The sequence below is a fragment of the Bidens hawaiensis genome, unplaced genomic scaffold (assembly GCF_021521415.1).
Source record: "Bidens hawaiensis isolate Kalapana, Puna unplaced genomic scaffold, B.hawaiensis_p1.1 tig00005195_1, whole genome shotgun sequence".
NCBI lineage: Eukaryota > Viridiplantae > Streptophyta > Magnoliopsida > Asterales > Asteraceae > Bidens > Bidens hawaiensis.
The window spans coordinates 874060-946148 of NW_027491335.1; the positions used below are offsets into that span (position 1 = coordinate 874060).

At 35.9% G+C, this 72089-nt stretch overlaps 4 protein-coding genes, 1 non-coding gene and 1 pseudogene across 6 annotated transcripts; 3 read left to right on the forward strand and 3 right to left on the reverse strand.

The window, feature by feature from the left end:
* The first annotated feature begins 7927 nt into the window (after window positions 1-7927).
* Window positions 7928-12250, forward strand: LOC143629476 (uncharacterized). The gene is made up of 4 exons (XM_077098743.1): window positions 7928-8276; window positions 8368-8573; window positions 11354-11612; window positions 11685-12250. The coding sequence occupies exons 1-4, from the start codon at window positions 8106-8108 to the stop codon at window positions 12135-12137; spliced, it is 1089 nt and encodes a 362-aa protein (XP_076954858.1). The 5' UTR covers window positions 7928-8105; the 3' UTR covers window positions 12138-12250.
* Window positions 12251-17961: 5711 nt separating this feature from the next.
* Window positions 17962-19951, forward strand: LOC143629477 (uncharacterized; annotated as a pseudogene). The gene is made up of 2 exons (XR_013152959.1): window positions 17962-18530; window positions 18624-19951. The product of XR_013152959.1 is annotated as an uncharacterized LOC143629477 (transcript).
* Window positions 19952-31308: 11357 nt separating this feature from the next.
* On the reverse strand, window positions 31309-31504 carry LOC143629506 (U2 spliceosomal RNA). The gene has a single exon (XR_013152965.1). It is a non-coding gene; the product is annotated as a U2 spliceosomal RNA (small nuclear RNA).
* A 3577-nt stretch (window positions 31505-35081) lies between these two features.
* Window positions 35082-36465, forward strand: LOC143629478 (3-oxo-Delta(4,5)-steroid 5-beta-reductase-like). The gene is made up of 2 exons (XM_077098744.1): window positions 35082-35143; window positions 35231-36465. Exons 1-2 carry the CDS (start codon window positions 35105-35107, stop codon window positions 36362-36364), a joined length of 1173 nt encoding a protein of 390 aa, XP_076954859.1. The 5' UTR covers window positions 35082-35104; the 3' UTR covers window positions 36365-36465.
* A 4452-nt stretch (window positions 36466-40917) lies between these two features.
* Window positions 40918-45417, reverse strand: LOC143629480 (putative protein phosphatase 2C 63). Its single transcript, XM_077098746.1, has 4 exons — window positions 45240-45417; window positions 43984-44357; window positions 41940-42176; window positions 40918-41337 (listed from the first exon to the last, which is right to left on the reverse strand). Exons 2-4 carry the CDS (start codon window positions 44260-44262, stop codon window positions 41080-41082), a joined length of 774 nt encoding a protein of 257 aa, XP_076954861.1. The 5' UTR covers window positions 44263-44357; window positions 45240-45417; the 3' UTR covers window positions 40918-41079.
* Window positions 45418-53508: 8091 nt separating this feature from the next.
* On the reverse strand, window positions 53509-59115 carry LOC143629417 (putative E3 ubiquitin-protein ligase RHY1A). The gene is made up of 3 exons (XM_077098698.1): window positions 58936-59115; window positions 54545-54717; window positions 53509-54061 (listed from the first exon to the last, which is right to left on the reverse strand). Exons 1-3 carry the CDS (start codon window positions 59110-59112, stop codon window positions 53722-53724), a joined length of 690 nt encoding a protein of 229 aa, XP_076954813.1. The 5' UTR covers window positions 59113-59115; the 3' UTR covers window positions 53509-53721.
* Between the last annotated feature and the right edge of the window lie 12974 nt (window positions 59116-72089).

Genomic DNA, 72089 nt, shown 5'->3' on the forward strand with positions numbered 1-72089 from the left:
TTTGTTTTAATCGTTTTGCTATTTTATGATGATTTTATTTTTTTAACGTAGTTTAGTTTTAATTTTATACATTTATATTAGTTTGTTATTATATTTTTTAGCGTTTGAGTTTTTTTCAATTGAGATGTGTAGGTTTTTTAGATTTTTAACGACCAAACATAAACAGACACAAGCATGTTGATTTTTTTAAATGAACAAACATGAACACAAATATTTGTCTAATGGCAAAGGGGATGTTAATGTAGTAGACAATGGTGGGTAGTATCGGAAGTTAACCGGCGATTAATATGAAAGACCAATAACAGAGAACATGTAAAGGAGATAAACTAAATTAGGGTTTAATGATAGTGTTTACCAATAAATGAGCTCTTATAATCCATTTGAGGGCTATTAGGGTTATGTAAGACCATAACCCGTGTAAATTATTCTTGGGATTTGATGATTAAGAGGTTTATTTCACAAATAAATGAGATATTATAACCCGTTTAGGAGTTATCCTAATTTGGTGAGACCCATGACCCGCAAAAATTATTGTTTGATTATGAAAGTTTCATAAATATATGAGATGTTATAACCCATTTAAAGAATATCCGGGTTTGGTAAGACCCATACCCGTGAATTCGGGTCAAATGCACGAGAAGCCTCCATTTAGAAATCAAGCAATCTGGTGGCTTTAGAGAATGAGGGGACAACCTAAGAGCGACACATAGGATTTTATGGTAGGCAATTATATAGATAGTTAGATATATATATATATATAGAGAGAGAGAGAGATAGAGAGAGAGAGAGGGAAATGATCAAATACAAACAAAAAAACCCTGCTAACTGTTCGAACCAAGTGAAATCACAATGGTAAATTTGTAATTAACATACAGAACCCAATAATTGAAGGAAACACATAACTAAATGACGATGAAATCTAATTTGTAAATGTATCATTCTTTTTCAAATGAAATTGATCAATTATATTCATCGGATGAAATCACTTAATCATCTTTAGATCGATTAAATCATATTCATTTAACTAACCTAATCGATCAAATAGGATGAACCGAAGCTTTTGATAATAGGATGAACTGATGCTTTTGATTAATGAACCGAAGATTGCAAACCATATTTGATTATTCAATTGAGCCTTGCGAATCGGATTTAACAATCAATTTGTAGTTACATAGTGATTTTAAAAGAGACCGTTGCAAACCTAATCGATTAATTGAACTAATTGAAGCATGCGAATTGGATTAATCAATCAATTGGAGCTTGTGAATTGGACTAATTGATCCATGGAAGCTTTGCAAATCAAATTGATTGATGAACTGAAGCTTATAAATCAAAACAACAAAAAATTAAAATAACAGAGTATTTTCAAAGGTTTCTTCTAATAGCATGTGTTTCAATAATTACTCTAGGGTAGTGTTTGTTATGAAGTAATGAGAGGTGGAATGAAATGACTTATTCCAAATGAATGAAATAAAACATATTTGGTTACCATTCATTAATGAAATGAATCATTCATAAGGAATGCAAACCATTCTATATATAACATTTTTCATTCCTTATCAAAAGGTAGTTTTTCTTTTATTCCTTCTAGGAATGAAATGGAAAATGATCAATAATAATAATAATAATGATGATAATAATAATAATAATTAATAATAAAAATAATTACTATTTTTGTTATTATTATTACTCCTACTATTATTATTGCTATTTATCATCATCATTATTATTTTATTATATTATAAATTTTATTAAATTATAATTGTTATTATACTTTTATTACTATATCGCATTATCTTATAACCGTTTTATTAATTGATAAAAAATATTATGATTGAATAGTTTACTATTTAATTAAAAAAAATTAATAAAGTGATGATTCATTTCATTCCTATGTGGTAACCAAACAAGACAATGAAATAGTAATGATTTATTTCATTCCTTTGTCCATTTCATTCCCTCGTTCATTCCATTATCCCATACCAAACAGACCCTAGTTATACAAGATAATAACTCTATTTACTTGACAAAATTACACTACATATAAAACAGAAGTGTAATTATTTTTACAAGTAGAGTAATTACTATTGGGTGTGTAATCAGTTGCTTTTTTTAACGTATAACTAGAGTAATCATTTTAAAACTAGGGTAATTATTCTTATATATAGCGTAATTATTTATTAATTAGAGTAATTATCACCAACTTTATATTTACTCTACTTGTAAATGTAATTACTCTATTTGATACAAAACAAAAAATTGAATAAAGCATTATTGAACGATGATACGATTTATTACTCAGTAATCATTATATAATTACTCTACTTTATATATAATTAATCTATTTATAAAACGTGATTTTTATAAATAGAGTAATTATTCTTAACTAGAGTAATTATTTTGTTTAGCATGAATAACTTAAAGATTACCCCTGGCTTTCAAATGTTAAAACTGTAATATGTGTAGCTTAAATTTGTTTATCCAAGTTCACAAATGAATAAACTTCTACAATATAATAATGATCTGACTAGCAACGCCAATCAAATATGGATTCAACATACTACATGTTGTTTTTGGGTTTAATCGGGTCCATTTGTAAATTTACCTTCAATTGTCATTCATAGCCGATGATTTAGCGTATGAAAAGTAAAACTGATCAAAGAGCGTATAGGGTTATTGGAAGAAGTGAATGTGGTTTTGATGAATTTTGGGTTTTTGAAGCGATGGAACTGGGGTTTATGTGAGACAAAGAGATTTCAAGTTATTTACAAAACTGCCACCGTCAAATTCTTTTCTTTTCACGTTTAGTACAAAATTTTAATTTGTATGACAACCTTCCCCTATATATATATATAGGGTAGGGTTAACGTAAAAAACAATAGTTTTGTGAGAAGCATAAGAATAGATCTTGGTCATTAGATCTAGGATCTAGTGGTTGAGATTAGTAGTTTCTAAATACGCTATAGTTTCCTATTTATATGGTATAGTGTCATATTTTAGTGATGTGTTTCTTACACTTTTCACAAAACAATTGTTTTTTATTTGAATCATTTTCTATATATATATATATATATATATTAGTTATATGTATTGCCACAAATGACTCAATAGGTGGTTGGAAAGATATAATATATGATCTTAATTAAATTTTTAGCTTTGAAGTAATGTCACGATTGTTTTAAGTAAACATATATAGTAAATTAGGTTAAAATTGCATGATAAAAATTCGTATACGTAACGGAATGAATGTAGAAACACACACGAATAAATAAGCACATATAGAGAGAATTTTCCAGTTACATTAATTAAAATTTAAAGAGACGCAAAAAGACGTACGCAAACTTTTTTGGCCTACCATTTTGGATTTTGTAGACTACGGGATTGATTTTCTACAAGTATCAAAATAAAAGGTGACACTAATTTTCTAATCGATAACTGATAACACGATAAGTATGCCAGGTTGGTACCTCTACAAAGGTATATGAATTAAGAATATGTTCTTCAAACATAACCCGATTGAAAAGAAAACGATTTTATATCTAACTAGTTGCTTTCAACCTGTGCGTTTGGCGGGATGAAACGGAAACTCGGTGGGCATCGGTTAAACTAACGTATATTTACTAAGAATATGTTTTTCTTAGCCTACAAGACAAATAAGCTAAGAAAATGCATTTGTAAGCTAGACTATAACCTACAAGTGACACGTGACTAATATAGGTTGCGCATGTTGGACTAGCCAGCTAAGGGTACCCTTTGGACTCCGAAATTGGTTGACCACTTTCTAATTAATCAGACATGCGTCACTTATAGGCTAAGCTTAGCTTACAAATGCACTTTCTTTATAGATAAACTCGTGGAGTTAATAGCATGCCCTAAACCCTCAATAGTTGTTTTAGGGATGGATTAATATTATTAGCAGCCTAGGGTTTGTTAAGACGTGAAGAAGACGATATAAACAAAATAAATTTTTTTAAATCCGTGCCTAACAAATAAAAAGAGAAAAAAAATGAAATAAAATAAAGGTTTATTCTCCTAAAATTGCTAGAAGAGGAACGTCTAAAAAGTTTTAGGCTAAGATATTGATTCTATATATATGAAAAAGGGGCCAACATTTGTCTATTTTGATAATTTCCCTTTAATATAACTCCCGTTATGTTGTTTAGTAATAGTTATTTGGATTTTTTTTACTATTTCAATGTTACAATGCTATTTCATAATATGGGTCTCACCCTAAACCACCTCAATTTATTCATTGCTAATGGTGCGAGGTTAGAATATATGGTTTGTTTTCAGCCAATTATTAATGGTAAGAGACACATGGGCCTAGTTGGGGTGGAAGTTGGCTATGATTTTGTTTGAAAGTTAACTACATTGTTTCATGATATTCAAAATTAATATTAGAAAAAATACACTACCGATTTATATAAAATATGATCTTTTAGCTTTACACGTTTTCAACATTTGGACTAACAATCTATGCACGATATCGCCGATATATCACCGATATATCAGTGATATATCGGTTATCGGTCCTTGGCGATATATAAATCAGAATATCGGTTCAAAATATCGGTACCGATAATATCAATGATATTGACCGATATTTGATCGATATTGGACTAATATTTGACCGATATATCACTGATACTCCCGATCTTAGTGTTTTAAGTCTTAATTATCAACTTTTAGTGTTCAATGTTAGTGTTTTACGTCTTAATCAATTCTTACTTTGCTACGATTGTTAGTGTTTTGCAATTTGCAAAAGGTTAGTTTGTTCATGGTAGAAGACTATACTGAACTATTAGTGTTAAATTGCTATATATTTGAATTTTACATGATATTAAAATTAACGATATCCCACCGATATCTCACCGCGATAACCGATATCTCAAATATCGGTCCATGACCGATATCCGATATTTTTCCGCATTAACTGCTTAGCTATAAATATAATAAATTCTACCCATTACATTGAAGATTATTTAAAGCGATTAATTTAGAAGTAACTAATATGGAGTTTTTATACCTAATGAATAGAAGGTATCCTATTTTGCTAAAAAGGGAAAATATTGTTATGGCCTGTGGGCCATGGCCCCGAGGGCCCGATTCATATAAAATAATTTTTGTTGGGTTAATAAGAAGTATGGCCCAGAAAGAAAGCCTCCTTGCAATGCTCACACATGAACCATGATGATGCGAAAATAAAAAATAGTAGTTCATTGATATATATTTAGGTCGAATTTGAATTACAAAACTGGGTTATTTCCTAGTATCATTTTCATGAATTCAGTGATTCAACCCCCCCCCCCCTCTTCCCGCATTACTCTTTTCCCCGACTTGGTTCCCGTAATCCAGTTTCGGGGTTTAGTAATAAGCATGTCAAAATTTAAACAAACCTTAATTACTCAACTGTTTTCGATATGTACAGAAAAAAAAAGAAAAAAAAAACAACATAGAAAGGTGGAGGCCCCAAGTTCATGCTTTACCCAACATATATATCGGGTAGGCTCTACCACAATGCAACCAAGACCCAACGACTAGCAAATAAGATTTTAGAGGATGTTTGACCAAAAAATAATAACAACCAAAACATTCAATAAGAGAACGCACCCCACACTTCAATAGCCCTTTACTTTCCGTACATACCAAGTTTACTCTGGATACGTTGCTTTTGGTGTAGTATCTAAAAGCTCCTAAATTAGCATAGTATGTTATAAAAGCTCTAATACAAAACCATCACATAAATAACCCTAATGTTCTATCACATCCACACATCATATTAAGTCATGTTCAAGATACCAAGTTATTTCACACAATTTGTCTAAGACAACATCTAAACATGCTATTTCACATAACCACACAACGTCATTCTTTTAAGCATACTTTATCCTTTACTCATGGACAACCAATAACTAGTGGCGAAGTTTAAAAAAAATGTCATGGTGGACTCGATACAGGTAAATTTACACTATTGAGAAACTTGCGTACTCAAGACACTTCGCCCATGCCAATATCTTAAATCTAACAAGAAAAACTTGCGTACTCATCTCGATTTGCATTCTACTTCTTGATCCTATCTCTTTCTTTGCATAACCATGAGCTATTTACTATTTAAACATTTAAACAGTCTCTAATTATGGTTACTATGGTGTTAACATTCATTTGATTCAATTCCGTTACTTGCTAAAGAATATGAACCAATTGGTTCTTAGTTTGGCCGTTTGAAACTAAAAGTTGTATAATTCATTTAAATCCCTTCCAAGTTCCAACTACACATTATAGATTCATGTATACTTAATACATGATAATTCACTAATTCCATGGTTGATCTTTGCTAAGTTCACTGACTAAGCGTCATCCCTAAATTTCTCAGGACAACTTCTAATTAGTTTCTTTTATGTCTGGGCACGTCGAGAAATTACAAAAACATTGCATGACTCGCATTTCCAAAGTACATTTTTAATAATATTATCAAAATATCATAGTCAAATTACAAAACGAACCCAATTCCCCTGTTTAAAACACGTCTACGGAAAAAAATGTAAAAAAGTTGGCATATAGATGGATATACACTAAATTTTGTTCAAGAGTGGTGTTTCATAAATCTATGAAATGCACATATTATCAAATTTTAAGCACACAATGTTCTATGATATCCACATAACGCTCAAGAAAACTTAAGTTCTACTTCTTAATCTTAGTATTCTCTTTGCTAACTTCATAAAAGCCAAACTTGCTATTAGTGTGTATCATGTACACAATTGCATAACCATGAACTATTTGGTTATTTTCACGCTAGAGACATTAAAAGCACACGCTACCTAGTTACTTGATAACAAAAATATAAGAACAACACTAACTGGTTTTTAGATTAACTGGTTTGAACTAAATCGTGTATATTTATGTATAATTCATTTTGATCATTTTCAATTATACTTTTAACACTCTAAAAAGTAAAAACATTATGATAGATGCAACTGATCCTCTAAAACTAACTTTGAGACACTAACATATCAATGTACCATCTCTCAGTTTTTATGTAAAAAAATAATATTAAACGATATTCTTATTGAAATTTAGAATTTCGTTCTAGAGCTTAATCTTTAAACCTAAACATATCTATTCGATCATCTTTAATCATTCTCAATGACATGTAATTGTAAAATTAGTGAAAATAATCCCTTTTTTTTGTCTCGTATTAGGTCTAAATCTTTTAAGAACACAAATAGATAAAACTTGAATCATGCTTCATATATTGAAAAATTATAATAGTTCTTAAACTCGAGATGTTACAGACCGTCAAGTATGACCCTAAAAGTCTAAAACCAACTGAAACCAAGAATTAAGAGAGAGCCCTTCAACAGAACTCCAACCCTTAATGAAATACGTATGTAAAATATATCCATCATAGTTATTTCAATTTGTAACCTAAAATATACACTTATCGGTCTTGTTAAAACATTGTTGTAAAAAAACAATAAGCTTTTCAATAGGAGTTGTAATGGCTCTAATGGACGAGTAGGCCTCTAAATCAACCAAACGAACCCGAAAAATGGTATGTTTGTGTGTGTTCATTTTACTTTAAACAAACACAATTACTAATCAGACATAAATAAACATGCTTGTTCATTTAAAATAAACATAAATAAACAAAATGAATACAAACAAGCATATACGAACATAATGAATATAGTTAAACGAACAAAATGAATACAAACAAACATATAAGAACGTTCTCAAACATAAATGAACGAACGAAACATGTGTTCATGTCCGTTTAATTAGAATGAACACAAACATTTTGTTCATACTCGTTCGTTTATTAAATGAACAAACATAAACAAATTTTCCATCGAAACAACTCACTAAACGTCAGGTTTGTTTACACGTCTATAGACGAGTGGAGTCCATTGAAACACAAATCATCGACAGAGAGATGAAACTAACATAAAAAAAGAAGCTGAACTGCATAGAGATAAGGTGGTCAAACCTCCATTCTTGACCTGTACAGTATCCAAATAACATATACACCAACATTGTGGCCTAACTTCCACACAGCCCACCAAGCAACCAGAAACAGAGAGCTTGCAAAAGCTTGTCAATCCATGGCAGCTTTTGCAGCTGCCTCGTTTCTCTCTCTTCCATCTTCACCACTCTCTTTCCGTCCACGTCACTCCATATCTTTCACCACCAATCTTTTCCCCAAACACTCCGTCAAAACCCTAGTTTTCGCATCAAATGGAATCAGACCGTACGAAGGCGATTCACGCTCAAAGGTTTGTGGGTTATCCAATTCACTCGATTTAATTTGTGGGTTTGATTTGGTTTAGCGGGATCTTAATGGGTTTTGTTTATTTTGGTGATTAGAAATCTGTGCTATTGAAATTGATTCAAGAGATTGAGCCGTTGGATGTGAGTGTGATTCAGAAAGATGTGCCGCCTACTACTGTGGATGCTATGAAGAGGACTATATCTGGTATGCTGGGGTTGTTGCCTTCTGACCAGTTTCAGGTTTTGATTGAAGCTTTGTGGAAACCTTTGTCTAAGTTGTTGGTTTCTTCTTTGATGACAGGGTAATTAAGCTTTTTAAAGTCTTTTTGGTTCAGTATTTATATGATTATCTGTTTGTGTTGGTGATAGTTTTTATGATTATTAGAAATTATGCATAGTCTTGAGGCTTATTATAGTTATAATGAGTGGAAATTAATGATTTTGTGCATATTAAAATTCAAAGACATTTAAATTGTTAGTTGGATATAGTCTGAATTTAAATATAATTCTTATGTTATGCCAAGAATGCCCGGTGACGAACGAGATAAAGACTAAATAACTTATTATCATTTTTGAAAATGTTTGTAAAACTAAATACGAGCCCAAGGTTTTCAAGTATCACGCCTAGGTAGTGAGTGACTTAAACGTTTTCTGTGCACATTAGATAACTCGAGCTTATATAGATGTACACGTCATTTTGTAGTCTGTAGCTGTTTATTTGGGCTACATTCTGTATGTTTAAATTGCTGATATAGAAAATTGTATTGTTATAAATCTCATAAACACGGACTACAGCTACCGTCTTGCAACACTGCCCTTTTCACTTATTAGTTATTACCACCCTAAAATTTTTCGCTTAGAATCAAATGACATCTCGATAACATCTGCTGGATAGTAGATTCAGCGAATCATGAAACACTTTTGATGGCGGCACCAATATCTCGGGTAATTTGTGAACATTTGTTCTTACCCTGGTTTTAAAAAACATATATGTACAGCCTAGAAGATGCATGACAGACACGCCTTTGGTCACGGAAAAACATTCATAAATTCTTCATCCCTTTGGTTGTTTTTTTTACATATCAACCTCCTACACACTTTAATATTGACCAATTTTGACCCAGATGTATGATACGCCTCCTCGCATGTTCATTTTAAAACCAAGGTTCTTGTGAGCATTCATAAAGTGCAAGTTCTGCCACAGAATTTGACTCCAGTTATACTAGTCTATCATCGATTTCTAATCAATTGCCTGTCATTGTAAGCTTTTCCGTTTCTACTAGCCTGCTTTGTAAAATCATCTGTTTGGATGTAAACGAGTTGACCTGCGCTGAGCGGAGCTCGACTTGGCTTGTTTAACTTGTCAATCTTGAGCTAGGGTTAATATGGGCTATATTACTAATTCTCGGCTCGTTTCGAGCTCTATTTTTAAGGCTTGAGCTCAGTTTGTGAATAGTTATTCAAGCTCAAACTTGGCTCTTGCTTGAATTTTTTTGTTATATATTAATTAATATATATACATATATAAAAATATGTATTTATTTCTGATGGTTAAAACATGTCGGTTAGGAGAAAAAAATTGACGGCTAGGCGAAACCGGCTAAACAATTAATTGAGTAGGTAAAAATATTTAATTTTGTGGGCTAAATTTACACCGGCTAAGAAGACGGCTAAGTGAAGCCGGCTAAATATTTAATAGAGTTGGTAAGGTTGGTAAAATATTCAATTTTGGCGGCTAAAATTAGACGGCTAAATGAAAAAAAGAAGACGGCTAAGTGAAGCCTTAGCCTACAAGCCGAGTTGGAGCCGGCTAAGAAGGAATATTTGGAGCCGACTAAGTATATAGACACGTATCCCGAAGCCGGCTAAGAGTCAAAGATGCCGGCTAAATAACCATAGATGTAGGCTAAGTTTAGCCTCCTTTGACACGTGTCGAATTTTTATTGGCTAAAGGCGGGTCCCGTTTACTTTTCATAAGATTCCATGCCCATAAAGTGGCGGCTAAGTTAGCCGGCTTCGGTGACGTGTCAGTTGTTTATTGGTCAAAAAACCAATGATTGGAGAGGCTAAAATAGACATGTCTATTTTGGTAAAATCTTAGTCAAACATGTCTATTTTGGTAATTTTCCCTTACTTTTATGTATATTTTATATATTTTATTTATAACTTAAATAGATAACATATTATATATTATTTAGTTACTTTCATCATAATTTTGTACAAACTAATAATTATCATGTTGGTATATATTTAATATGTTGAATAAAGACTACATAAATAATAGGGCTTGTTTAGGCTCACAAGCCAGCTTGAGCTTGATAAGTAAACCTCGGCTTGTGATCGTTTATTGAACAAGCTTATTTTTAGGCTCGAGCCCATAGTTGTCAATAGTGAATAGCGGTAAATAGCGATGGGTCACCTATATGCTTCGTAGCAAATAGCGGTAAATAACGACCGCTATTTCATATTTAGCGGTAAAGGACTAGAAAATTTTTAAGCAAATAATTAGGGTTTATATTCACAAAATAAGCTTTTACGGTGGAACTTGTGGAAGGTGCAGGCGTGCAGCTGTTTGGTTGATAAACAAGCCTAAGAAATAGGTTTCTACAATTTTTTATATTAAAAAATAAAATTAAAAAACCCTAAATACCGTTATAATCATGCTAAGTGACCGATATTTAGTATATAGCTGCCTATAGCCGCATCACTACGTAACGCTCTATAGCGCCCGCTATCACCGCTATTGACAACTATGCTCGAGCCTGTTTAAGCTCAAGCTTGATTTGAGCTTTTAGCAAGCTGATCTCGAGTAAACCTACATTTACACTCTTTTAGAGGGTAGACTAGTAGAACGACAACTGTCTTACATTTTTGTGTTTAGAACTCGCATTTCACAATTATTTATGGGCAAAGTTTTTGAGATGGTTATATGAAGTGATGGTACTGCTAATGGAGATGTTTCATGATCCATGATTCCGTGAATAATGTTATCTGGTGTCTCCAATGGATAAAATTTAACATATTACACATTATCAAAGGAAAGATAACTATCAACATGTTATTGAATGACGTTGCATTGCAGGTACACATTAAGGAATGCTGAATACAGGCTGTGTCTGGAGAAGAACTTTGATACCGAGGAAGATGAGCACACAATCGAAGATTCTAAGTCTCCAGTGTTATTAAACACCGATATATCAATAAACACAATCCCGGGTCAAGATGATGAATTACATTCATCTAGTGAAAACACATACGAGATTCCAGATCTTGGTCAAATGACACCGGAACTACAACAATATATTCTAAAACTACAATCCCGCTTATTCTCTGTCAAAAAGGTAATTACATAAATAAATAATTAATAATATATACTTCAATGTTTCATTTCATAAAATTTGATTAAATTTCAGGAGCTTCATGAAGTAAAAAGGAAGAATGCAGCTCTGCACATGCAGCAGTTTGTTGGGGAAGAAAAGAATGAACTTTTAGACTACTTAAGATCTTTACAACCAGAAAAAGTTGCTGAGCTGTCAGAACCGACATCTGCTGACCTCAAAGAAACAATCAACTCTGTTGTTCACGGTCTGCTTGCAACTCTGTCACCTAAAATGCACTCACAAGCTCCATTTATATCTGAAAACACTTCTATAGGAGTTGCAAACACTGGAAATGGAAGTAATGATAACGCGGATAACAACACTTCAATGCAGTTTCAGCCTCTCGTTTCTTTGAGTCGGGATTATCTAGCTCGTTTACTGTTTTGGTGCATGTTGCTAGGGCATTATTTGAGAGGGCTTGAGTATCGAGTGGAACTTATGGAGCTGTTAGCGTTGCCACAAAATGATGGTTCTGGTGGTCAATAACTTAATATGTAAATCAAGGGCTTTTGTTTATATACATTTGAATTTTGTTTTTGTAGAAGGATGATGAATTGTAAGTGAGATTGTTTTTATTGTTCAAAAACTTCAAAATAAGATATCATAATATCTAGTAATATTACATAACTGTTTACTCAGAGTCTGAATCATGCGAATTGGAACTGTGTAGGCAGTTTCTTGTTTGGGCTTTTGATGGTTTAAAAGACGATGATTCGCCTTCAAAATAGACAACTTGGGCTTTGGCCAATCTCTCTTCGAGTTCCTCCATGCTAAACTCATTGGTCCCACCAAACTCGTTATATCCCACCGGACATATCATTATTTGGACAAAATGTAGATAATGAACGAAGAAAAGCTACAATAAAATATGAGAGGTATAGATGTTAACTTACCACATAACAGATAGCTAAGTGAATCGGAGCATGCAACCATACATGAGTCCTAATAAATAACACAGGTTGTAAAATACCGTTACACAAAATCCCAAATGTGAACTTAATTGTTAAAATAATCTGTGTCAGGTTACTTGGAATTTCATCATTGACAAAGCTACTGAAAACTGAACCAAATAGCAGGCCGGTTTATTTGGGTCAAGGCCAGGTAACCAGAATAAGCCTTCAATAACAAAAACGACCAAGTTCAAACAAGGCCTATAGCCAAACAAGCCCAATCAGACTAGGCGCTATGTTGTAGACAAAGCTTGCAAACAAATGGTCATGGGCTTGATTGCTAAAGTTGAAACGTCTATTTAGAATATTGTGTAACTCGGTTCATTTCTTTCTGGTTCAAAATGTGTTTCGCAAGCTGCATGTTTGCAGTATCTACATCTGGGAGATGTTATCAAAATGTTCATTTTCTCTTTCATTAAATCTATGAAGCTCAGTGACGGACCCAGGAATTATTTGCTGGGGCGACATCGGAACTTACCACTAATTTTAAGGGGGGGCAATCGAGATTTTCACATACAAATAACACTAAAGAAAAAAAAAAATTAAGGTGGGCGGCCGCCCCCCCTACCCTTAACATAGTTCCGCCCCTAATAACGCACTACATACAAATGTATTATGTGGTTCTGGAGATTTTTCATTTTTCAGTTAAAAAAAATTATTATGTAACAACTAACAAACTCTTTCTTAATTCATGTTACAAATGTTACCTGTATCTCTCTCGATTTCATCAAGTCCTGTCGTATGATGCTTTTAAGTTTAGATTTTAATGTATGGAAATGAAAAAGAATTAAAAGTTAAATAAAACAGTAAAATGTTTGTTATATGAAAAAGGTGAGTGAGTTGGGCCCAGGATAGAATTTAAGCGTGTTATTGGCACTTGTTTTGTACGTGTGGAAGTAGGCCCATTGGATGCCCTTATCTTTCATATTTGGACCACCAGGCTTTTAGCCATAAGCTGTTAATTACTTTTTCAAGATAACTCTCAATCTGGATATATATTGTGGTCACAACTCACAAATACAATCCCTACCTTACAACATTATATTATCCTTATTTATTTTATAAAATATTTCATACAACTTTATAAAAATTGTTTTTATTTTACAATAAAATTTAAATTATGAATGACTCAAAAAGGGTTAAACTGCATTTTAGTATTATGAACTTGACTCCAGACTGTAAAATGAATAGTATATTGTCTTGAATTTAAGTAACAAGAATCTACATCATCATTGAATCAGCTGACTCACTACTAATGAGTAATGAGTTGTATTCAAAGTATCATACGACGTCGTTATTCGAATCCAAGGTACTAAAGTGTATATAATTTTAAAAGATAATGAAAATATAAAGTTTTAACAGTTAAAACTATTACTTTTAGAAAGATCTAAATCTAGATTAAAATTAATTATATAAATTTGATTTATTATAACTATCATATTTCTTTAAGGGCGTTCATCATTTTGGGTTTTGGTTCACTCGGTTTGAAGATTTTTTTGGTCGACATAAAAACAGATTGAATTCAAAGTTGAGAAAACCAAATTTGATTCAGTTTCAGTTTCAAACAACATTTCAGATTTTAACAAAAATATAGGGTATACATAATTCGGGTTGTCAAGTCTGGTTTCAATCAAAAGAGATTGGATTTAGGCTAAATGTTATTGGACTAAATGAAATTTATGTTCCTCGGCTTTAACAGAATTGATTAACATAGAATCGAAAACCAATTACCATATTTGGTTTTGGTTTTTAGTGTTTCCATTCTATTTGATTATCACTTAAATGTGGTTTGGAACCGAAAATACAACTTGAAGTGTTCTTTATAATTAATGAAACTTCAAACCATGAATATTGAATAGTCTATAGTTCATTCCTACCTTTATAAGGGCTTCATCATCTTATTTGTAAGATATCTTAGTAATAATTTGTATTGATTAGGTTAAGTGTTTTTTATTTTGAGACCGAGAAATACATACGACAATATTCAAAACTTACTTTTAATAGAAAAAATATATAACATAATTTGTTAAGTCATGATTAGAGTTCACATGCAACAATAATGTCTTATTCATACTTGAGATTTATGTCTCTTTGTAATTCTTCATTGATTTCGACTTACGTTATTAAGTATGACTTTATATTATACCAAGGATTGTTCATTGCTTTCTTTTGTTATAATAGTATAAAATTGATGTCTATGATACGAAGTTTTTTAACCCCCTTTGCTAAAGTATACCTAATATTCCTGGTTTAAATTGACTTTGTTAAGGTTCACACAAATTTAGTATTTTGGACTTGATTAATCTATAATCAATAATAATAATATATATAATACGTAAGTAATGACTTAGGGACATCTTCAGATTTAGGTTATTATCGAAAATAATATTATATAAGTGAAATTGAGAAATATACCTACGATGTGAGTAAATTCGAGTGTAAATTTGTGATGATTACACGAATGTGATTTAAAAAATAAGGATTCTATCATCGCAGGTTCATCAAGGTGGTCAAGGGATTTTTCGCAAGACATTCCTCCTGAGGTCCAAAGAATAAATCCAACAAGTGTATGCTAATTTATTTTTTTTAAAAGTTAATTTATTTTGACTCTTGTGAGGCTTGAATCATAACCTTTTATTTGGTAGCAGTGTAACGCAACACCTTTACCACCACATCATGAGGGTGGGGCAAGTGTATGCTATTAAAAGCGAGAGTATGTAACTATACTAAAATCAAACTTGAGTAAGAAAAGTTGATAAGTGTGACACCGCTATAACCCATTTAATATCGTTAAGAAAAATAGATAACAAAGATTAAAGTTAACCGCGGATATTAGATTACCACAAAAAGTAAAGTGCAGATGCATAGCTTATAATTAGACATTATTATGGTGTACATAATAATAACACAAGTGGTATTTATTTAGGAGTAAAATTAGTAAGCATGATTTATTTCTAGGCTTTCTTTTTTTTTTTTCTGTTTTTTAAATTGACAAAATGTCTATTTTAATTATTAAAATTTGAAAAAGTATATATTTTATAATTACTTTTTCTGTCGTTTTCTTTATTTATTTTTATTTTTTGGGAGGGATTTTGTCGTTTTATTTATATCACTATTTTATATTTAAAACTTTTAATAAAACTAAAGTATATAATTTCATTGTTTTTTAAACGACGAACAAATTTATTTATTACAATTTCGATATCAGATTTTAATTTTATGGCGAATTTAGATGTTATCGATACCATAAATTATACCGGTAATAATCGGCCTTCTGGTTTAATGGAATGTAAGTGATAGCTTAAAATTTGGTATCCTAAAGTCAGATGTTTAAAACCGACTCAATTAAGTTTTTCTATAGTGATGAAGTTCCTCCTTGTACTTGTATTATTTGGCGAGTCAAACCTAAAAAATTAGTAAGAACTATTTACACTTGTCTTAAAAAGACATACTAGTTAGTAAAAAATATTAAATGCATATGATACACAGAAACTGTTGTCCTTTAATCACATATTCACATGCTATATGGGGGCGCCTCTCCTAAGGCTGAGGGGTGTGGGGGGCGCGAGTGGGGGCTCCAGCCAATAATATTGTGACGTGTGGCAGAGAGAGAAACTTGATAAGATGGGTGTTGGTTGTGGTGCTCGCGCCCCGGGCCCTGGTGTGGAGGGGCGCGAGAGGGGGCGCGAGCGGTTTTTTTTTATTTTTTTATAAATGTATTAAAAAACGTATTATTAAAAAAACTCATAAATTATTTAAAAAAACACACATTAATTAAAAAAACAAATTAATATCTAAAAAAAAATTAAAGTACTAAAAAAAAACATTATTCTTATTCTTCGGCTTGGTCTTCTTCGATCAACCTCTTCCGGATACGTTCCTTTTGTTTTTCCATCAGCATTTGGTCGACCGGATTTAGGTTACTGAAGTCTCTTGTAAGGAAGTCCAAATCTCTCATTCTTTTTTTTTCCTTTTTGTCATTAGAGACCACCTCCATGGTTTTGTTGAATTTATTGAGGGATTCAACAAGATCGGTGATGTTTACGGCTTCCCCCTCAGCCGGTTTTTTCCCCCTGGCGTCCCTTCCCAATGGCCGCCTCCTCGGCGGTGAAGACGTTTCCTCCCCCGCAACGTTTAGGTCGAATCCAACCCGGCAATCCGACCCGGCGGAAGTGCTATACGCTCCAGACGAACTAGTTTTAGTCCGTTTCGGCCCTACTTCCGCATCAAGGTCCGGCGCCACCAGCTCAACCCACTTAGAACACCTTCTCAACCTCTCCCACACCTTTACATCGTCCCACGTCTTCACCGTCCCATACCTCCGTAGGCACTCCTGCTTCCACTCTTCGACAGTGAAATTATAAACCGCCAAATCGTCACTGCCACTTGGTCTCATACGACCGGCGTTCCTGTTGAACAGATTAGTAAACAAGCCGACAAATTTTCTGATTTCGGTCCACCGACCCGAAATCATATCGGCGTTCCGCTCTGTACTCCCAACGAGCGAATAGAACGTCTCCCTAACCTTTGTCCAAAAGACCTTGCTCTTTTGGTAGTCCGCTGCAAAATGCATAAATAAATTTGTAAGTCATTTAACTTTTTTATTAAAAATCATTTTTAAAAACGTTAAAACAATTACCGCAACGCCGATCCTCAGAAATGACTATCCAAGCCCGACACAGGGCTTCCTTCTCATCCGATGACCACGGAGTGGTTTTCCGTTTCGTCCTTCCAGTCGAAGCCGAACCCGACCCGTCCGTTGCAACTTGTTTTTTCCGGTGGACGCGTCTTCTTTGTCCCACAGCTTCACCTTCTGGTTCTTGTGTCTCCGGAACAACAAAGTTAGGAGACGGTTGTATGTTGGATGGTTGAAAGCCGGATGATTGTTGCGACCCCGAATAAAACATCGGTTGGTCCGGTGCCGACCATAAATCGTCGTAACTGTAATCTGAATCTAGGTTTGGGTACCAATTTCCAGCCATGTTTTTAAAAAAAGGTTTCGAAGATGGGGTGATTTTGGGTTTTGGGTGTGGTATGTGATATTGGTATGTGATATTGGTTTTGGGTGTGGTATGTGATATTGGTTTATATAGAGAAAATTTTTTTTTTTTTTAATAAACATTATGAGCCCAACGGCTCTATTTACGCAACCCAAGACTCCTTCACGCGTATTCCCAGCCGCTACCCCTCTTGCGCCTGCCTCTTTTTCCGCGCTCGCGCCCCTCTCGCGCCCCTCTCGCGCCTCGGTGGTGTGGTGCTCGCGCCCCGCGCGAGCGGATGGGCTCACGCGCCCCCTGTCGCGCTCCACACCCCTCAGCCTAATTGTCACCCACAACCTACACAGTAGCAAGCAGTACTCACACATACTAAATCCTAACAAATTTCCTGCTTCTTGATTTCACTTTTACATGTCTCTCACTAGATCACTTACCTCCATATCTTCTAGTGATCGAGACACTCAAAAACAACAAAACAACCAACATGGAGAGGAAGCAAGGGTTTTTCTCCGCCTTAAAAGACAAAGTCATCCGCGGCCTCTCCCCAGTAAGGTCCCGGTCTCGCTCTAAGAGTCCAGCAAGAAACGGCTCCCCTTCCTCCTCCGCAGGAGGCCCAAACAATTAATCAGCGGGGACACGTTTCTTGCTGGATCTGGCGAGACACTCGCCCCGTTGCACGAAGGCCGGATCAAGACGACCCGGGCCTTGGTGATTCCAAACGGGTCGGGTCGGCCATTGGGAACTGGATGAAGGGGCAGCTTTTTAGAGCCCCTTCAATGACAGCTACCATGGCTTATAAACATAGGTCTGATTTAAGGTTGTTGTTAGGAGTAATGGGTGCACCACTCGCCCCGGTGCACGTTGGCACCAACGACCCGTTAACATCCAAAAACGACCCGTTACCTCACCTTAGTATCAAGGACACACCTATTGTAAGCCTGTCTTTTCATAGTTAACATCGAAAATCTTCATGTTTTTCGGTTTATAGAAATTTAATATTAGTTTTTGGATTTTGTCTTTATTAGGAAACTTCATCTGCTCAATACATATTACAGCAGTACACAGCTGCATCTGGAGGCCAAAAGATTCAGAACACGATAAAAAACGCCTACGCAATGGGGAAAGTGAAAATGGTAGCTTCCGAATTCGAAACCGCTTCGCGGGTTGTTAAAAATAAGCACGCAGCCAGAGCCGCCGACACGGGCGGCTTTGTGCTGTGGCAAATGAATCCGGATATGTGGTATGTTGAGTTAGCTGTCGGTGGTTCTAACTTCTAAGGTTCACGCGGGTTGCAATGGGAACCTGGTTTGGCGGCATACGCCGTGCGCATACCGCCAAGGGCCCGGTTCGTCCATTGCGCCGGGCCCTCCAGGGTCTTGACCCTAGAACCACCGCTAGCATGTTCACCTACGCAAAGTGCGTCGGTGAAAAGAAAATTAATGGTGAAGATTGCTTTATTCTTAAAATATCCGCGGATCCGAGGACGTTGAAGGCGAGAAGTGAAGGCCCGGCGGAGATTATTCGACATGTTTTGTTCGGTTATTTTAGTCAGAAAACCGGGCTCATTGTTCACATGGAGGATTCGCATCTCACCCGGATTCAAACCGCGGGTGGGGATGCGGTGTATTGGGAGACCACGATTAATTCGAGTATGGATGATTATCGGCCGGTGGACGGTGTGATGATAGCCCACTCGGGTCATTCGGTTGTGACCCTTTTTAGATTTGGTGAGATGGCTATGAGCCACACCAAGACCCGAATGGAAGAAGTGTGGTCCATTGAAGAGGTGGCGTTTAATGTACCCGGTTTGTCAATGGACTGTTTTATTCCTCCTGCCGACTTAAAATCCGCATTGTTTAGTGAAACTTCCGAGCTCCCAGAGGGCGAAAGGGGAAAATCGGGTCTTATGGTCGCAGGTCATCGAGCTAAGGTTGCAGCCCTAGTTTAAACCGGGGAATTTCATATATCCTCAAACTTACAAAATATCATACTTTCTAAAATCACGCTGAATGTATAATATTTTGCAAGTTTAGGGAAAGATATATGAAATTTTCGTGACGTGGGGTCGATGATAGTTCGTATAGGGTCTAAGGGTAGTTTGTGATTGACTTTTAACACGTTAGAAGTTGAGAAGTAGAAGGTTTAGGTCATTTAAGTAATTTCGTAACGCGAGTTTTCACCGAGCCAAAGGAGGGTTTGGAAGCTCACTTATTAGAAGCAAATGGAGGTTTCATTTTAGTTCACCTTCCATAACGTATACACACCACCGTGTCTGTTCCTAGTACTGTTTTACTTCAGTTGTTTGTTTGTTTGTTTTTTACTAGTTGTTTTTGCGTTTGTTGTTGGTGTCAATTGTAAATAACATTTAATAATACTTGATACACAACGTACTAGTTCAACCCATTCATCACGCAAGTGGAGTTCTTCATGCCAACTCGCAATAACATGACCCATACGTATCTGACGGAGTGTTCCACGTTATGCGTTTTGGTCACTTTAGACCACCCCTTCCCGCTTAACAACAAACCATGGTCATATTGAAAAGAAATTAAGAGAGATTATTTATATATAAATACATTGTTTCGGATTTTTATTATTTGATATTTGACTAATTTTCTTTTAATTTTAAATTTTATATTTGATTGATGTGCAAGTGGAGACCATGGTCTGAAAATGTTTGAACAATGTTTCAAACAATAAACATATTTTATTAGAAGAGGCATTTAAATAATAAGTAATAATAAAAAATGGAGGAGGTGGGGGAATACTTTATGATGAGGTCCCTGAATAATGGGAGTGATAAATAGCTGTAAAGAGGTTTATTGCTCTTCAAAGTCATAGTCTTCGTTTTGGGATACTAGTCCCCACATGCTTCACTCGTTCATTATTCTATTTATCATCAATTTGGTGTATATAATAACAAAAATATTTGTTAAAAGTTTATAATAATTTTTGATAAACAAAACCAACGAGTCAAAACAATAATTGCCATAGAAGTAGATAAATTTGATACATGTATCTAAAACCACAATGAACCGAAGCCATAAAACCATTTGACCACTTGACCGAAACTTTTATAGATTTCCAACAAGACAATAACAAGCCTTTCATTAAGTTATTCATTCTTTGTATTAACTAAAATATATTCCCCACCTTTGAAAATCTGAAAAGGAAATTTAATGATTCATGTAGAACCATAAAAGCCTTAAATTAAATTATTCCTTCTTTTTTAGGTGAAATTGAAGTAATTTTAATTTTCGAATATTCTCTCCATTGGCTGTGTCCATTAGATCCTAAAAGACATTGTCTCAAAAATTGCACTAGTGAGCATTGAAGAAAAATTTATAAAATATAGGGTGAGACTATCAGTAAATGAGAAGGAGAAAGAAAAGTTATTGACTTTTTATTTGTAGCTAGTTTGTTTGTCCACGTTTATTCTTTAATATTTGTTAAATTGTTTGTGTGTGGAGAAGAAAAAAACCGCAATGATAACAATATAAAAAATATTATTTAATTGAAAAGAAAGATAATTACGGTGAGTGTAATTATACATATGAAGATAAGAGACGGCTGAGAATGGTCTAACTCAAAAACCATCGCCCATGCCAGGCGCGCAAGAGTGATACGAGAGTGAGGATGCGCGAGAGTGATGCAAGAGTGAGTAGGCACCGGTGCACCCTTTCCAGTCCGGACAATCCTCACTATCCTCACTGGTGTTTGCATTTAAGGTAACTATACTTTCCTTATACTCTAAGTGCCGAGGGGGTGAAAACACCCCAAACATCGCCCCACATGGCTTTTACGGTTGGGGCTCTTTGTACGTGGCACCCTCATTTGAATGTTTCAACCAATCAAATTTATTCCTTCAAACTCCCACTAATCTCACATTTATTTTATTTATATTTAATTTTAATTATAATAACTTAGTAATGATTAAAGGGACTTCATACACTAAACCCCTTTATAGCAAAAAGCCCCAACGATAACATAGTGTCACATTGTGCAAAATAGCTCCGTAAGGGTTGCATCCAACACACATGATGTTAGAGTTTCCCCACTAATGTGGGATATGTTTCCCCTTTGTTCCTTAGTTTTTACTTCTTAATTTCACAACTTTCAATTCATATGTCCAACTTCGAGTATCGATATCTCATTATCTTAGTTATGTTCTAAACATGGTTTGATTTGTTGTGAAGCCCTTACAACATAGAAGCCAAGGTGAAATGGTTTAACACTTATATTAAGCATAGTTACATATAAATATTTGCGTCCAAAGTTGGTAAGAAATCACTTTTAACGCTTATAAAAACACTAAATTTTTCCAACAAAAATAAAATATTCTTCACCTTTGTATTCAACTTTTTTTTTTAAATATAGCTGTTTGGAAATGCATTTCCATACTTTAATTTTATTTGAGCAATATAGCTACAAAATCACTTTAAATCTTCTAATTTTTTTCTATAACTAATTAAAACTTACTAATTAAATATTCAAACATGTCATCTTAATCAGAAAATTAAACACAATCACACACTGTCGTCCATAGCATTTAATATTTTTATCTTGTTATCAAAATAAAAAGATAAAACATTATTTTATTTATACCCTCAAGTAACCAAATACTAGAAAATAACTAAAAGTACATACTCATAAGTATCCTAAAACTTTTTTTTTGTAATATATGTAATAAATTGATTATTAATGGGTATTTTAAGTTCTTAAAGAGTCTCCAACAATCTAACCACACGGTAAACTTTTGCCACAAATTGTAATTTGACAAACTGTCCATATAGTTAGGGGTGAGTTTGTCATGTGGCAAACTATAAATGAACCTTACCCATATTAGTGTCCCGGCCCCTCTCATACTTATTACATAATATAACATAATCATATTCAAAGGGATATAATTTTAATCGATATATTTCTTTTGTTTTATATGTAAATTGTATTTTTTTTAGTTATATATTTATGTAATTCTGTGCTTATAAAAGAACACTCTCTATATTTAATTAATAAATAATAATAGATTATTAGTTGCTTACATACATACCAAGCAAATGTTAGTTATCTTTTTAACAAAGGATAGTTGGATGCAACTTCAACAAACAAGAAGTGTGTTTATTTAGAAAGGTGTTTTAAGTAAGAAATTAATTTGGAAAGAAAGGTAACTACCCAAAATCTGATACGAAGCTAGAAGTGGGTCCAAAAGATTTAAAGCACCCTCACAAGCAGGGAATGTTAGCACCAACAAGAGTTTATGGTTTGCATCACCATCTCAATCTGTCACTTAATCATTCGTATAATCATTCACATACATAAAATAACAAATAATGTAATCTAAGTGTTGCCTTGTCCGTTGGTTATTATTCAATGCTTGCAAATAATATCCAGTGACAGTTATTCAGGTAGTTGAAAGTTGTCTCGTAATTTCAATATTGTATTTCAACATTATAGTTTGTCTAGTAAGTTCCAAGAATTAGTTGATGGACACATAACAATATCATCATTTTCTAAAATGCTATGCAAGTGTTGAGACAAAATTAATCAGAAAAACACAAAGCAGTGTCCTGTAAAACAATAAGTTGGATGTGGCTCAATGATAGAGCACTCACTTTATTAGTGAGAGGTAGGAGATTCAAACCTCACTATCACCAACTTATATGGGAGATATGAGGGATGACCCTGGCTTGTCAGAGTTCGAGTCCTGATCTCACCCGGTTTTACCGGCTCCTCGCTGTCGTGCCATTAGGCGGGTGTGGGGGTCGGGTTTTATCCGGTGAATCCCTCAATAGGGTGGACCGCTAGGGGCTTCGTCCGTCCGGAATAGTGGCCGGCTCGGGCTACCTTTGGCCAATGGGGGCCGCGTACGAAGTACCCGACGTTACTTAGTTGGTCGTTCAAAAAAAATGTCCTGTAAAACAGTCAACGTAATTGACTTATTACGTTTTTCAAGTTTACATGTTAATAAATAAGTTATCAGATTAAAAATTACTAAATTAGTGAGGAAATGTTAGAGAAATCACAGAAGAAGTATAATCTCAATTAGAGAAGAGAATGGTAACGGAAGAACGAGAACAACAAAGAAAAGGAGAGGTGTGAGAGCGTTATCTCATCCTCATCACTATAATTACATACTAAAATCAAAATATTTTTCTTTTCTATTTAATTAAATAATAATATTTGTTTATACATTTATCATTATATTTTTCTTTCTCCTATACTCGCAACCAATTTCAACAAATATTAAAAAATAAATAAGTGCAAACAAATAACCCTCAAATTTACAAAACATCACTAATAATTCTCTCTTATTTACTCACATGTCTCAACCACTTACAACCACACCATATAATTTACAAAAGAGAAAATTTCTAAAATAGGCCTTAAGAAGAGAGATCCTAAAAATATGCCAAAAGTTGAGAAAATTCCAATATTAGTCCACCAAAATCCATCTTCGCCGTGACATTTGGATTTCTGCCCATGTTTTTCGTCTACCAATGAAACTGTGCCACATGTATAGGTTCTGACGCAAACCGATGTTTCCCCATGAAACTATTTGTGCCGATATTTTTGGTCTAAAAATCATCTACGTGAAAACCATATCTTCCGTGATGTTTGGTCCTGCTTTCGTCTCCGCCGCAAGTTTTCAAAAAATGTCGAAATCCGTGTTTTTATGAAATTCGTCTAACAAGACGAATTTCAAGTGAATTTGGTCTTTGGAGACGATTTAAAAAATCATTTACCACCACAATCTTCATCTTCTTCATCTTCAGACGGAAGAGATGGTTTTCGCGGAGATGATTTTCATACTAAAAATATCGGCACAAATAGATTTCATGGGAAAACAATCGATTTGCGTCAGAACCTTTACATGTGGCACAGTTTCACTGGTAGACGAAAAACATCGGCGAAAATCCAAATGTCACGACGGAATGGAATTCGGTGGACTAATATTGGAATTTCTCTAACTTTTGGCCTATTTTTAAGATCTTTCTCTTCTAAAGGCCTTACAAATTCTCTAACAGAATGCATGAGGGCAAGGCAAGTGTTTTTAATTTATTAATATTTTAACTAATCATTTTACTTCATCTTATTCCACAACTATTTCACATTTTATAACATCATAACACATTCTTTTTTGAATGTAAATTGTAAGAAGCTAGTATAAATACACCTACCTCTCGCCTGCTGATTTCTAAGGCTGTGGGTAATGGCTCACGAAGGAAAGGGCGCGGTCCAGGTGGCGGGTGAGATGGCTCGTGAACACCACTACACCCATCAAGTGGTCAGGGGCGTGGACGAGTCCCGTGGCTAGGACCGCGGGGCTTGAACGGCTGGTTGGGCATGAGTTGGATAAATAATTGGGGGTGGATCAATCAAGCCTCACTACACCCTATGGGGCTTGATCCAGAGACTTGATCACGTGCCACATCATCACCTACGTGTCGTAAATGTATTGGTTCATTTAGGGTTTGATCAAGCCCCACTACTCTTAGCCTAAGTGTAAATACTGTTCTTGTTTTTTTACCATTAATGATTTAATCTTTGAAATTGAAGGTGCTTGGGAACAAGTGTTTTGAATCTTTGGGATTTCTTACCCCAAGGACGTCATATTTATTATTGCACGCGTGTGCCTGTTTCTATCCATGCATCCACCTCTAAGACGGTCAAATCCAGAATTTATTGTTATGTTATTATCATTATTAATATTTGTAATTTCAAAACTAAGTGTGAATTCTCTCGTGTGTCTTGGAACAAAAAAGAATATACCGAAAACAACTCTCATGCATGTCCTTCTCACACCCTATTAATTTCGTTGACAATGTCAGATGGGTCTTTACTGCTATGAACAAGTATCACAGACCATAATTTGATTAAGTTTATACATATACTAGTCATTCATTAAAATATACTACCTAGAAACATGCAAATGATGCGAAGTCTAAGAAGTCACCAAAATGCATCACTAATATTTTAGAGAATGTTATAAATAGCCAATCACATATCAGGTTGAAATACCAATGGTTATTCCCTTAGAATAGTTGGCTACCGCTCAAAGTTAATTACTTTGTTTGGCGTGCGTAGTTGGATCGGATTCCTGCTAAGGAAACTTCAACGCTCTGGGGTGTGGCCGGTTTTGCCAGATTTGACATGCATAAACCGTGTACTTGGAGATGAATCGGTTAACCACTTACTAGTTTTGTGTCGTTGGTCGAGGTTGATTTGGACCCAATGTGGCTGAACCTTCCTTTCTTGATGGATGCGGACTCGGTGAAAAGTGTTTTGGATCTCGGTGTTAAAATAAAAGATAAGGAGAGAAGTGTTGACATCCAGCGTATATGTACATATATGCTACGTATATGTTTGTATGTACCTTATATGTTTAGCATTTATAAATACTTGCGTTGTAATCGCTTTTACAGTTAAAAGAGAATCATGATTTGAATTTTACAAAAAGATTGGCGGTTCAAGCAGTCTTCCTAACTAAGTTTTGGATTCTTTGGTGGTGCGGAATCCCCTACGAATCCATCTTAATTGACAATTTGACATTACTGTGTTGCATATTTGACGTTTTTTTTTTAAATTTTAATATAACCAATACGTATACTTGACAGTACTACATGACACTTGTCAAAGGATTATATATTAACCAGTAATCACAACATATCATTTCAGTGAGAACTAGTAACGGTTTAGTCACCATTTACGCGATACTGATATATTTTTGTTTTAACTTATAAAACATGTCAAGTAATTTAATTAAAATCATATTAGAATAATAAGCTTTTAGGTAGCTTGAAAATATCTAAGTTAACGTTAAAAGGAATAAGCCCATCTTCTAATTATTAATCGATAGTATCAAATGTTGACCGTGAATTTTCAGTTTGAATTCTTGAAACATAAACTCATGGTTGACCACACTTGTTTCAAGTATAATAAATCAATAATCATCTTATCGTTTTCATCTATTTAAACTACGATTTTTCTTTAACACGTGCTCCATTTTTCTGTTTTTTTTAACAGCCAAATACATTATTATTTACAAACCACCTTTGCAAGTGAACCACCTTTGCCACCACACCATTTGATGTAAATGGTGTGGGGTTCCATTTTTCTGTTAAAATGATAAATCAATTATATCAATGTAATAAAACATTTTCAATCCAAATGAGTGCTATGCTGTTATAAATTTATAATTTTGATGCCGCTAAAATCTTTATTAGGCTTCTTGACGGTACCTTATTGGTCCTTGTTAATCTTATCTATTACACTTCTAAACGTCATGTGATATTTGTTAGTCATCGACCCGCATGAGTACTATGTTGTTAAGATTTGAGTCTTTGTTGCATTCGATTCCGTTTTATTATGTTCAGTTTTTTCCCATGTTATGTTCTAGTTAGGCAATAGGAACTCAGTTATTACGTTGTTTAATTACTTTGGACTAGTTAATCAGCTAGTTAAACAAATTTAGATGTTTGTCACATCCATTTGTTCCATTTACCGTATTTCCTAGAATCCAAAGACATAGACATCAAATTCTATTTTTCTGAAAGACGTTTATGATCAAATAATTTTATTCCTACGTACAATTAATTACGTTAATAGATTTTCAAAAGAAAACCTACTACGTGTGATAGTAACCGGATTTGAGATCGGCGGTCTCCCAAGATATGACCCTTTGAGCGGGTTACACTCCAAATAAATAAGATAAAGAATTAGACATTTGTCTTCATAATTTTCTACTTGCTTTCATTAATAATCAAGGCCTTTTTATAGGCAACAAATAAACGAACTAAAGAAACTAACTAGAGGTTATCACCACTAAGCCACTACCTAAAAGAACATGCCTAAAACAAAGTAAATAATGCCATAAAGATTGATGCATTAGCTAGCCCACAACTCCATATTGTGCATGCATGTGCATGCATGGTGGACGAAATGGTTGGGTACGTATCAACGTGTTTCAACGATTTAAAGATGTGTATTCATAGATTTCATAATATATTTTACTACTAACTTACATCATATTATGTCTTGTACATTAAAATTTGTGCTTTTTAACCTAAATTATACAGGTCTTTTTCGTGTAGCAGTTTTCACAATTTATTTTATAAATCATAGGTTACGTAGTACCAAAATCAAATCAAACAATAAGACAAAACCGAACAACGGAACAACCACGGGCGGCATGTAAATTATAAGAGTTTGGGATTCATAAAAAATGTATAGAACTTGAATCCCATAATGTCGAATTTACATGTATATTATTATTATTATTATTTCATCTATTAGTAAAACAGTGGAAATTTGTACAGATATAGAGAATTAATGGTCATTTAAAGCAAGTTAAAATAGTTAAAAACATGTCAATTAGGCTTATTTTGACCTTCCTTTACTCGAGTTTTTTACTAAAATGAGAGAGGAGGAAAAAGTATTTACCAAAATAGGTGATTTGAAAATTATTTACTAAAATAGGTTTTCCTTTACAAATTTATCTTTTCTCACTCTCATTCTTATTGAATAACTAATTTCTATTAAAAGTTCTATATATAAAAACATTGATAAATGAGTTTGGAAAGTGTTAAAAAAACGTGAATTAAAATAAAATTAAACTTTTATTTTTTTTTGTTTTTCATTTCGTTTAAAAAATCTTCTTGTAAATTGTTTCTTATATTCATATTTTTATTTATTTGTTATTAAATGACTTTTTTTTCATTTTGTTTAAAAAATGTTCTTGTAAACTCTTTCTTATATTCATATTTTTATTTATTTATATCAAGACTGATGTTTCTTTTTTTTTTTGGTCAATACCGATGTTTCAAATAAATACATTTAAAAAAAACTTACATCTCCATTTAAATTTTGTTGAATGAAAATATGTATTCAAACTAGAACATTTTTTATATCATAAGTTACACGAGTGTCAGTAATTTATCCGTACCATGACGAATCAAACCAAACCGATTTTGACTGAACATTGCACCGGTATTGGTATTACCGGAACCGCTGAACATCGCACCAATATCGGTAATACTAATACCGGTACCGGCATTTGTTTTTTTGGTTTTCCCTATTGTGTTTAATCATCTTTTTCCGACATTTCGGTCTAAATTTTGTTTAAAAAAACAAGGTTTTATTCAAATAATTTTTTTGGTATTGTAAACTTTACTAGTTCAAGTGTCGTATCATTACCGATGGCAACCCGACCGATTACGAGTAAACATCGTTACAAAATATTGATAATATGTCCAATTTAATTATTAAACCCTCTTATATAAAAAAAACTTAAAGAAAACCATAAAAATAACAATAATAAAGAATTTAGAAATAAAGAAAATAAAAAAACTAGGTTTTTTTCCTATATCGATTTTGATACAATAAAGACAGTTTCAAGAAACTTTTTTTTTGAATAGTTTAATTTCAAACGAAATGAAAATAAAAAAAAGGTTTTATTATCTACAATTCAATTTTTTATCTATGATTTCTATATATAAGTTTTTGATAGAAATTAATTTATTTAATAAGAAAGAGAGTGAGAAAGGGTAAATTTATTAGGAAAATACCTATTTTGATAAATACTTTTGAAATCACCTAATTTGATAAATAGTTTTTTCCCCTCCCCCATTTTGGTAAAAAACTCTCCTTTACTCATCCAAACTGTGTTTGTGTGGTTAGTATTATGACAACTTTTTGTTTCTGTTATTCTTTTACAGTAAAAAGGTAAGCTCCATGTGTCATACAATTAACATGTTTATCATTTATGGCTTAGTACATTCTTCTAGACATGTATCCCAAAACTGTACCATTAAAGTGTTCAAGAAAATTCAGTGAAAAAAGTGAGTAAAAGCATAAATTCGGACATACGAATATGTCCTAAGCTGTAAATTAAAGTCATGCGTACACATTGCGATAGTGACTCGAAATTTAGAGAATGAATACATAATATATAATGATACGTCTAGACATAATTGTACCTTGTACAACAACTACTATCATTATGAGTTGTTACTATCAACTATCATAAGTCGAAATGAGTTCATATGAAAGAAGACTAATCAACTGCTTCATGTGTTTCCTTGAAACATAACATTTCATAAAACTTAAACCTAAGAAAAGGGTATCCATTTCCTTTAATACAAGGCTATATATAAGTTGTAAAAAATCTAACCGTTTATTTCTTTTTTGGTGATTGTGACTTGTGAACAAGATAATATATATGCAAATGAATATGAAAAATTTTCGGGTATTGAAATTGGGTTTTGGGCTTTTAAGACGTTGGACAGTGAGGTTGAGAAATGATAAGTACCAAATCCACAGCGCTGGCGCATATAAAGATGCTGATTGATGGATTCTTAATAGAATGTAGTAACTTAAAATTATATGGGCTCATGTGTCTGCATTTTTAGGTTTAAACTGTAACCAATTAAACTGTGAACTAAAATCCACACCTATTAATCTATCCCATTTTAAAGCCCTCACTTGAGTTACAGTCTAAAACTAAACGAATCGGTGAGATATTGAGTTAATACAATTAGATTTGTGTTGTACTATTAATATCTTGAATACATATATTTCTGTGTAATTAGTGTCTTTTTTGGTAAAAGCTTAAGCATAGATGTGAAACGCCATTAAAAAGCCAACATGCACATAACGCCAACTTTTATACAAAAGTTAATGGCCATTTTCGTCCCTGGGGTTTGTTACTTTCACCACTTCAGTCCAAAATTTGTAATTTTGTCAATTTAGTCCTCATAGTTTTAAATATTAGCCAATTACGTCACATCCGTCTATCGGCATCCAGCTATGCCGTTAGTTTAAGAGTATTTTTGTCTTTCTCCTTTTAATTTTGAGTTAATGATCATCTTAGTCTCTGTGGTTTGATATTTTTGCCAATTCAGTCCAAAGTTTGAAAATTTGTCAATTTAATGTTCAGTTTAATTCAGTTTTTTTATTTTTTTTGTTTATAACCCTGAAGAGCATAATTCAAGCCCAAAACAATCGAGCAATCTCAAATACTGATATGCATTTACTCAGTTGACAACAGTTATCATATCCCCTTATATTTAGTTTCTAGACATTTCCTAAAATCTTCTCCATGGTGGAATTAAATGGTAAAGTGGTCAAGGTAATTCCCTGAAACCGAATTGTATAGAAAAAACTAAAAATCGTTTCGTTGATTAATGTATAATAGTTGATTACGACCCAGATTTTCGTTATGATATGTTAATCACTAAACCCTAACTATTATGCATTCATCAAAGAAACGGTTTTTAGTTTTTTATGTACAATTCGGTTTCACGGAATTGCTTTGACCACTTTACCATTTAATTCCACCATGGGGGAGGGTTTAGAAACCGTCTAGAAACTAAATATGAGAGGAGGTATGATTACTGTTGTCGACAGAGTAAATGCAAACCTGTTTTGGGTTTGGATAATGCTCTCTAGGGTTATAGACAAAAAAAACTGAATTAAATTGACAAAATTACAAGCTTTGACTAAAGTGACATAAATATCAAACCACAGGGACAAAAATGACCGTAAACTTAAAATAAAAGAGACAAAAATACCCTTAAACTAACGGCATAACTGAATACCGTTAGAATAGCAAACTACTGGGACAAAAATAATCATAAACTCTTTATGCAAGTTTAAACTGGAATTATGCCCTAAAAGAGAAACCATCCGAAAAATATTACTTAAAATAAATTGAAGGGGTGCACCGGGCCTTGGTGGTAATGTAAGACCAAGGCAACACATTAAGACCCAAGCAACAAGCTACTTTGATGGGCCTTTCCATATAAAAAATAAGATTAATATCAAGTGAGCCAATGACTCACATATCAGATATTAAACTTATAAGAACAGATACCACACTTGATCTTAGCCAAAAGGCCAAGAAAGGTATGCTTATTCAATCCCAGGGCCTTTGTTTTTAAACTAATCTTCCCCTTGTCTGTTACTTCACTCAGCCGATGTGGGATGCAGAGGTTTTTTTTTTTTTTTTTCCCATAAAACAGAAAACTCAACCAGCAAAACTCTCAATTTGATTTACCAATCTTAACTTTTTTATTTATCTACCTTGTCCAAGTTCTTGGAGGTTTACCATTCGCGTCTGCTCATCTAAATAATGGCCCAAGAGAGAATGATGGTGCTTGGATCGTATAGTTATACTTGTGAATTCGATCATGAAGTTAACAAGCGTGATTTTTAGGTTAGCTTACTAGTACTAATGTCGTGAAAAGTTTTATAGACAGTGTATTAGTTACTTTTATCCATCACATGCAGAGTATATATATTTCATTGATTATGTTAACAGGTTTCGCCCTTCAGGATACTACTCAATATTGTACTTTAGAGGCAGCATTTTCAAAGTAACTAATTGTATCCTAAAGCTTCGTATGGTACCAAAATAAAAACCGGACCGAATTCGAATTTTTTTGTCTGGAATTCGGAATCAGTTATCGAATCAAATTGTAAATTTATGAGTTTCTTGAATCCTCTTCCTTTTGTTGCTGCTGCTGCCGTTGTTGATGTAGATACTTTTGTAGTTGGGGCTGGTGCAGGACTGTCATCTGATGCTATACACTCTCCAAATTGCATCTTTGCCTGCAAATAGATTCAATAATATTATTTAGTCATAAGTTTTCTATCTTTGTTGTTTTCTCCACTTCATATTAATGATGCTAATCATTGTTTTCAGAATCGGACCGCGAACAAGCTATATAACCGGTTTGATTGAGTGTGTATTTGAACCGTCCCCCAGTCTGACCGGATTTCAATCTTTTTATGTTTGTTTCCTTCAAAATTTCGTTTAGTGGTCAATAAACGATCCGAGCTCAAGTTCTAGTAAGTCAAAGTGTCCGGTTCAGTTCATTTGCACTCCTAGGTCCAGTTGCTGCTTCAACATAAAATTGTTTCATATTTTGTTTAAATTACTTTTATAAGTGGTTTAAATTTATAAATTTTCTGACTAGTTGAAGAGGTAGGTCCCAGCAAAGCCCAGTTGGACCTGCAAGACTCACCTAAAAGAGGGACGTCTGCGCAGAAACCAACTGGATCCGCAGGACCAACCATGCTCAGAGACGTGACGTCCTTACGCGCAGTACGCAAGCTGGTCCCGCAGGAAATGCCTCCCGATGGTGAAGGACTCCGCCTGTTCCCGCAGCCTCGGATACAAGCCATCAGGGAAGGCCACCCGCGCAGCAGGGCTACACGCACAAGGCACTTAGCTCTCACTCAGTGTCACCTGAAGGAATGAGCGAAGCCGGGAACTATCCCGCACAAGGGCGGGAGGGGGAATACTCCCGCCCAAATAAGCCAGTCCGTACGATACAGGAAGATATTATGTACTGTACCTGACGAGGTATGGGAAAAAGATCTGACTAAAGATACGACAGCTTATTGACAACAGTATGGCGAGCAGCATGCTCCTGCACTGTATGTCACTATTAGCCGCTGCCTACTCACCAACTACTGCCATACCACGTGCGTAGCCGTCAGTTGGTGGAACAGGAATAGTATACAGCAGGCCTGGTCGCTATCAGCCGCTACCTACTCACCAACTACCAGCAGGGCACGTGCGTAGGCTACTGTTGGTGGAACAGGAACACTGTTGCAGCCGGCCATACCTCCTTGGAAACCTACCTTCGGCTATAAATACCACAAATGGTATGACCATCTCATCTTATCATATCTTACTACATTATCATCATATTATACCTGATATCTGCTCTAGCAATCTCTTAATATACTTTTATATTTAAAGAGCAATCTAGTCTGATTCTCACGCCGGAGGGTGGTCACAAGGAGGAACCCCCCCCCTTCTCAGTAACGAGCTCACGGTGTCTGTTTTGCAGGTTATCAGAAGAACCATCTTCCAAGGGTCTAACCCCTCGTGGGAAACATCTCTCCAACCCCCAGGTTACCAGTAATCTGTCCGGGGTCCGGTTAGTGTTTCTTCACTAGTGGACCGACCGGAAAGGTGACCGGTTTAGTTACGAAAACATTGATGCTAATGAAAATGTAAGTATACACCGCATGAGTCAATGTTGTTACAACCGAAACTAGCTGCCCGTTAGCAAAATCTAGAGCAGCGTGTGAACAATGAAGATTATTGTCAAAGATAATGGAAAATACCTTGTAAAAGTCAACACAAATGAAACTAGGCCATAGTTTACCAGCAGCATCATGGCAAGTGTTCATCATGGTCATCATGGCAAGATAAGTCATTCAAAGTATCGTAGTTTAGAAAAGATAACTTCTCAAAAGCTTTGGTGTTTTCCCGACTCAAGACTTGATAATCAATCAACTATTCAAGCTAGTTTTTTCTGAAAAGTTATACACAATAGTACAATACATAACGGGAAAACTCATGACTTGGAAACAGTACACAGGAAAAGAAAAACTGAACTCGGCCAGCGTATGTTATGCCCTTCCCTATTTTACTCCTTGAACGTATTTGGCAGCGTATCACAGAGGACATTGAGTGTGTGCTCTTACACGCCAGCGTATGATATGTTGTTAGATGACCATAAGCCACTTACGTGTCTTCTTGGCTGTTTTATGAATCAAACATTCAAAATTAACTTAAACACATACAAAGCTAGTAGGTGACACATATATAACTCATTTTGTGCAACGTATAGCAATGGGACATGTATAGAATGAAAACTCATTTGAGTTGAGAAAAAACCCATGAAAACCCTATGTAACATCGTTTTTTTTAAGAAAACATATGTAATATATGTTGTTACATTTAATACAAAATATTGAAAAATATTTTTAAAAAATGTTTCCTAATTTTTTTTATCTTTTTTTTAACATATTTTCTAAAGAGAGAAAATGAATAATACTTTTACATTTTTTATTAACTTTAATTGTGAACCAAAAGATTCAAAATTTAATTAAAAACATGTGATTGATAACGAGTTTTTAGAGTTTTCTCAACTCAAGTGAAGTTTTATTATATCTTAACCCTATAGCAATATAGAGTATCTGCATGTTTAAACCAAGTTTACCCATAAAATACTTGTCTCATATTCCACAATAATACATCTTCACATCTTCTTCCCACAATCTTATTTTATATCTCACTCGTAACATCTACAACTTGATGATATGAAAGCCACATTAGACCCTGCATAGTGAGTCGCCATCCCACCACATAAAGCCCCTATGAAGCGGGGAACACCGCCCCCGGGCGCTGGGTTGTGGGTTGGGGAGGTTTGTTTTGATTGGTGGGTTAGTTTATCTTATTATTTTTAATCAATAATAATTAATAATAAAGAGTTAATGATTAGTTGTGGTTGCATCCACTAGACCCATTTCAGTCATAGCGTCACTTTTATTGCAATCACATGAAAATAAATAAATAAAAGATTTTAGAGGAAGAAAAACAGAACATGAGTTGCATACATGATCACATGATAAGCCAAATAACAAGTCTATAAAAAAAACACTCTCTTCCACATCCTTCGCCACCGTTCCATCTAATCCAACATCCACAATGAGCTGGTGGTGGGCTGGAGCAATCGGAGCCGCTAAGGTAACAAACAAACAAACAATTTAACACTTCATTTTTCAATCTCAATTCAATTCATAACTAATTAATTAACCATCAACTAACTGACAGAAAAAACTGGACGAAGACGACAACGCACCACCCAAATACCAAAGCGTTGCCTTAATCATCGGAGTCACCGGCATCGTCGGCAACAGTCTCGCCGAGATCCTCCCTCTCTCCGACACCCCCGGCGGCCCTTGGAAGGTCTACGGCGTCGCCCGCCGTGAACGCTCACCGTGGAACGCCGACCACCCAATCGAATACATCCAGTGCGACATCTCACAACCCGACCAAACCCTAACCAAATTAGGTGCTTTGCATGACGTCACCCACCTGTTCTACGTCACCTGGGCTAACAGATCCACTGAACTGGAAAACTGTGAGATCAACGGCCAGATGTTTCAGAACGTGCTTGACGCTGTCATACCGAACTCACCCAGTTTGCGACACGTGTCGCTGCAAACGGGCCGGAAGCATTACCTCGGCCCGTTTGAGTTGTACGGAAAAGTGGCCCACGATCCACCTTTCCATGAAGACTTGCCGAGACTCGAAGCCCCGAATTTTTATTACACTTTAGAGGATATTTTGTTTAAGGCGGTCGAGCAAAAGGAAGGGTTGACATGGTCGGTTCATCGACCCGGGACGATATTCGGGTTTTCCCCGTATAGCATGATGAACATTATCGGTTCGTTATGCGTTTACGCAGCGATTTGTAAACACGAAGGGGTACCGTTTAGGTTTCCGGGGATTAAGGAGGCGTGGGAGGGGTATTCGGATTGTTCGGATGCGGATTTGATAGCGGAGCAGCATATATGGGCTGCGGTGGACGAGTACGCGAAGAATGAGGCGTTTAATATAAGTAACGGGGACATGTTCAAATGGAAGCATTTTTGGAAGGTTTTGGCGGAGAATTTCGAGGTGGAGGATGGTGGGTTTGATGAGAGCTGGGGGAAGATGAGTATGGTGGAGATGATGAATGATAAAGGGGGTGTTTGGGATGAGATTGTGAAGGAGAAAGGGTTGCAAGTTACTAAATTGGAGGATGTTGGAGTGTGGTGGTTTGTGGATATGATTCTTGGAAGTGAGTGTATGTTGGATACTATGAACAAGAGTAAGGAGCATGGGTTTTTGGGGTTTAGGAATACTAAGTCTAGTTTGATTTCTTGGATTGATAAGATGAAAGGGTACAAGATTGTTCCTTAGATTTGGAGTTTGTTGTTCATGATCATGTTGTATTGGTGTGTGAATTAAGATGGAATAAAAGGTTTGATTGTTGGAGTTGATGGTAATAATATTATGTGTTTGTGTGATAATTGGAGGGAGTTTGGAACAAGTTTGCATAAACCACCATCAGTTTTGTAAAACTTGTAATACATTAATTCTTTCTTTGGATTAAGATGATATATTGTTTGAATTTATCAGTGAATATTAGTGGCGGCAATTGTTGACACGAAAGAAAAGGTTTTGGGTCGACTCATAGAAAAAGAAAAAGAAAAGGTTTTGAGTCGAGTCACACAATCTGTTTTAAAAACGGGCTAGGTTCGGGTTGATTTATTACTCGTTTTAAGTATTTTAAAGAAAAATTTTATAATTATATTTTTATTTATTTGTTTTTTTTAATTTCCATTTTTGTAACGATACATTTGTGTTTCTAATTCATTTTCAATATTTTTAATAATTTCAAACAAAAAATTTATGCATTACTTGTTTACTCAACCGAATTTAGATTATATTAATTCTGTTTTTATTAATTTTTTTTCAGATAAATGGGGTTAAACGATTCGTGTTTGGGTCGGCTCAAATTTATGCGTGTGTAGGTTAGAGTCGAAAATTTTGACACAAATAATAATATGGGTCAGATTTGGGTTACAAATTTTAATCTGACATGAATGACACCCCTAGTAAAATCACTTCATTTGTAGTGTTTTTTAATGTTTAGTAAATACCACTGGTGTTCACTTTTATTTACTGATAAGGCCCAACGGTATACCTTAAACCTTAGGGCGTTAAAGCTGAGTTGGCAATGGTTAACGAGTGGCATACCATTCTCTTCATGGGTTAAGGGACGTTTAATGTAAGATGAGTTATAATATTAACGGACTTTAAAATCCTCTAAACACATAATAATTTAAGAATCAATTTTACATTAAATAAAGTGATGGGAAGAGGGTTAAACAATTTCCCTTAGCGAGATAAAGTTAAATAATATAAAGTAAGTGATGTGACGCCTATGTGGAGTCGATGATCATGAATCTATGTATAACCATGCCCTAATAAATACAACATTTATGAAATTATTAGTAGTATTAATCAACTAATACGTGCCAACTCTTAATAGTGTATAGTATATACTTTAGTGAATGCATTATTAACCGTTATACATGTAGAAACATGAATGAAAGTATGAAACATCCATCAGTCCATCACTTCATAAACTTCATTTAGAGGTAAACAAGCTAATATAATGAGACTGAAAACACTTTTAAATCTTGGTGTTTGTTATTGAATACACTATGTTAGTATTAATGGATTGTATGTCTCAACAACTTTTTTTAACAAACTATATTTTTTTAACTAAAAATTCACATAATCGCACTTGCAAGGATCTGAACTCGCTATCATATTTGTGAGAGGCAAACATCAGACCACTAACTCACTAGGTTAGGGCGTGTGTTAGATAGTTTAAAAAAATCACAAATACTCATTCCAAAAGTAAAAATTGATTCACAAAATCTTAACTAAGTGTGTTGTGTACTTGATATCACATATCCTTGTTTCAAATTCAGAAATCAGTCGTGGAATTCATTCGTAAAAATAATATATACTCTTACTGATACATAAATCGGTTGCAAAGTTCGGATAGAGGATGTCAATATGATTTAAGGATATTGATTTTATATCAAATGAAAGAAGACTAATATTATCAGTAGACAGTAGAAAAGAGAGTGTAACCAACTTGAAATTCGACATGTTTAAAGATGAAGAAGAGAACACGATAGCTGAGAAGGAAAGTCAATATTATTGTGACATAATTACAACATAACAATTCCTAGCCGTATATTTGAATATGATATGAGTGATTCTTAGATATTTTCATTATTATTATTATTATTATTATTATTAAGAAAATTGGATTTTAATAATCTCAACTTAGTGCAGTTGACTGATAATAATCTTAATTTTGAAAGTAGCTGTTACTGGTCCCAACTTTCACACTATTTATTTAAATAAACCATCAACAAATAAATATTTTATTTTCTAGTTCTTTTTATTAGACATTTTATTTAGTTTTCAACAATAATATTAAGTAGGTTATAACTTTTAACCATACTATTTCACATGGCTCACTGTTTATCAATATTTTAATATTTTCTATTACAAATTATATGTTATTCAAGCAATATATTTTCCAATCTCCATGTACAATTTCATCTCAACCAATAATAGGAAAAAATTAAAAAAAAATGTAAGCTATAATTACCAATATTATCACTTATCACATCTTCACTCTTCATTTCTATAGTCATCTTCTCTGACACTCAACAACCAACATCAACCTTCTTCAACAGATAAAACAGAGCAAATACATAGACTCACAAATTATTCTTATTATTTTGTTACAAAAGTTTCTCTCTTCTTTCTTGACACTCATGAATATCACATTTCCAAAAGATACATCCAGCATAGAAAATATGTTACAGAGCATCTTAAAATTGGAGGAATGGAGGCCTTCAAAATATGAAGGCCTAAAACCATTGCCTTACTTGGATTACCCTAGAGCCGGCACTGGATCAAAGACCGTTTAATTTGATGTTAAGTTATATACATACACACATTATTTAAATACAATTTGTTTGGATGAACATTAAAACTTATTTTTATTACACTTCAAAAATAATTTGTAAATTTTTTTTAGAAAAGACCTCTAAGTTTTTCTTTGCTTTAGGCCCCAAAAAGGGTTGAGACGGCCCTGCTTTGATCTACTGGTGTTAATTAGTAGATAAACTTTCATTTTTTCATATTATGAGTTTAAAAGTCATTTGATTGTCAAAAGAGGGGTTTGGATCAAATACAAATATAATTAACGTGTTAATGGTGAGAATCAAATAGAATATTTATATATACAAGTAGTTTAATTATGTAATTACATCATAGAGTAATTACATAATTACTCTACTTGTATATATAATTACTTTACTTAATTCTCACATTTAACACGTTAATTTATGTATACGTTACCTTTCCCCGTCAAACAAAACATGTAAAATTGAAATTACAGTTTAGAGAAAAATGAGTTGTGGTTATAAAAAATGCATATAATTTAACAATATTATATGTGTAGGAAAGTTCCTCTTCAATTTTATTGTTTTTCATTATTTATTTATCATCAATTCCTTTTATCAAATTATATTAATTCTCTATCATCAATTTGTTTTAACTTTATCATCAAATGCGTATTTATAAAAAAAAAACTAATATATACAAATGGCATTCAAGTATCTTTTTTCATATAGTCTCCTATAAAAATTATTATGTATGTTTGTTTCTGGACCATGTGTAATGACAGAAAATTATATTAAGCTTTTATTTTCTAAAATTGTTTTCTTTTTTCTTTTGAACAGCTCAAATTATATCCTATATCCTAAAATTGTTACCCTTAAGACAATTCAGTGTTACATGTTTTTACAGGAATTTATATTTAATATAAACGACATAATATGCACACTAATATGACTTGTTTAAGAACGATGATTACGTATATCATTATAGAAACTAGAAGAAAAAATTGATAATGTGAATTGGAGTAGTTAGCATAGAAATTGAGATCCATTGAAACAACTTGTGCTTTTGGGGTAATACGTGTGTGTTTCTCCAACATAACTTTCAGGTTCTTCATTTGTTAAGTCAAATTAGGTTATGGGCATGTTCCTTCCACGTTGAGAAAGCAACATAAACCGACCAAGAATGTTTTTAGTCCAATATCAATGTATTATAAACTATTTTAAGTCCAACCATGTATGTCTATCTTAGACAAATAAGAAATTATGCAATGATCAGATATTCAACTTAAATGTCTGTACCATCATCATACATATTTTGAAAGGTACCACATGGACGGCTCAAAATGTTAAGACAAAATAGACTTTAAAAACAAGGCTTTACTAATTTTGTGTTATTTGATTGGAATTTGCTTCCCCAAATAAAATAAAATAAAGTATAAAAGATGTTACTTGCCGGAACTTCTATACTACAACTATACCTCTACAATCATGAAATAAGAACTCCTTTCAGTGTTTCAAGTTAATAAGTGAAAAAGTATATGTTTTGAGTTAATAACTAAAAAGCGTATTGTACCCTAACAAACGTATGAACATCCTCATATTGGCACCGGAAATTTACTATACGTGAGCAAAAGATGATTCATAGCTTTTGAACCGCGCATTACAGAGAAAACATTATTCACGTAGAATATAATATGCATTTTAATTAGAGTAAAACCAGAGACACAGGCAAGCGTTCATAGTTTCATACACATTCAAGAATATGATTTTTTTAACAACAATCTTTTCACCTAAAATTCATTAAACCTTATACTAGCAAGATGAATTATTACCCGAGAGGATGAATTATTACCCGATTTTTCTTCTTTTACTAAATAAAATGTTCTTTTATTAACTTTTATTTTAGATAGCAAAAGTCTTGATTTTAAGTAATCAAAATTTATTTGTTCAACCACTAGCAATAACCATATGATAATGTTGGTTGATAATAACTCATAAACTCCATATCATAAAAAAACACTCTTGTCACCAAAAAACAGTTAGAACTCAAAAACTGGTTTCAAACAGGTATCTTATCAGCAGCTGCAACCCTCTTGTAAAACTATTTACACTGTTTTAACTTTATCATCATCTTCTTTAGTTCTTCAACAAAAGGGGATGATCTTCCACAACTTTATCTTCATTATGAGAAAAGATATCAACAGGTGCAGTTGTGAACCCCAACTTGCTATGTTTTGATGTTTTTTCATGATCAAGATATATCACTATCACGGATATATCATCATGAAAATGACGCCGAATGCCCCGTTCTATTTTCATTATATCCTTGTATCTCAACTCCCGTTTCTTTGTCGCCTCGCGAATTGCTGCACCCACCAATCTTTTCGCTATTCCCTGAAATGATAAGATGCATTTATATTATTATAAAGGGTATGAAACCGTTTCTATGACTCTAACTTAGGGGTGTGCATAGGTCGTTTGGGCCCAAAGCTGTAACCAGAAGCGAACTTTCAGTTAACCAGAGAATGATAACCAATCAGTTACGGTTAATCAGTTAGAAAATGTTGGTTTGGTTCAGTTTAGTTATGATTTAGTTAACCGTGAACGATGTTTAGTTTTGAAATGTTTGGGCCACCCTAAAATGGCGCAAGATAATGTAACTAGGCCTAAATGTTTGAGCTTCTATTTTTTAACCACTATGTAAATTTTTATTACACATTTGGACTTGAATTATTGAATATGTATATATTACTTAGCATTCGGTTATACGGATCGTTATACGTACTAGGTCAGTTCGGTTAACCATGGATTTACTAAAACTTTGCTCAGGTCGGTGTTGTCGGTTATGGAACTATAGATAACCAAAACCAGCCCACTAATTTCAGTTTTCAAAATAAACATTAAACCAATCCACCGGTTTCTGGTTAGGGTTGGTTATATCGGTTCGGTTTCATTGGTTGTGTCGGTTAATTCGGTTTTACAAGAAGGCGACTTACGGCTCTTGGATTTTTGTAAACAATATCAACAGCTGCTTCATCACTCAAATGTTCCCAAAGTCCATCGGAAGCAAATATCAAAAATAAGTCTTGGGGTTTAAGTTTCCTTGATATTATGGAAGGCTCGGCGGTTAATACGGGTTTTTTCAAAGGAATCTGATGCCCGAATTGCATAAGACGTGGGTCCCGGTGAAACTCGGGTTTCTTCAAGTAGAAGTCACCTATAGATCTTGATACCTGAAAAGGGAAAAATAAAGGTCATGTTAAACAGAAAGTAACATGAGGATAAGATCGAACAAACATATCATATCATATCATATCATATCTATAACATTGAAATGTGACATCTTTATGTTTCTTTCATGCATGGAATACTTGCCACAATAACTTCTTCAACTGCATGAGATAATGGCACAAAGTGGAACATGTAATTCTTGAAAAAGTAGGTCAGGCATCATCCTTTTTAGAGGACTTAGATCAAAGGTGCCATAATGATTCTCAAAAAAGCAAAAAGAAAATGGACAAAAATAACTGAGAATAAGATGCCACAACTAAATAAAGAATTTTGGTGTGCAGAATAATCATCTTTACAGAAAGCAAAGGCGAAAAGGATCCAAAATCAGAAGTGAACTGGAAACTGAAATGTAATGTGCCTATTTTTATAAATGTTATACATATATCTTGTTAAGTAACATGTGTGCACATTGATGACTAGGACACCTAATTTCTACAAATGCAACACAACATACATGTAATTGTCTCAATCAAAACTTCACTTTTGCAAGATGAAAAGAATATGCTAACTGATACAGGTTTAATGTCTGAAGAGGTAGGTCCCAGCAGAGCCCAGTTGGACCCGTAAGACTCACCTCAAAGAGAGACGTCTGCGCAGTTGGACCCGCAAGACTCACCTCAAAGAGGGACGTCTGCGCAAAGACCAAACTCGCAAGACTCACCTCAAAGAGAGACGTCTGCGCAGAAACCAACTGGATCGGCAGGACCCACCATGCTCAGAGACGTGACGTCCTTACGCGCAGTACGCAAGCTGTTCCCGCAGGAAACGCCTCCCAATGGTTTCCAAGTACTCCGCCTGTTCCCGCAGTTACGGATACCAGCCATCAGGGAAGGCTACCCGCGCAGCAAGGCTACACGCACAAGGCTTAACACTCATAATAATTCAGTAGTCACCTGAAGAAGGAATGAGCAAGCCGGGAACAATCCCGCACAAAGGCGGGAGGGGGAATACTCCCGCCCAAATGAGCCAGTCCGTACGATACTGAAAGATCTTTTGTACTGTACCTGACGAGGTATGGGCAAAAGATCTGACCAAAGATACGACAGCTCATTGACAACAGTATGGCGAGCAGCATGCTCTTGTACTGTATGTCACTATTAGCCGCTACCTACTCACCAACTCCTGTCATACCACGTGCATAGCCGGCAGTTGGTGGAAAAGGAATAGTACACAGCAGGCCTGGTCACTGTCAGCCGCTACCTACCCACCAACTACCAGCATGGCACGTGCGTAGGCCACAGTTGGTAGAACAGGAATACTATTCAGCCGGCTATACCTTCTTGGAAACCTACCTTCGGCTATAAATACCCCAAATGGTATGATCATCTGATCTTATCATATACTATCTCGTATCTTACATATTATACCTGATATCTGCTCTAGCAATCTCTTAATATATACTTATATTCAAGAGCAATCTAGTCTGATTCTCACGCCGGAGGGTGGTCACAAGGAGGAACCCCCCCCCCCCCTTCTCAGTGACGAGCTCACGGTGTCTGTTTTGCAGGTTATCAGAAGAACCATCTTTGCCGGATCCAACCCCTCGTGGGAAACATCTATTTAACCCCCAGATTATCCGTAATCTGCCCGGGGTCCACTAGTGTTTCTTCAATGTCATAATCAAATATGGGAAACTCAGGCCCATAGTTAGATTTTTTCAGCATCATTCAAAAATCATCATATCATAACTGCAGATAATAACTGTTAAGTATTGATCAAACCGTAAACTGAGTTCATATATCAAAATACCTGAATTATGCCTTTGATTCTCCAAACTCCTCTGCAGTACAAAACAACAGCTGAATCATCAGGATGTTGTGCTTCAACCTCCTTCCTCACCTCTTCATACGAGACATTATGATCACGAGACAACCGCTCTGCAACAACTCTAGGTTTTCCTCCATCTGAAACTTTCTGACCTAGCACTACACGAGAGTCGCCAAGGTTAGCAACATGCAATTCACCATCAGAGATTGCACCAACAAGACAACATGATCCAACTGATGTGATTTGAGGTTTAATCGGCATTTGATGCTTCACAAATTGAAAGAACTTCTCTTCAGTAGCATTAAACGCCTTCCTTATAACATCTGCAGATATACCTCCTTGTTCACTTGCATACTCTACAAACACATAATCAAAGATAAATTGTAAATTTGTGAACTTCAACTTTCTAACCTAACAAAATTGCACAAATCAAAAAATCAATATTCGATTTCATCAAAATCTCCTTGTTCGGTTGCATACTCTGCGAACACATAATCACACATAAAATTGTAAAATTGTAAAAATTCAACCTTCTAACCTAACAAAACTGCACAAATTCAGGAAATCAACATTCAATTTTATCAAAATCTCCTCGTTCACTTGCATACTCTGCAAACACATAATCACACATACAATTGTAAAACTGTGAAAATTCAACTTTCTAACCTAACAAAACAGCACAAATCAAGAAAGTGGACATTCAATTTTATAATTTTAACAAAATCAACTTGTTCAGTTGCGTACTCTGCAAACACATAATCACACATGCAATCGTAAAACTGTGAAAATTCAACTTTCTAACCTAACAAAACTGCACAAATCAAGAAAATCAACATTCAGTTTCATCAAAATATCCTTGTTCGGTTGCGTACTCTGCCAACACATAAAATTTTAAAATTGTAAAATTCAACTTTCTAAGTTCTAACCCAACAAAATTGCACAAATCACCATTAAATTTCATCAAACTCAACAGTAATAAAGTGTTCAGTTTCACATAATAAGCACCTAGGGTTTAAAATTACACAAATCAAATAATTCAACATTCAATTTCATCAAAATCAAGCCTTCGATTCCACATTATAAGCACCTAGGGTTTAAAATCACTATGTAATTCAACTATCTAACCATTCAAACCCACACAAATCAAAAATTAAACATTCAATTTCATCATAATCAATTAATTCAACATTCAATTTCAAAAAACAATCAGCTAGGGTTTATAAATAACAAGCACTTACTGTGAATAAACGGAAAGAGGTTAGTATTAACAAACCGCGAAGCCTCAGGTCCACCATGACCATCATAAACACCAACGTAGGTAGCAGAAGGCGAAGTGTACACCTGGCTCTGGTCTTCCAAATTAGAATTAGCCTGAACGACTGCAATTGAGAAGTCACCGGAGGAATGAGGCTTCAAGTCGTTGTGCCAAAGCAATACGTCGCCGCTACGGCGGCCTATACACCTCTCCAACGGCTTAACACACATATTGATTATTAATTAATTAATTTAGGGCAAATGTTGAATGAGAATGAGAGAGAGAGAAAGGTGGTTTAATTTGTATAAGATGTTTTCATTTTCTTCTTTTTTATTTTTTTAACGGCTAACACACTTTTAAATTGTTGTAATTCGTCTTATATGGAATTTGAACCTTCGACTTTTAGAACAAACTAGCACCTATTACATCGTCTGATACGTAAAAATAAAAAATGATTTGATTTTATATTAGAGTCACACAATTAAAAAAAAGTAACTTCATATTTTAAAGAAAAATAAGCTTGAGATTTATTTGTTAGCATTGGAGTCTTAATCGTATTAGGAATGAAAGGTTTTAGATTGTGGAATGGATTATAATATAAAAGTGATATTACTTGTGCATGTATTTGTGTTAAAAATATCAACTTAAATACATACATAAAACATGTAATATGAGCACCACCATGTAACCGTTTTATCTAAGCAAGGTATACGGGTTGGCGGTTGTAAACATTTTCAGGTTGTGAACTTGTTGTAAACAAGTTAGTTGGGTCGTATTTGCGGGTTGTGGTAAATGGTTTAAAAGGGTTTGTAGATTGACGTCATGCTTTTTTTTGAAATGGATTAATTGGTTGATCTACTTAACTAAACGGGACAATGCAAAAAATATTTTTTTAGATTTTAATGAATTGACAACTAACCTGTTTAACTAAGATGATTGACGAATCATTTTATTTAAATAAACGTGTTAAACAAGTCAACCTGACCACAAACAAATTAAATAGGTTATGGATATTAATTAGAACACGATATGTTTATTAGACGGGTAAAAACGATGACTCATAATCTATTTATTTGTATATTTCTATATTGTAATACAAATTGTCACATGTTTTATTTTGAATTGTCAATAACACACTAACAAGTTGAGAAATATTCAATGATTCATATACAAGATAATAATGCCACATGTGATATTGTGAACATTAAGCAACGGTTTATTTAAATTCCCGGGTCAACTTCATCCGGTTGGGTTATACCATGTAATCCAAATCGGTTGCGGCAAAAACATAAAATACATGCGACTTGCAACGACCGACCAACGGAGTATTTAATTGGAAATATGATTTGAAAATTAATTTGATTCGAGGCTACGTAACATTTTGATAAGACAGTTTATATTTTAATTATTATTTACAATTTGTTGCTCTAAAAATATATATACAAAATACTTTCCTTAGATTTAGGTTCAAGTTGCTCATGGATAAAAATATTTTTATTTCAGTTTCGCCAGTTGATGTTAATTTATATCAATGTGTTTGATGTGGGAATAGATTATGATAAATAAATACGAGTTATATCTTAATTAAAGATTTTAGCAAAGTAAACCCTTCCAGAAGCCCATAGACTTATGGTCCTTTTCTATATTATACCTTCTCTGGAAAATACGGCAGATGTGAAATAAAAACAATGAAACTATAATCAATTAAATTATGATGATTTACGCCGCGGTCTAATTAACTGTAACAAAGGTCTAACATTACAACAATGTGTGTTTGTTTGGCATTTTGACATGGAGTAATAAACGAGACGAGGGATTTAAATACACAATAAAATGAAATGAATTATTAACATTTATTGTCATATTTGATTAACCTAGTGTAATGAAATGATAAGCTAAAAAATACTAAGGAATGAAATGCACATAACAAAAATATCTCTTCCTCAAAATAAAGAAATTACTAAATAAAAAATTGTAATGGTTGTAGTGATAGCGGCAGTGACAATGGTGTTGGTTGCGGTGGCGATGGCGGTGGCGGTGGAGGTGATTGTGGTGGGGGCGGAGGTTGTAGTGGTCAGGTTGCAACAGTGATGATAGTGGTGGTCGTGTCAATAAAATATGGTAAAAGTGTTGGGTTTCGTAGGCCTTTTCGGTGTAGGCCCGGTTTATTATTTGAAGTCCAAGGGGCAGGCCCGGCCTGGTTTGGATTTCTTGTTTAATAAGATACAAACCCTAAGTGTGTTTCTATATATTTGATGTCATGTACTTGTAATCGTTGTCACTCAATAAAGATATACATAGTTGCCACCCGTGGACGTAGGTCAGTTTAGACCAAACCACGTTAAATCCTCGTGTTGTTTATTGCTTTCGTGTCGTGTTCAGTTTCGTGTGTGAGTTTAATCCTAACAAGTGGTATCAGAGCTTAGGTTGGATCACACGAAGAACACGGGAACCAGTCGAGTCGCCGCTAAACCTTCCGCCGCCACCCTACCGTGTTAGGGTTCCGTCGCCACGGTTTTCTAATCGCCGTTAGGGTTTACGCTGCTGTTTCGCCGCCTCTAAACCTAGCCCGACGATCGCGACTATGGTTCAGTCGAGCAACGCATCACCACCGTTTGACCGCCACCAACGTTACCACCAATAACCTTTTCCGGTCAGATCGAAGGAGCAAAAGCCACTGACGACTAAGGTTCTTGTGAGGGCAGCCGCCACCAACCCTTGTGTCGTCGTTCAGTTTTGTCATCGATAGCCAGAAGAAAAGAAAAGGTGTGAAGGTAGAGAAATTTGGGTTAATTGTGTTTTGTTGGCAGAACTGAGATCCCACGTTGGTTTTTTCTTGGGTTTGAGAAGTTTGACCAAAATGTATCGTTTACAATTTACTTTTGGTGGGTGGACCAATAATTCATTTAATTTCTCAAAAGCCACTGAACAAATTACAAAGGGGGCTCTACCAAGATTTCTAATCTTTTATATCGTTGGGTCAGAAACGAATTTTGTTAGTGGGTTTTTTTTGGCAGTTTAGCCTGGAAATAGTTTTTGTTGAGATCGTATTTTTGCAAAGCCGAGCCAAGAACAACTGTTAAGTTCAGGCTTGTGTTGCTGTGTTTGTCTCTGTTTTATCCAGTTTTTCGTTTTAGTCATTGTCATGGCAAAATACGGAAAGGTTTCGATACATAAGTTTGATGGACAGAAATTTGGTTGGTGGAAGATGCAAATTGAGGCGCTACTTTGTCAGAAAGATTTGGATGTAGTGTTTGAGGATGAAAAACCAGAAAAGTTGTCAGAAGCAGATTGGAAGAAGTTAGACAAGAAAGCTAGGGCTTGTATTACTTTGTCGTTGTCGGAAGATGTGGCGTTTAACGTCATGAAAGAAACCACAGCCCGTGGTATGATGGACGCACTATCCAACATGTATGAGAAGCCTTCGGTAGCGAATAAGGTCTATCTTATCAGAGAGCTAGTGACAACTCGAATGAAAGAGGGTGGGTCAGTTACAACGCATATCAATAATCTTAATTCGAACCTCTCCCGCTTAGTGTCAGTTGGCATTAAGTTTGATGATGAAGTTCAAGGTCTTTTGTTGTTATCCTCTTTGCCCGACAGTTGGTCGCAAACAGTGAATGCGGTTTGTAGTTCGTCTACAAAAATTACTTTTGATGGGATTCGGGATTTGATTCTTAGAGAAGATTCAAGACGCAGAAATTCAGGCGGATCATCAAGTGATATATTAATCACAGAAGGTAGAGGTAGGGGTAAACAACGAGGCAGTGGGAGTAGGAAGAGGAGTAAATCTAGGACTCGTAATGATATTGAATGTTGGGGTTGTAAAGAGAAGGGACACTTCAGGAATCAGTGTCCGAATGGTAAGAAATAGGTGAACGTTATAAAAGTCAACACTGCAGAAGAATTCCCAGAGGATGAGTTTTACGTTCTTAGTGTTGAGGATAATGTTGATGCTTGGGTGATGGATTCTGGTGCATCGTTTCATGCCACTTACTGTAGTGAAACGATGAAGAATCTTAAGGTTGGGGATTTTGGATAGATTCGACTTGCGAACGATGATATTCTAGAGGTTATCGGTATGGGAGATGTTGATTTGATAACTTCAGCCGGTACTTCTTGGACTTTGAAAGATGTTAGGGTTATTCCAAGTTTGAAGAAAAGTTTGATTTCAGTTGGGCAGTTGGATGACCAGGGTTACGATGTTAAGTTCGGGAATGGGCAGTGGAAAGTAGTCAAAGGGAATCTCGTTGTTGCTCGTGGCAAGAAAATGTGTTCGTTGTATATGGTCGATATGTCACCGAAAGGAGTGGATTCAGTTTTGGTGAAAGACAAAAGTCCGGTTCACAGAATCTCGTGGGCAGAAGAAGGTTCGTTTTGCAAGTAACAAACCCAGAGCCAAAGTGAAGATTCAGGATGAACGAGCTTAGGAAGGTTAAATCAGTCGGAGGACATCGTGACAGTGGGAGCACAGGGTCGTGTTTCAGTTACAGTTCCAGGTCGACAGTGGATTAAGAAAACCAGTATTCCAGCTGTAAAAGTCTCTCCAGTGAATTACTTGCTGAATATGGAGAGTGTTTGTCCTCATGATATCTCAGGATCTGGTAGTTTGTTTCAGTGGGAGCCGGTAGGGACAGAGAACGGGTCAGGGGCAGTTTTAGCCGTGACTGACGTGTTGGAGCTTCGTGGAGCTTCAACGAGCCTTTAGGTTAATTGATGAGAAGGCGGTGTCAACTAGAAGATGGTTAATGTTCGGATTACAGAAGTACAATCAGGAGTGCAGACGAGAGTACTCAAGGCCTCCGAGTGGGAGTTTGTTGGGTTTCGTAGGCCATTTCGGTGTAGGCCCGGTTTATTATTTGAAGTCCAAAGGGCAGGCCCGGCCCGGTTTGGATTTCTTGTTTAATAAGATACAAACCCTAAGTGTATTTCTATATATTTGATGTCATGTACTTGTAATTGTTGTCACTCAATAAAGATATACCTAGTTGCCACCCGTGGACGTAGGTCAGTTTAGACCGAACCACGTTAAATCCTCGTGTCGTTTATTGCTTTCGTGTCGTGTTCAGTTTCGTGTGTGAGTTTAATCCTAACAAAAAGATGAAATGGAATGAAAAGAAGCATGAAAGGTTTTGATGTGTTTAAAGAAAATATGAACATCGTGTAACAGGTGATTGATTTTAATCTATTGACCAATCAAACACTCTCTTTTTTAATTATCTCACAATTGTTCATTCAATACCGCTTGTAGTATGCCAAACGCTACCTAGCTAATTTGGTATAAATAGTTTCGCCTATGCTGAATACCCCTCCTCACTACATTGTGCGTCTACCATAAACTTTTTTCATAGATTTCGCATGTTCTCGATATTAGGATATGTTAGGATTTATATCAGCTTGACTACACATTTTTCGGTTTAGGTTGAATCGGCCTCCATGAATTATTCGCATCCATTCTCATTCGTTAATACTTATCCATTAACTTGTATTGATTGGCATCCTATAAAAAGAGTAGGTTATTGGGCCATATGAAAGCTGAAGAAATTAGATAAGCAGAGATTCCAGAATCAAAAGAGAATTTAAAAAAAAAAGAACAACGCTTAGGGGTATGTTTAGCAATACTAGCTAGAAGCTAGTGGTTGGTGGCTTGAAGTTGTTAACTGTAGTTTTTTAAATATTTTTATATTTTTAGCCGAGTAGCTGGAACTTTTAATAAAATGTATAAAATGACCAAAATGGGCATACCAAAAAAATAATAGTAAATGTATTTATTTTGGAAGGTTATTTAAGCAATTTAAAATACTAAAAGTTTGTAGCATTTTCTAAACGCTACTAGTATTTTCAAGCTTTAAGTTAAAAATACTAGTTTTGCCAAACATACTCTTAATTGAGTATGAGTTTTTTCTTTAAAGTTTGAAGCTAAAAGCTCTCAACCAAGCATACCCTAGAAGTGTTCAAATTCATATATCTGAAAGTGTTAGATAATGAATTTTAGTATCACGATTCAAATATGAAATTTCAGATGTAGGGCCATGTTCTTGAGTTTTTTTAAAGGAGAGAACGAAAAAGAAAACTAAGGATAGTTAAAAAATGGGTGTTCTTGAGTTTTTTTTAGGATGGAAAGAAAAGGAGTAGGAGGAGTTAGGGGCCTAGGGGGGATTAAATTAATGTATTTTCTTAATAAGTTATCCTTCCAAAAATGGGATGATTACTAAGGATAACTATTTTTTAACATAGTTATCATTTCCTTTCCTCTAATTTCCTTCTAACTCAAGAACACACATAATTAAAAAAAATTTCATTCCCTTCCCTTCCCTTTCTTATCATTCCCTCTCCTTTCTTTTTCTTTCCTTGGTTAAAAAACTCAAGAACAGGGCGTAGGAGTTTCGGATTATATCCGAATTATGAAAAAAAAATTAATATTTTTTTAATGTTTCATTATTGAATAATTTTCAAAAAGAAATATTTATTAATTTTCAAAAGAATTACTTCAAATATCGGAAATTTATCCGAAATACTTGAAACTTCTAATCAAATTTTTGAAATTGAGTTTTCAGAAATTTCGGATCCAGAATTTTTGCACACCCTAGACTATGCTAAAAGGGGGAGTTGACGGAATTTATAGATTAGGAATAGGTAGGCCAAAATCATGAGTCGTAGCAGCTTGCACGTTTGGGGGGGGGGGTGTGCATGGTCATTGCGCGAGACACTAAGAGCATTCTCAACCCATTCTTTAAAGTTGTCAAACCCATATAATTTAGGGTAAATTTTAAGAAAACCATCAAAATCACATCTCCAATTCATTCCCTATTATATGGATGAGTTATATGGCAACTAAAGTAAATCCCTAAATATATGGACTCATTTTTTATCCATACCATATAATATATCACATATCTCCCAATCATCATTTACTATATAACAAGACAAAAGAGAAAAAAATAATAAATAATTAATTTATGGACATGAATAGGGAATAGAATGTGAAAGAATTTTAAAAAATGATAGATAAATTTGTGGAATGGTATATTTTAGCTAAATTATAGGGAAAATATATGAAATGGGTTGTGAATGCTCTAATTCGTTAGAGCCTTAGGGGTGTTTTGTAGGCAGCATGAGCTGATCTATTGAAGTTTAAGCAAGTTAAAAAAAATAATAACGACGAGCAGGCCCAGGCCCGACTCTGAGAAGGCAAAAAAATTTTTTGGGCCGAATGCGAAAAATATTTTGGGCCTAAAGTAAAATAAGTATTTTATTGGCTTTAAACAATTTAACTTTTTAATGGGCATACTTGGTTATGATTTGGGTTGTATAAAAAACATTTGTATAAAAATAGGCTTAAAAATGTTTCAAATGATACTGATTCCCACAACCTTTTGGTTGGGAGTCATATATTTTTGCCACTAAGTCAAACTAGTGATTATGTAATTGAATTTAAATATTAAAAATACATATTGGTTTTCATAAAACTACACATAATTTTTTTAAAATATTTCGGGCCTAACGGAGTGTCGAGCCGTGGGGCCGTCGACCACCCCGCCCTCCCTAAAGGGCGGCCCTGAGCAGGCCCAAAACCCTACATGGTCAGAATTATAACCTGAGAACATAAATTCATAATTCCATACCACTCTACTTATGCCTAATATGTTGCTCGCTTGCTTGTGTTAACGATGCCTTGTCCAATACCCCTAATATGTTGCTCGCCTGCTTGTGTTAACGATGCCTTGTCCAATACCCACATCGTCGAACCCATTGTGTGGCAAACTTGTCACGTTGCCTGTGAGCTCCTCACAATGGCTTGCCAAGCTCTGTATCATTCCAACATGTTGCCCATGTGTAGTCGAAGTTAATGGATCAAGCTCATGTAATCATTTGTAAATCTATATCTACTATGGAGTTAACATGTAACATGTTACAATAATTTGTTTTGGACTTTTGGTGTAACTGATTCAACATGCGGTTTGTAGTACCTCACCAAATAGTGCTAGACTGTTAAGTGACTAAATACTTAATAGTGTTATTGTTAATCCGAATGAATGAATGATGTATGAATAATGTGGCATAAAAGCCATAAACATGACTATTGATGTTTCAGGAAATCTGATCTCCGTACACGCGCCGACATTGATTTAGATGGTGATCTGGGAGCCAAAATTTCTCTGGCTAGTGATCATACGCGAATTATAATAATAGATTTCGCGTATCTTATGACTGTGGGAAATTGTTCTCACACACCCACATAACTAACAGAATAAAAAAGATCAACTACTTCCGTGATGTTGTTTTATATATAATCCTTCTACATTTAGTACAACTGACATGCTATTACAACTATTCCTTCACCAGGTATTACAAACACCACAAAGATCTCTGTTTACTTCACTCAAATCTCAAAACACAAAACTAAACTTATGTCAACTACAATCATACAAACAACTCGGCATCTAAGTTAGAATACATCATACTCAACAACCAGGTTTATCACTAGTTACAACTATGTCTTTCCTACAGTTCGGGCACGCACCACATACCTCGGTCCATGGTAACAAGCAGCTCGAATGGAATCTATGCATGCAAACCAGGTTTATAAGTTCATCACCATCTTCAAAACCTTCAAGACAAATACTACACTCCCTTGATGCACTTGAAGTTTCATCATTTCCTTCTTTATAAACCGTCATTTGTAAACTGTTCAATTCTTGTTTAGAAAGTCCAGGAGGAAGCATCTTTGTCATTGATGACATTGGCAGATTATTATATGAAAATTCATCCTGATGATTGCTGATAGAAGACCTAATGTTTTCCCTGCAAATTGTGTACCGTGTTTAAAGCAAGAGATAGAATTACATATGCTGATATGTATATTGTAGATCAGTTGTGTGTGTGAATGCTGCCATAACAGGCCAGATATGACAAGACTACTTGTGGTGCTAGACAAGAACACAACACAATAACTAATCATGTCATTTTCACAAAACACGAACCTGTTTTTAAAAAGGTTACATGACACAACCTGTTTAGGGATACGACAAATATCACATATGTAGCGATAAAGAACACCACACGATAACTAATCCTTAACATATTCGAAACAAAAATCCAAGTACATGTTTGAACACGAATTTAACTTAACTATGTCTTAAACATGTCAACATGTTTAAGACAAGAAACCTGTTAAGCTCAAACCAAAACTTGTTTTGACTCTGTTTCGTGTCGTGTTAACAGGATCGTGTCAATGCGTCATAAATTGTCAGTAACAGACTGATCAGGAAAGATGATTCTGGATACCTGTTTTGTGAAATATGAGCACCTCTCAATCTTTCAACAAGCCGTTCCCTTGCGAGTAACACAACTCCAGGAAGTCTATCGTTCTCAGTGGCTCCCCATCGGCGTATGCTTCTGAAATCTTCTGAATTGATGATGCTACCGGATTGAGGTTGATTAACACCATCGTCATGTTCCTGTGGATCACAAATTCTAGGTTATTAGAGAAACTGAAGTTAAAAATGTCGGGTTTGTGGAAGCTTGGGCTCGGTTTACTTGAAGACATGTTTAGGGTTTAACAAAGATTGAAACCAAGAGAAGTCTTTAGGCCGACTCTCTCTTTATTATGGTCCGTTTATGTTTTATTGTTCCCTAAGTTAGATACCTAGACTACTCTCGATATAGTGTATAATCTTTGTACTTGTAAATTTGTAATCTCTAACCACGAAAGTAAAGATCATCTATAACGAAGTTCCTGGACGCAATGTAACATCCCGAAATTTCTAAAATAATATTTAATATATTATTTGCGTCGGGTGAAATAATTGAGTTAGTGGATTAATAATAATAAATATAAAAGGATAAGTAGGCGAATTAAAGGGAATTAATTATGGACCAAAACGGAAAGATGGGCTTTGAGTTCATGGGCTTAAGGGAGTATAAATACCCCTTAAACCCTAATCCTTTCCATTTCCATCCATATTTTCCATCTTATTCTCTCCACACCTTAAAACACACACATCTCTTACCATTTGCGGCCAAGAGAGAGAGAAGGTCAAGTAAGATCAAGCAAACCTTATTTCGATAAAATCATTGATATACAAGCAAGCTAACAAGGCCAAGATTACGTACTAGCCTTAACCGTAGCTTGAGGAGCATCATAAAGGTATGTTCTTGATCCTAAAGGTTACGTTTTTATGAACGAATAATCATGAAACTGAGTAGATCGGGTCTAGACAAACCATAAAGTTGCAAAGTTGATGGTTAAATGGACTTAATGGACCAATGGTTAGATACGGTTCATGAAGGAAACCCTAGATCTAGCCTAGAATGTTTTAAATACGTAAAGGTTTAAACTTTATACTAAAAAGGGGCTAGATCTTGGTGATGAACTAATAGGGGGGTGCAAAATGATTATGAATGGTAGAAAAGGTTGCAGAGATTAATGAAATGGGTACCTAAAGCTGGGTTAAGGGTGTTAAGATAAGAAATCAAGCTGAAAGCATCAAACCTGGGCGTTCACGGTCAAAATCTGGGCGTTCTCGGTCAAACCTGGGCGTTCTCTGTCAAACCTGGGCGTTCTCGGTCAATACGAAGGTTCTCTGCCTGGAGTTCTCGGCCATCCCATTTCTGTTGGGTTTGGGCCTGAACCTAGCCGGGTCCAGGTGCTTGCTTTACTGGAAAATTGGGCCTGGTCTAAATTAAAGTCCACAAGTTGTTAAGCCCTTGTCTAAACTAAACAAACGAGCCCAATTTAGAAAATGTGTTGGTTAACTAAAATACCAACTTAGTTAACTATACGGTTAATTAACAAATATATATTTAACAGTTAGCCGAGCTCAGTTAAAGAAGAGATTAACCATTAACGGCGAGCGTAACAGGATCTAGGTGAGTTTCTAGCCCCATTCCTTGTTATGTTTTTTAGGGTTGTGTGCATACTCGATGTGATTAGTTAATACACTTACCTTAAGTGGTAAGTGTATGCCATATGTGATAGATATGAATGATTGATTATCGGTACGCGAACGATCTCCAGATATTGCGCGTACAGTCAGGTTGTAAATAAAGATATGAATGTTATATATGGATGATGTATGATCGTTATGAATGAATGTTTGTCGGGCGTGAACGATCTTCGGATATTACACGTACCGACAAGGAGTATGATTGTTAAATGAATGATGTGAAGAGCGCCTAGAGTGTTCATATGCTATGATGTATTTATTGTATATGCGAAGTAAGTGTATGCAAGTACAGGAATGGTATGTGAGTTCTACGTCTGACGTAGTAAGTTAGGATGGCAAATCCCTCTAACTCTCGTTGGACATAGACATGGCATGTGATGGCGTAGTTAAGGACTGTGGGCGTGTTATAGATGATAAATGAGAACGTAGTTAAGGACTGTGAACCTTATACGTACTTCAGGCAGGAGCTAGCATAGGAAAAGACTGCGGACCTTATACTTGCTGTAATTGTATTGTGGTAGCATAGGGGAGGACTGTGGACCTTGTACGTGTTGTTAATGTAGGATGGTATAGGGAAGGACTGCGGACCTTGCACATACCATAAATGGTGAACATAGGTAAGGACTGCGGACCTTTTTCGTGTTCACGACCTTGAGTATAGGTATAGACGGTGGACTATGAACATACTCTCGGTGGATTGAGGTAGGAAGTAGTAAGTATGTAGAACAGAAGGTTAACTGGTTAAGTATGAATATGTATCTTCGGATACGTATGTATGATACGTGTATGTATCGTATTTACTTGATTAACTAGAACTTACTCAGCGTAGCTGACTTTTAGTATGCACGCAGATATATATGTTTATCGAGATGGCATGAGGATGGCACATGGCATGGATTGAACGGCTGGCATCTGAAGACGGAAGGAATGATGTTTTAAAACAATTATTTATGTTATGGTTTTAAAGAAAAGATTAAATGTTTTGTAAATAAACAGTTAAAGTGTTATATTCCGCGAAAGTTTTAATTAACTCTGATTTGTAAGAACTATGTTTATGAGTAAATTCGACGCTAAAGTAAGGCACCGGGAATGGGGCCTTACACGCAAGGACATCAACTTAGACCGAACCACATGAATCCTTGTTAGGACTGTGTACTTGTGTAGGTTACGGGTCACACCTGTTAACTATGTTGCACGGAAACGTGACCAAGGACGGAAACGCCGACGGGGACAGCAGGAAACGTTTCTTGACCGTTTCCCTGAAGTTGGGGACGATCGTTAACCGTTTCGAAAATTCAAACGGTGTTTCGATTCGTTTCCAGATTTTTGGGGACGATTTTTACATGTTTCTTGCGGCAGATTCCGGCGCCGGAGCTGTAGTATTTGCCGGAAACAAGGAAGAAGATGAAGAGTATCTTGTTGTGAATAGTGGCTGACTGCTGTAACTTAGAATTAGGGTATTTATTAGGTTAAAATAACTTTAGATATTTTAACATTTTACCCTTTTAACTTTAAATTGTTTGTATCTAGTCCGCAAAACTTATAAGTTTTAACATAAAAAGTTTAAAATTAGTTTGTGTATTTCTATATTTAACCCTCTATTATTACTATGATCGATTATGATTGATTTTGAAAGACTTATGATTGATTATAATTGGAAGATGTATGAATTTTGAAGTTTACATCAACGTATGAATATATTTTGGGCTTTGTGGTACATTATCTATAATATATATTTATTTTTTATATGCATTTATTGTCGTACCCTTGCCGTACCCGTTTCTTGATTTTTTGAGTTTTGCCGTTTCCCGTTCCCGTACCCGTGCCCGTTTCCCGTTCTCGTACCAATTCCCGTGCAACATAGCCTGTTAAACCTGTGAAAACAGTTTACCAAAACCATTTAGAAGAATCGATACTTGAAAACTGGTTTTGGTGTTTAGCTCCAGTTTTGAATTTCAGCTTTAAAGGGGAAACGATCCAGTCTGGATATGTAACTGGTGGACCAAATAAGAAGCATGAAGCTTATTCATATTTCATACACCTGCTATATTCTTCGTATAAGTTAATGTATGATCGGTGTTCTTCACGTGCCATCCATAAATAAGTAGAATCATAGAAGAACCCATGAGGCCATGAGTTGTTTGTACAAGATCCCACTTGTTATTCACCGGGTTGTCGAACTACGATACCATACAATGGGCTAAGGTAATGAACACAGTAGTAAGTGGAAAGTAAGGTTGGTCATTAGAGCACTTAATCAAAAGGATTATAATTTGAAGTACTAAATTAACACTCGGTTGATGATGTTGCAAACAATCAATAAAAACTGGGTCAAATTCGGTAAGCTTGCATTCGATTTTGCAGGCTGTAAATGTTCAGGTAGCAACAACCCGCCAACCCATTCCCACATAACCCGGACCGACCCATTTGTAATAGGTCCAGTTCCGGTCGTACCCGTTTGTGTCTCGTGTCAATTTATTTATTATCTGCAGTCAGTGTGTGAGTGTTGGCATAACTGAGATCCTAACCAAAAAGAAACCCTAGATTTAACCGAATCTGATGTATACCTACCATACCTAACTCAGATACTGTTGTTATAAAACGATTACAAATTTACAATCAAGTATTACTTTTTACTGTAACTTGTTAATCAAATATTATCAAATACGAATAATAAAAAATAAAGTATTAATTAATTCGATTATTAAATAAAAGAAGAACTGGGAGTACCGGGAGGTGGTGGCGGTGGGCACGGCCCTGTCGGTTATTGCGGTGGTGATGGCGGCGGTCAGCGGTGGCACGGCGGAATGAGTTAAACTCAGGCGAGGTTGAATCTAGGTGGGTGTCGTTAACGGCGTCGTTTCGGGAAGTGAAACGTATTCTCCTGGTGTGAAACAGCTTCGACATTCGAGTGATTAGAACCGGGTATGCATATCAATTAGATCTGATCAGATCTTCTTGTGAAATCAAATAAATCACAGAGTTTGAATTTAATAAAAGTGAAATGAAATTTTGTTGAAATTGGTAAAGGCGTCACGTCACGTCACGTCACGTCACGTGTTGTAAGAAGAAAACTAGATTTATTAGTTTTTGGATTTGGATGCCTTGACCCAACTGCCCTTATCAAATACATATACAGTATCAGATCGTGTATAGTAACTTATTGACATTAAAGAACTATAACCTTGTAATCAATAGTATTGGGCTTGTCATTCAAAATAGAATTAGAGCGTAGCTTGTTTCCCTGTATTGTAATTAGATTTTTTATTTAATACAGGATAACGTGGCCGTTGACTTTTTGTTGATTTGAAAATAGGCCTGGGCCTGATACATTCTAAAAGCCCATATACTCATATTTTGTATTTTTGCTTATGACAACATGATCTAGATATTGGTTATTATAATCTGACTAAATATGTTTTAAACAACTTGAGGTGAAAATACCGGTTAACAGGTTTTTGAAATATTGGTTATTAACCAAAACTGGTTATTAGTGAAATGATCAAAACTGGTATAGTCAATAACCGGTTATGGTTTTTAGTGGAAAACACTTACATCATGTAATGGGGTTAAAGTAAATTTTGAAACGGTCAGTTCCATGGCTTCGGTGTTAAATTGTAAAGCGAGTAAAGTGCCTTTTGTCTATCTCGGGCTTCCGATCGGCGCAAATATGAATCATAAAAAAAACTGGAAACCAATTCTTGGAAAGTTTGACTCTGTTCTGTCCAAGTGGAATGCTAAGGTTTTATCTTTTGGTGGGAGACTCACGCTTGTTAAATCGGTTCTGGGAAGTTTGGGAGTTTATTACTTCTCGCTATTTAAAGCCCACACGGGCACCCTCAAAAAGTTAGAATCAAAGCGAAGGAGGTTTCTTTGGGGTGGTAAAGAGGATAACGAAGGGATAAGTTAGGTTGCTTGGCAAAAAATAATTAGAGATAAGGATAGAGGTGGGCTGGGAGTGGGGAGATTGGCAAAATGGTGGTCAAGGTACAAAATGACAATTCCTCTTTGTGGGTCAAAGTAATTACCGCTATTCACACAAGTACGCAAAGTTGGGCATGCATACCGGTTAAAAATCTATTGGAGGAACTTGGAAGAATATTAATAACTTAGAGTCGGGGGCAAATGATGAAAATTTAAATCTCTCAGCTAGGCTTAAAGTTCAAGTGGGCAGGGGAGATAAGACACAATTTTGGATTGATACATGGGTTGGTGAAAAGTCATTAAAAGATATGTTCCCCTTACTGTTCGGGAGGGAGCGGAAAAAATTTGTGACTGTAAATGAGTGCTATGAGAAGGAAGGAGTTGAAATTATATGGATTTGGCGATGGGCTAGGCCTGTTAGAGCTCCTGCAGCAAAATATGAATTGGCCACTTGCAAAAGTTTGTTGGCAGGTTTGGAAATGAAAGACAAGCCAGATTTATGGTTGTGGAAGGATGTGGAGGGATCAGAGGTGGAGTATAGGGTGAAGAACCTAAGATGGGAAATGGATAATATGAAATATCAAAAGGTAGAAGATAACTTTTGGTTGAAATGCATTCCAATCAAAGTTAATTGTTTTGTGTGGAGACTTCTTTTGGATAGGGTGGCTACAAAAGAAGCACTTTTGGTAAGGGGTATTAATGTGGGAGATAATAAATGTGTTATCTGTGAAGCGGCGCCAGAATCGGCCTTGCACTTGATGGTGCGGTGCAAGGTGGCAAGATGGATATGGGCTATAATTCTTGAATGGGTTAAGTTACCGGGGTTTAATTTTTCTGAGTCTGTGCGAGAGATAATAGATTATCCAGCAAAGTTCAAGATGAATAAGATGGAGTGCGAGTTGATTCAAGCAATTGTTTTGGTTACGTGTTGGGAAATTTGGTTAACAAGGAATGATATGTTATTCAATAAAAAGACGTTTTCGATGGTGAAGGTTATAAATGACATTAAGGTTATGTCATTCCTTTGGGTGTGTAATCGGAACAAGAGATTGGGTATTGACTGGGAGAAGTGGTGTCGTTTTCAATTTAGTTAGTTTTCTAGAAGTTTTTGTTTGGCCTAGGTTTACTTGCGTCTTGTAAGTGTTCCTTTTTTTGGTTTTTTATAAAATTTGGCCTTTCAAAAAAAATAAATGTAATCGATTAGCTTCAGTTAAAAACCGGTTAACCTTATTAACACTAACTTTATTAGTGTATTTCTCTTAAGCGGTTTTGCTTTACCGGTTATGTGTGAAAATTTATAATTGGTCCTTAATTTATGATTAATATCAGTTACAAACCAGTTTATACTATAGAAGTTTATAATTTCTTTTGATTTCTGATTCTAGATCGGTTTCGGTGCGGTTAACTAGTTCATAATTGTACTAGCAACACTGTTGATTTTTTAGTAACTATCAAAAAGTTAATCCTAATGGTTTTGGCCAAAATCAGTTTAGGTTGAAATCGAGTCAGTCAATAGGGTCATTCCCTAAAAGAATTACGGTGCCAAAGGTGAGTTAAAGAAATGGGACTAAATATAAGCTCATAAGCTCAATAACTCATGTATAGCTTAAATGATTGTGATAAAAAAAAGTCAATATTCATATATTACAAACATGAAAACTAGATATTAAAGACATGAAAATTCGATATTAAAATCAAATGTTAATTGGCTATTGATAGGGTTATTCACAACTAGATCTGAGCCTAAGCCAGCATAAAATCGACTCGAAATCACAACCGAGCCAGATCAAGCGGCTCGAATCTAAAGCGAGTTGAAAACATATAGTCGAACTTGGTCTGAGTCGATGTGGCAAGAATTCTTCACTGGAGGGAATATTGATTTTGAACTTGAAATAAGATTTGAAGGATTTACTAGCATTGGCGATGTAAGACAACCTTTTAAAATGAAAAAAAATAAAAGAAAATAACAATTACACACAAAAATAAAATGCGTACTATCGGGTCTTGAAGTTGAGACGCTCGCAATCTCTTAGGACGCTCGCACTAAGAAAATTTTGATATGTTATTAATAAATGTAGAAACCAAAAATATTATTTTAAATATGTATCAATTTAAAAAAAAAAAAAAAAAGGAACCCAAGAGACCGGTGAAACCAATTCAAATCACGACCTTTTTTTTACGAAAAAAATCAAGTTTCAACGGTTATGGTAAGGTTTGAATGGGTTCAAACTGGTTTCAAAGTATATGATTAGAAACTGATTTGAAGCCTATAGATAAGTTAAGGGTCCACTTTAGTTTGTACTTTGATAACATCATCCTTAACTTTTCTAATAACTGATGTATTGACAGTACAACAAGAAAAGCGGAGAGATGTCACACTTTCTATAGTGGGTTGCTGGACATTGTAAACGGGTAGCTTTTGTAGAAGGGTTGTACTAGGCACACCCTATACACCCTTTAATATGGGGCGTATAGTGCAATACGCCCCATATTTGCACTATACGCCCCATATTAAGGGGTGTTTGTCTTTTATGTTTTACTTTATATGAGGCGTATAATGCAATACGTCCCATATTAACATATAATAAGCCGCGTATTGTACAATACGAGGCGTATTAGTTCAGTACCTATATGCCGCGCATTATACAATACGGGCCATATAGGTTCAATCTGAATAATTAAGCCATACGGCTCCTCCTTTCTTCTCTTTATTATATATATAATATCATACACAAATACATGCACACATAATTCACTATCCCCTTTCGAGAATCAAAACCAAAAAAATAAAATGTGGTGGTTCGACAATTTGTTTCCTGACAACGAGGAGGAGCCGGAATACGCGCCTAACGCGTCGGGATTACCTTATTTGAACCAGGTTTCGTTGTATATTGATATAATATAAATTCGTTAGTTTGTTTATAACTAAGATATGTTACCATAACGTTTTTCAGGAGTATCACCATTACGATAGTCGACCTAAACAGTCATATGATCAGCCTAGCACACCCGGGTTACCAAATTTAAACCAGGTAATATATGTTTAATATAAAGTCGTCATTTGATTTTTAACTAATACATGTTACCATTACGTTTTTCAGGAGTATTTCGCTTACGAGAGCCAACCTAAACAATTTTACGGTGAGCCAATGTACCAGTTACCTATTGGCGGGTCGGATTATGGAGCCCAGTCGTCTTCTTCGTACCACGTACCAATAGAGGTTTCACGGTATAACGAGGGAAACGAACATGTTGGGAGGAACCCAGATGATGAAGATAATTATGATGATGATTATATACGCGAGCCGACGGTTTCGTATAAAACAAATAATGTAAGACACCATATTTTTTTGTTTTAGTATTATTATTATTAGTATTATTTGTAATAATTATTATTATTATTATTATAATTTTTATTATTATTAGTGTTAGAATTTATTATTATATTTATTATATTTATTATTATTGTTGTTAGGATTATTAATTTAATTTTATTATTGTCATTATTTAATAATTATAGTTATTATTATTATTATTATTATTTGTAATATTTATTTGTAACTGGTTTTAGATTTTTGAGTCCCGTAAAGAGTTGGAGGAATGGACCAAAAAAGAGAGGACGAGATCATGGGTGTGTTATTGTGGTCCAACGGTCAAGGACAAACAGTGTGGACCTTGCATGCAATCGTGGAGGGGAACCCAAACTGAGGGCCACGATTAGGCGTACCGGTAGTATAAAAAATGTTGTCCATTTAAACTCCAAGGCAGGTACGATTCGTCAGGTAGATGTTGGAGGCTTGAAGTGGTAAACGAGACACACAACCACGATCCCATTGTTTTTTAGGCGGGGTACGCGTAGCTCCTGAAAATGACCAACGATGAACTTGATCTGGTTGCGAGGTTATATCGGAGCGGTTTGAAGCCCCAACAAATTCAAGATGCCGTAAAATCCCAGTTTCCCGGTTGCCAACCATCACTCAACGATTTATACAACTACTTATATAAGCTTAGAGCCGATGAGAGAATTGGCGATACCCCCATGAAGGTAGTTGAAAACTTTCATAGTTTTAGTATATATATATATATATATATATAAATTTGTATTTATAATATTTATTAAAGTTTTATTTAATCCAATGCAGGTACTTGAACACTTTTTCGATAAAAATGGTTTCGTGTACCATACCCGGGAGAATGCTTCCAACGATAGGACAGAGGATATTTTCTTCTGCCATAATAAGTCGCATAAAATGTGGCGTGCATTCCCTGAGGTGTTGTTGATTGACACGACGTACAAGACCAATATGTATGACGGGCCGTTGGTTCAATTTGTTGGTGTGACATCGATATCAAAGTCGTTATGTACTGGCCACATATTTATTATTAGGGAAAAAGAGAAGAACTTCACATGGGCACTCGAGAAACTTAAAGAATTTGTCGAGGATCGTACGGAGCCACGGGTGATACTGACTGACGCGGACCAAGCCCTTATGAATGCGTGTGATGTAGTCTTCCCTGATGCCACCAAAAATTTATGTAGATGGCACATCTCCGAGAATATAAAGAAAAAGTTCAAAAGTCTATATAGAACAGATATCGGGGAGGATTTCGCGTACTGGTGGATAAACATTTTATTCAAAAACCCATTTACCCGATTATATACCCGATGCGATATAACTTATTATATTATATATTTACTATATTCCAAATATATCATTTGTCGAAACTTGTTTATGTCAATTATTTGTGACATTTTATCTTTATGGTAACCATCTTTGTAATCGATTAGTTATATTTTGTCAAAACACGGTAGAAACCTAGCGGGTTTTGAGCCGGGTGTACCCGACGGGTATTTTATCAAAACCCGATAAGAAACCCGAAACCCGACGGGAAAACCCGAAACCCGATGGGTAATTACCCGATTAAAACCCGATGGGTTTGGGACGGGTTTGGGATGGACTTTCATAACCGGGTATGGGTTTGGGAATACATAAACCCGACCCAAACCCATCCCTACTTATCGGGCAGTGCGTTTGGATCTTGGAACTGACGCCAGGTTACAGCACATAGAGCGGGGGATGCTAGAGATGCAGCGGTCGACGCTACAGTCCCAACGTCAGATTGGCTAGGTCGTCAGTTACCTCGACGCTTCTCAGCGTGGTAAGAGGTACGAGATACCACCTCCACCTACTATTTACCACGAGGCGAGCACGTCGGGCGTTAGACGCGGACGGGGCGATGATGTGGACGACCACGTTGATGTTCACGACGTGGCGTTTACGGCCTCCGACATCGACGACACGCCGTTTTTATAGTTTGTATATATTTTGTACAAACTCGATGTTTTGTATACGATAATGTTTTGGTTTGATGTATATACGTGTTTATTGTTGTGTTAAAAAAATTTTGTTATAAAAACACATATTTTTAAACAAAATTATTATATAAAACCAACAAAAAAAAACAAAATTAAAACTAAAACTTAAAACATAAAATGAAAAACATAATAAGACAAAAGTTGGTGAGGTTTTACTAAAAAAACCACTTAATATGCCCCATATAGCTCCATATGGGACATTGAGGGTTTTTTTTAGTAAAACCCCATGATGTCTCTAGTAAATCCCTTTGTAGAAGTGTAAAATCAATATAAAAGTTTAGTATTCAATTTCAAGTGTAAAAAGTAAAAACGACTTTAATTTGTCTTTATGGCTTTAACTTGATGTAACGTATCACTATTTTTTGTAGGCATAACGTAGACGTGCACAAAAAAAACGGTTCCGGAACCTAACTGGTGGAACTGAACCGGAACCGGTTCCAGTTCCAACCCGGTTGGTACAATACCCAGTTTGGGTATTTCTGTACCCGAAAATCGTACCCGGTTCTCCTATTTGTATGTCACTATCAGTTCCAACCCGGTTCCTACCCGGTTCTTAATTGTAATCGGTTCGGTTCGTACCCGGAAAAACCGGTTCCGGCGGGTTTTTTTGAAGAGTCAAACAAAAGTCAAACTAGCCGTTGGAACCGGTTTTTTAGACACCAATTAGCCGTTGGAACCGGTTCCAACGGTAATATAGCCGTTGGAACCGGTTTTTGAGAGACAATAGATCCGTTGGAACCGGTTCCAACGGTAATATAGCCGTTGGAACCGGTTTTTGATGCCCAAACCTATATATAACTTGTTTTCCACCACTTGTTTCACCACCAAACTCAAAAACAAACTAAAATACTACTCCTTTAGCAAACCCGTTCCGTTACCTGACCATCAAACTAAATATTATTATGGCACCCATCAAAAAAACTAACAAGGAGGCTAAGAAGAGTGTTTTTGTTGCCCCCGTTCCTGTTACGGAGGACCCAAGGGTTGTTACGGTAGTCAACCATAACCGCAACGAAGACATATGGAAGAATTGGGATTTGATTGTGGATGACGAAGGTTATCAAAAGGCTCGTTGCAAACTATGTGGTTCACTATTAAAGCACGATTCCAACTCTACTTTGAAAAAGCACATCGAGAAGCCATATTGCAAGGCGTTGAAAGGGATTGACGCGACCGATCAAATTGACTTGGGTAAAGATGGTACACTATTTCGTTACAACACGACTCAAGTTCAAGATAGAATGGAAAAGTTCGTTATTCAACGAGGTTTGCCGTTTAACCACTTTGATGACCCAGATTTGACGTCGTTGATTCGAGAAACTCTACAACCGCGATACACACATGTAAGTCGTACTACCTTAAGACGTCATTGTATCAGGTTGTGGGAGTGTGCTAAAAAAGAGTTAATCGAGTCTTTTCATTCTTTAGAAGCCATGGTTAGTTTAACTACCGATGTTTGGTCGGCACCACACGGGTTGCCCGAATCATACATATGTGTCACCGCTCATTGGGTTGATCCGGTGACATGGCAACTGATGAAACGAACCATAGCTTTTGAAAACTTCCCGTACCCACATACCGCTGAAAAATTGTTTGACTTGCTTGATGAAGTTATAACGACTTACAATTTGAGAAATAAAATATTTTCGATTTCGTTTGACAAAGCATCAAACAATACTAAGGCGGCCGAAAAAATTATCATTAAATATTCACCACCTTGTTTCGGGGATTTTTTTCATGTTCGATGTGTTGCACATATCATCAACTTGGTTGTTCAAAAAGGTCTTGAGAATGAAAACATTTGTGACGATTTAAAATTCTTTAGACTTATGTTACAAGATGTCTTCAAAAATGGTAAAAGAAGACATCTTGAATATAAGAACTATTGCAAGTCGGTTGAAAGAAAGTATTTGGGGCCGAATTGGGACGTTTCAACCCGTTGGAACTCAACTTGTCATATTTTAAAGTGTGCTTTTGCCCAACGCCAAACTTTACAAGTTTTTCATAACAATCTTGTTGAAGAACGCGAGGCCGATATGTTTTCGGAAAGTGTTTGGGTCCAAGTCGGTTATTTGTTGGAGTATCTTGACGTGTTCAAAAAGTCAACAACAAAATTATCGGGAGTCTATTACCTTACTAGTTGTTGGGTTTTGCAAGAATTGTACTATATGTCTTGTGTTTTTAAAAGCTTTGCGGAGAAGAACAAACTCTTTAAGAATATTGTTGCGGTGATAAAAGAAAAGTTCATAAAATATTTTGAAAACATACCGCCGGTCTTTACTTGTGCCACCGCATTAAACCCCTATTGGAATGTTAATGGGGTTGAGACAACGATTGAGGAAATATTTGACAACTTAGGTATGCACGAGATCGACCCGAAGTTGTCGACGGAAGCGAGGAAAAGTTCAACAAAAACCTTCAAGACCTTTATGACCATTATTTTCAAATGTATGGTCCATGCACGAAATCGTCTTTTGTGAAAAAAACAACAACTAGTAGGCCGTGCAATGACCTACTTATAAACTTGATGAATGGGATTCGTGAATCGGCATCTAAGAGGCAAAGAGGAAACACACCAACTAGCGAACTTGGTAGATATAGTGGAGCAAACTATGTTGAGGGCGCAACGGTCGACGAAATTCGCAATATTGATTTGTTGGCTTGGTGGAAAGGTAAACAAAACGAATTTCCCATTCTATCCGCCATGGCTCGTGATTTGCTTGCCGTACAAGCCTCAACCGTTGCTTCCGAATCGGTTTTTTCTCTTAGTGGGAGGGTGTTATCTATGCGAAGAACAAAATTAACTCCCGAGTCTCTAGAGGTTTGCATTTGCCTAAAGTACCATTTGGATGCGGTGGATCATGTACAACACAAGGCGAACTTTGAAGACGAAATACCAATAGAGCGTCATATTCATGATGAGGAGGCGGAGAACGGGGTTTCTTCCGATAACGAAGACGAGGGTGAAGACGAGAATGAAGACGAAGAAGAGTTGTAATTATTTATTTTGGTAAAATTTTTTGTAACTTGTTCAACTAATATTTAGTTTTGATTTGTTTTATTATAATTACTTTTGTTACTCATGATTAATTTTTTGTTACTTTTTTAATAACGACGAACATTTTATTTATTTAAAAAATAACTATTACAAACATTATTAAAACATAAACGATACTAAACATAACAAGTAAAACTTAAAAAACAAAGTCCGTCGTTTTAATCCGGGAATACTTATTTTTGGGTTGTAGAGCCGGACGACTCTCCCACTTCCGTTTTTTTAGCATCCAAACTTCTTTTCTCTCGACAATACTTATTCGTATGTTTTCGTAATGTCGAGTTGGACCCTGCTTTAAGAAACTTCGAGCAATATTTGCAACGTGCCATCTCATGTGAGTCGGTCATGAGACACAAATCGTAATGAACCCAAACATCGGGGCATCTTGTTGTTTCGATCACCATAACAACGTCATCATTAGTTGCCATTTGTTGTCGGTTTAAAGTTAATTGTGGTTTGGAGTGTGTTTTATAGTTTTGGAAGTGGTTTAACAAGTCCACAAACAAACCTTGCTATTTATAGTTAAAAAACCGGTTCCAACGGTCAAAAACGGCTATATAGCCGTTGGAACCGGTTCCTAACGGCTATAATGTTTGAATTTCAAAAAAAACCGGTGGAACCGGTTTTTACGTAAAAACCGGTCCGGGTTCATACCCTACCCGGTTCCTAAAAGTTAGCATATTTGGGCATCGGTTCGGGTCGGGAACCGAACCGGTTCTTGACTGGAACCGGTGCCATTTACAACCCGGTGTGAAAAAAACCGGTTCCGAACCGGTTCGGGTTTTTAACAATACCCGATTTGTGCACATCTAGCATACCGTCACTTTATTTTCTTGGTTATGCAACATAGATTTTGTGTAAACAAACTTGTAAATAATTTTTTTTACGTGTACACGTATGGGTAATTTTTTTTTTACCACTGATGTTGAAGCTTGAAGAAACACTAACCGGACCCACGACAGATTACGGATAACCTGGGGGTTAGATAGATGTTTCCCACAAGGGGTTAGACCCTGAGAAGATGGTTCTTCTGATAACCTGCAAAACAGACATCGTGAGCTCGTCACTGAGAAGGGGGGGGGGGGGGTTCCTCCTTGTGACCACCCTCCGGCGTGAGAATCAGACTAGATTGCTCTTTAAATATAAATGTATATTAAGAGATTGCTAGAGCAGATATCAGGTATGATATAATGATAAGATATGATAATGTAATAATGTGTTGAGATGATCATACCATTTGGGGTATTTATAGCCGAAGGTAGGTTTCCAAGGAGGTATGGCCGGCTGCAACAGTGTTCCTGTTCATCAACAGGAGCCTACGCACGTGCCCTGCTGGTAGTTGGTGGGTAGGCAGCGGCTGATAGTGACCAGGCCTGCTGTATACTATTCCCTTTCCACCAACTGCCGGCTACGCACGTGGTATGACAGTAGTTGGTGAGTAGGCAGCGGCTAATAGTGATACAGTACAGGAGCATGCTGCTCGCCATACTGTATCAGTGAGCTGTCGTATCTCTGATCAGATCTTTCGCCCATACCTCGTCAGGTACAGTAAAAGATCCTTCAGTGTACAGACTGGCTTATTTGGGCGGGAGTATTCCCCCTCCCGCCTCTGTGCGGGATTGCTCCCGGCTTTGCTCATTCCTTCAGGTGACACTGATCGAGAGCTAAGTGCCTTGTGCGTGTAGCCATGCTGCGCGGGTGGCCTTCCCTAATGGCTTGTATCCGAGGCTGCGGGAACAGGCGGAGTCCTTCACCATTGGGAGGCATTTCCTGCGGGACCAGCTTGCGTACTGCGCGTAAGGACGTCACGTCTCTGAGCATGGTTGGTCCTGCGGATCCAGTTGGTCTCTGCGCAGACGTCCCTGTTTAAGGTGAGTCTTGCGGGTCCAACTGGGCTCTGCTGGGACCTACCTCTTCAAGTCCCCCCAGTCCAATGTTCTTCTCATGCGTGTTTAATAAAGTGAGGTGAACTTTTGGACTTAAGCAAAGGGTTTTGAAAAGGGTTTTGTAAGGTTTTCCATGGGGATTCTTTCCGCGGAAGTCCTTGTCACTTGCAGAAATGCCCGAGTTTCCTGCTTGGTCTTTGGGTATGATGCGGGTAGGTCTGTAACCTCCTCGCAAGTCAGGAGCATTGAGTCCCAGTTGTATGGATTTTCCATGAGGTTATGGTAGTTTTGAACATAGTGATCAATTATGTTAAGACCACCAATTCCATCCTGGAGCTTCAAACAACGTAGTTCTCGACGTTCCCGCTATGCGGGGATGTTATTTCCGTTTCCGCAAGCATTGCCCAGAAGATCCTTCTTGGTTTCAATTCCCAGCGGAGCGCTAGGTATGTGAAGGGTTTTGCCTTAACACTGTACCTGCGCTCGTCTTACGGTTACTTTACTTCCAAGGTATTCCTGGCGTCAATTCCCTGCGGGTGCTAGGTATGTGAAGGGTTTTGCCTTAACACTGTACCCGCAGCCGTCTTATAGTTACTTGGTTGCCGAGGTACTTGGCTTCAATTCCCTGCGGGTGCTAGGTATGTGAAGGGTTTTGCCTTAACACTGTACCCGCATCCGTCTTACGGTTACTTGTTTGCCAAGGTTCTTGACTTCAATTCCCTGCGGGTGCTAGGTATGTGAAGGGTTTTGCCTTTACACTGTACCCGCATCCGTCTTACGGTTACTTGTTTGCCAAGGTTTATTTGGCTTCAATTCCCTGCGGGTGCTAGGTATGTGAAGGGTTTTGCCTTTACACTGTACCCGCATCCGTCTTACGGTTACTTGTTTGCCAAGGGGTAAGGGGTATTTTCCCGCTTACTTTTTAATATTTTCGAATTTTGAATTTTGAAATTCGAAGAGTTGGTGAAAAGATAAGAACAGTCCAAACCTCTGAAACGTCGTGCGACGGTTTCTTCTGACTGTGTCAGGACGTGCAGGAAGTTATGGTGACGTGACAGAACATGGTCATTCCAGTCGCTTTTTCAGGCGCGTGGGCGCGATTTTTCGGGCGCGTGGCCGCGAAATTACTGGCACGCGTCCTGTCAACAGCTGTTGCCAGCTTGCTATTTGCCACGTGTCATAGTTTCATTGCACATTCGATTTCTCTCTCCTCCGCATTAAATTCACTGCATTAATTGCGATTACTATATAAAGGGGAAGAGGGTTCTTTGTAATCCACACTTTTCACTCTTCTCTTCATCTTTAAGGCGATTTCCGGCGAATACTCCTTTATTCAATCGAGCATTCTCTCGAAATCGTTCTTTTCTTCCTCTGCAAGATGTCTTCTCGTGATGCTGAAGCTATAGCTGACGACAGGGGTACTGCTGGCGAGTGCCAGTGTGCTCTGCCCGGCGATCAGTACCGGTATGTTGTCAGGAAGTTCATGCTCGATCATCTCGAGCCTGAGTTTCCTGAATCCCACCAGACCGTGTACGATGCCCCCAGAGGCAAGATCGGGGTTTATGCTGCATTTTTTGTCTATGGGAATCTTAGATTCCCATTGACAAAATTTGTTTACCATGTCCTTGAGAGGCACGGTGTT

Coding starts and splice junctions, on each gene's coding strand:
- LOC143629478 (XM_077098744.1), top strand. CDS start 35,105: ATGAGCTGGTGGTGGGCTGGAGCAATCGGAGCCGCTAAG. Junction 35,144..35,230: donor GAGCAATCGGAGCCGCTAAG/GTAACAAACAAA, acceptor ACTAACTGACAG/AAAAAACTGGACGAAGACGA.
- LOC143629417 (XM_077098698.1), bottom strand. CDS start 59,112: ATGTCGAAGCTGTTTCACACCAGGAGAATACGTTTCACTTCCCGAAAC. Junction 54,718..58,935: donor CCCACCGCCACCACCTCCCG/GTACTCCCAGTT, acceptor TGTGATCCACAG/GAACATGACGATGGTGTTAA. Junction 54,062..54,544: donor GCTCATATTTCACAAAACAG/GTATCCAGAATC, acceptor CACAATTTGCAG/GGAAAACATTAGGTCTTCTA.
- LOC143629476 (XM_077098743.1), top strand. CDS start 8,106: ATGGCAGCTTTTGCAGCTGCCTCGTTTCTCTCTCTTCCATCTTCACCA. Junction 8,277..8,367: donor AAGGCGATTCACGCTCAAAG/GTTTGTGGGTTA, acceptor TTTGGTGATTAG/AAATCTGTGCTATTGAAATT. Junction 8,574..11,353: donor GTTTCTTCTTTGATGACAGG/GTAATTAAGCTT, acceptor GTTGCATTGCAG/GTACACATTAAGGAATGCTG.
- LOC143629480 (XM_077098746.1), bottom strand. CDS start 44,262: ATGCCGATTAAACCTCAAATCACATCAGTTGGATCATGTTGTCTTGTT. Junction 42,177..43,983: donor GAATCAAAGGCATAATTCAG/GTATTTTGATAT, acceptor TTCCCTTTTCAG/GTATCAAGATCTATAGGTGA. Junction 41,338..41,939: donor TTTACAAAAATCCAAGAGCC/GTAAGTCGCCTT, acceptor TTATCATTTCAG/GGAATAGCGAAAAGATTGGT.